The sequence below is a fragment of the Theropithecus gelada genome, chromosome 17 (assembly GCF_003255815.1).
Source record: "Theropithecus gelada isolate Dixy chromosome 17, Tgel_1.0, whole genome shotgun sequence".
Taxonomy (NCBI): Eukaryota; Metazoa; Chordata; class Mammalia; order Primates; family Cercopithecidae; genus Theropithecus; species Theropithecus gelada.
The window spans coordinates 68,653,874-68,725,962 of record NC_037685.1 but is presented as its reverse complement, the minus strand read 5'-3'; positions in this window follow the sequence as shown (position 1 = coordinate 68,725,962).

Here is a 72,089-nt window from a genome sequence, read left to right as displayed (position 1 = left end):
TCGGGTCATAAGGGTGGAACACTTATAAATGGAATTCGTGCCCTTATAAGAAGGGACAGGAGAGAGATGGTGTCTCTCTTCAACATGTGAGGATACAGCAAGGTGTCCATCTGTAACCAGGAAGAGAAACCTCCCCAGGAACTTAAGTCACCAGCACCTTGATATTAGGCTTCTCAGCCTTCAGAACTGTAAGGATTAAATTTCTATTGTTTAACCCACCCAGTCTATGGGGTTTTACTGCTATAGTAGCTAGAGTTGACTAAGACAGTTGGTATCGTACTCTTTCCCCACTGCCACTTACAGACCAATAAGAAGGGTGATGCAGTAAGCCAGGTGAGAGCTGATGGCAACTGAGAATGAAATGTGTGGTATTGAAGATAGTGAGAAGTGCTTAGCCTTGAGATATTTGGGACACTGGTACTCTTGAAGACTTAGAGTTTTCTTTGATCTCTGTATCTCCTTCCTTAAGCAAGCTCATCGAAGTCCATGACTTCCATTACTGCATACATGCACTTGGATGGCTCACCTTTCATTTCTGTTTTCCACTGATGCCTCTCATTTGATATCCAGTCCCTTAAAATAAATTGTCTAGTTGGCATCTCCATTTAGTTTTCTCAAAAACATCTCAAAATCAACAGTTCAAAAGTTGAAGTTATAATCTCCTCCAAAGTTTAACACACCCCTAACCTGAATAGTAGCCTGTTCCTCTTCCAGTATTTCTCATCTCAGAAATAGTACCCCCATCCATCCAATTACATGAGCCACACACCTAAAAGTCATTCTGGACTACCCCTGTCCCCTTATCATATAGTCTATCAATGAGGCTGTCTATTTGCCTCGTAAGTATTGTATCAATAGACTTTTCTGTATCTCCATCACTTTCTTCTGGTCCAAGCCACCATTTTCTCTTGAAATTGCCCACTGGTTAGTTTCCCAGCAGATCACCTTTATTCCTCCTTGTCTCTTCTCTACAATAATGTAAGAGTTAAGAACAAATGCCAATGGCTTCTTATTGATTTTATGATGAAAACCAAAAATTTGGATGTCATTACAACATACTCTGGTCCTCTGTCCCGTTCCACACATATTTCCTAAAGTGCTTCCCTTAAACCCAGGCCACAAGGACGTCTGGTAGGGCCCTCATTTTAGAAGTTTCCCCATATCACAAACACACACATCTACAAGCACACATGGGCATGCATGCACATAGAAACTATGTTAAAAAGCCCCTGGAGCTTTTATCAGTAAAATAGGCGCCTAGCCAGACATACTGCAACCCATATCCTTAAACACCTGCTCTGAGACTAACACTCGTAAGGCCCTGGGGAACATTACTCCACATCTCTTCTACTATGCTTTCAAAACAAAAGGCAATGGCCTCCCAATGCCACCACTGCCAATTGCAGGAGCAAGACACCAAGAGTGGTGGAGGACTTTGGGCAAGTTACTTAAACACTCTGAAATTTGACATGTCACTCAAAACTACAATAAACATGCCTACTTCATAAGATTATTTACAATAACATAAACCCTGCACATGGTAATTCAATAAATAGTAAAAGATAGTGCTGATCCTTAACATGATCATGATTTCCCAGGTCCCACCACATTTAATGCTCCACTTATTTTTCCAAGTTCTCAGAACAGTCTGCCTGGAAATGAAATCATAGCGTGCAATTACCCTGGAAAACTAAATCCAATCCCCCTTTTGTTTTTGCTGCCAGAATTTTTTTAAAACATGAGAACTACAATGAACCAGTATAGCTGAATTTTAATTACGGAAGAAATATTTTGTTAAGTGAATCTATCATGCTGAAATACACATTGATCTTGCACTACACTGCCTCCCTTGGCCACTCATTTATAACTTAAAACTCTTTAATACTCTTCTATTTACCTGCAGATAGCATTTGAAAAACACATCAGAAAATCACATTTGAAATTATATTCCATGCGGAGTGCTTATTATTGATGGCTATAACTTTTACTATACAGATCTTCAAATGTGATTCTAATTATATTTGTGTGGCTATAGATGTGTTTCCAACACTCTGGCTGCCAGTGCCTTGACCACCTTCTCTGCCAATGGCCTTGTCCTCTACTCCACTTCAACCACTCACTCACATGGCCATAGCCTTGAACTTTTCATTACCAATGTTTGCAGACCTACCATATCTCAATTTCTAGCCACCCCTCTCCTTTCTTCTCAATCTCCAACATCTTGTCACCTATCCACACACTCAACTGATAATCTTACTTCCTATTTCCCTAAAAACTAGAAGCAGCCCTTCATCTTCTTCTCAATACTGCAGCCACATTGGTCTCATTAAAATGTTAATCAGATTGTGTCATTTATCTCATTAGAACCCCCCACCCCACCACTGTCAGTGACTTTCCATCATGCTCAGCAGAAAAGTCATGCCCTGCAACGGCCTAAGAGTAGAATGAAAAAGGAGCACCACTGATAACCACATCAGAACAATGCACAGTAGTTGGAAATTTGGGTAAAGTGAGAAGTGAATTTCACCTATGTGGATTTGGATCTTAAGATCTACTAGTTTTCACTTGCTTACCTTACTACAGTTGCATGGTGCTTCTCACTGTTTCTTAGATACACCTAGGCATGCTTCAGCCTAGGCCCTTCTCACCACTATTCTCTTTGCCTTAAACATTCTTCTCCAAGATACTCTGTCAGTCTGCTTCCTCACCTTTGAGTCTTTACCTTCCTCAGTGAAGTCTGGTGTCCCCTTGATCCGCTATCTAAAACTACCACATAGCTAATCCCTATCCTTCGCCAGCTTCATTTTCCTGTTTGGCCATTATTACTATCTAACATGCTATATATTTTACTTATTCATTTTGTTATTATCTGTGTTCCAACACAGGCACTCAAATATATACACTCCATACAGGCAGGGATTTGGGAAAGGAGCTCCCTCAATAGACATTTACCTCTGAGTCTGACCAAGGGTGACCAAAGTCATTCAGTTCAAGTTGCCTCACTTCTCCAATATGGTCCATCTCACAAGAAACAAGACTTTCAGCATCTGGAATGTGGACTGGTTAGGTAGGAGGAAAGCACTCAATGAATAAGGATATACTTACTCATGACAGGAGCAAAGGAAGGTGAGAAAAAAGAGAGAACCTTGGGGGCTGGCGTAGGAGAGAAGCCTCATAGAGAGGGAAATGGCTCTCAAGCTTGGCCTTGAAGAAAATGGAACTGGGAGGAATGAGGAGGAAGAAGAAATTTCTGAGCAGAGAGAGAAAAGTTGGTAAAGCAAGAAGACAGAAATGATGACGGTGTCTTAGTTTGGATTATCCCTCAAGCCGACCTGGGGGGAGGACAACTTATTTCCATGTAATTCCAGGAAGCACAAGTGGGGAAGGAGGGAAAATGACACAGAAAAGGGACAGAAACTAATCATGTGTATGACAATGACTGGGGTAACCACTATGGGCACTGTAGCTCAATTCTCCTGGAGAATCTAACACATTCTATTAGTTTTCTATAGCTGCTATAACAAGTTACTACAAACTCAGCAGTGTCATATGACAGAAATTTATTATTGTATAGTTTTGGAAGTAAGAAGCACAAAAGTAGGTCCAACAGAGCTAAAACCAAGGCACCAACAAAGCTGTGTTCCTTCAGGAGCTTCTATGGGAAAAGCTGTTTCTGGCCTTTTCCAGCTTCTAGGGATTACCCACATTCCTTGACTTGCTGCCCCTTCATTAACAGCCTCACTCCACTTCCATCATTACATCTCTTTCTTATAAGTCCCCTTGTGATTACACTGAGACCACCAAGATAATTCTCCCCATCTCAAAATTCTTGATTCAGTCACATCAGTCATCAAAGTCCCCTTTGATATGTAAGGTAATTTAGTCACAGGTCTGCGGGTTAGCATGTTGGTATCTTTGCGGGACCATTATTCCGCCTACTTAGATACCATGTGGAAAACACTTCAGAACCATTCTCCCACCACTACTAGGATGGGAAACTTGGGGCACATTACACTAATTTCTAGCCCAGACGATTGGTTGCAGGTTGCCCTGGGCTGTACCTGCATACAGCTGAGCAAATTCACAGATGCAGGAGATAGTCGCAGGCAAAGAAGAAGGCACCAGGGATGGGACGCTGCTAGTGGTCAGAAATTGTTCCAAGGGCAGGGCACCACTGTACCTGGTAGCCACGATGCAAACAGAGGTTAATTAGGGAGTATATGTGGGGAAACCATAGGGACAGTATTGAACAGGTAAGACTGGCACAGATGATGCAGTGCCCCAAAGGCCAAATAATTGACATTAGGGAAACGGGAGTTTTCAAGAGAGGTGATGAAAGCAGTATTTTAGGGAGATTTGTCTCACAGGAGAATACTGAGAGTCCAATACAAATAATGCTCTAATAATCCAGAGCTAAGATGATGAAATGCTATGACTCAAAGTATAGACCCAAGAATTGAAAAGAAGCAGCAAAGACAAACAAAAAAAAAAAAAAAAAAAAGGTCTTGGTACTAAAAATAGGATTAAATGAGAAAGAAAAATCAATCATAAGTTTTCTACCTTAAAATGCTGAAATAATAGTATCTATAGGGAGTTGAGAATGAAAATTAATTTGGAAGAATAAATTGGTTCAATTTCAGGTTCACTAAATGTGAAATAAGGTGATGATAGTATACCCAAATTGAGCTGTCAAGTCATAAAAATTTTTCTCAATAAAAATTGTTCTACACCTTTCTAATTAAATTAGAAATCTTATTCAAAACAACCAAGATCATTACCATTTTATTTCATGGGTAGATGGGAAAATATTGTAAGACTACTCATTATTCCATTTCCATTAATATATTTCCAAGCAGCTCTCCAAATTCATCTATATCGCTTTTATTACACATTTAATAGGAAAGCAGACTTCCTTGAATCCAGAGTTTTAGACTTCTTGTTACAGTATTATTAAGATACTCTACAGACAAACAAGAAAGGCTGGTCTTGGAGTTCAAACATCTGGATCACAGTCTTACCTAGCCCTTACAGCACCTGACTGTGCAAACTTGGGAGAGTCACTTAAGTGATTTGAGTGTCTGTTTTATTGTTTGATACTGAGGGAGCTGGAATGTATTATTTCTAACGTTTCCCCCAGCCCAAGAAGCCTCAGCTGTCAGCAGACAAACTGCTAAATTCATCACCAATTTGGTCAAATTCTAATCACTCTAATATCATACACATGTTATCTGAGTATATTATTCAATTGTCTATTTTTTAAAGCCAAAGTAAAAAGACTTAAGTGAATGCTGTGAATTGGAACTACTGCGAAGCAACCTGCATTCGTTTTATTAACAATGTTTTATATTTGGTAGCACTTTACAGCAATCTTTTATATATTCTTCCCAAACTTTACCTTAAAAGCTACTTCATATGCCTGTTAATATTTGTCTCATTTTACAATTCAGAAAACTGAGACTCAGGTGATTGCCCAGGATTAAACCACCAGCGATAGAGTCTGAACGCAAAATCAGCACTGACACCAAGTCGAATAGTATTTTCATAACACTAAAATATTTCTCAATATGCCAGACATGTAATGTCTAAATATAATTTGAGACTTTAAGATAGAGATTTATTTAAAGATAGTTTACTTACTGACATAGAAGTCTTATATTTTGTAATTACTACTTGCTGTATTGTAGAGCACATAGCATTATATTTTTAAGAGTTTACATCATTTACGTATCTATCTGGTGAAGGAGACTCTTAGGATAGAAAACATGTTTATCTGTATTTACCATGTGGCCTGGCACAAAGTAGGTTCTAAAAAGATTTGAGGTATGAATATAGTGAGTTTAAATGGCATATCCACGGAGTATTTTATTTATGTTTAATACTTATAATTGTTGTCTACTGTCTTTATTGCATGAAAGATGTTAAAAGTTACTGTACATTTTCACAAGGTACTTATTTAAACTGTCATACAAAAAAAGCTGTAAGTCAGAGAACAGACAAATCCACAATAATAGGTGAAGTCTTTAAAAATACTCTCCTAGTAATTTATTGAACAATGAGGCAAAAAAGATAAGAATACAAAAGATCTGAATCTATTGTTTTACACAACAAACTTTTTATTCATTCAACAACTACAAAATGCACATTTTTATCAAGTACACAGAGAATGTTCACCAAGTTAGAAATCTGTTTGACTACAAAATAATTCCTAATGAGTTTTAAAAGATTGAAATTTGTAGAGCATGTTCTCTGATCACAAGATTTAACCAGAAATTGTGAATGAAAAGATATCCACAGGAAATGAAATCAGTATGCAAAGAGATATCTGCACTTTCATGTTTATTGCAGCATTGTTCACGATAGCCAGCATATGGACTCAAACCAAGTGTCCATCAGTGATTAAACTGGTAAGGAAAATGTGCTATATATTCACAATGGACTATTATTCAGCCATAAAAAGAAGGAAATCTTGCCATTTGTTACAGAATGCCTGGAATATTTGGGGAGGGGATTTGGGATGTTGGTCAGAGGACATAAAATTTCAGTTAGATAGGGGGAGTCAGTTCAAAATATCTGCAACAGGGTGACTATAGTTAATAACAATATATTGTATTCTTTAAAAATGCCAAGATAGTGAGGTATTCTCACCACAAAAGTGATAAATATATGAGGTAAAGCATATGTTAATTAGCTAGATTTAGTCATTCCAAAGTGTGTATATATTTCAAAACATCATGTTGGACATGACAAATACATATATTTTATGTCAATTGTTTAAAAATAAATATACATGTACACACGCACCTGGGGAATCCCCCATTTAAATTTAAAAAAACTTATAAATAAATTTAAAAAAACTTATAAATAAAAAACCAATCACAGATGGAATAAGAAAATATTTTTAATGGAATGACAATTTTAAAAATTCTGTGTGTTTGTAAACTTGTGAGTACTACTAAATCAGAGTTTAGAAAAAAATTGATAGATTTGTTTATTTTGTAAAGAGGAGAGGTTCCAAATAAATTATTTATGTGTCTCCCTTCAGAAATTAGAAAACAATAAGCAAATTAAACCTGAATTAAGCAGAAAGAAAATAAGGGAGGACTCAATGAAACAGAAAACAAATGGTGGAGAAAATTCACGAAGCTAAACGTTAGCTCTTTGAATCTAAGACCTTTGAAAGATTAGTGAGGAAGACAAGAGAGAGAAAACGCAATTTACCAATAATATGATGAAAGAGAGGTTTTCCCTACCGCTCCTATAGATATTACAAATATAATGAGTGTTATTAGTAATATTATGGCAACAAATTTAAAGGCACTGAGATCAGAAAAAAAAGAAAGAAAACTGACTCAATTTGAAGATGATATAAAACTCTCAGGAGTTAAAAGAGAAACTGCTAAAACTAACAAGTGAATAAGTAACATTGTAAGATACAAGGTTAACATACAAAATATAATTACAGTCCTATATACCAACAGCAAAGTTTTGGAAAACAAATTTAAAACAATTTTTTAACACATGGTAAAAAAAAAAAAGCATTAAATATTTGAGAACAAATTTAACAAAATGCACACAAAACCTCCACAAAAACTGTTTCTGGAAGAAATTAAAGATCTAAATAAAAGGAGAAATATATAAAAGTTTATTGATTGAAAGACACAATATTGTTAGGATGTTAATTCTTCTTAAATTCATTTATAGATTTAATACAATCTCAATACTAACACAACATAATTTTTAATATACTTTGATAAGATGCTCCTAAAATTTATATGGAAATGCATAGCCAAAACAATCTTGTAAAAGAACAAACCTGGAGGACTTATGGGTCCTCACTTGGAGATTTATTACAAATCTACAGTAATGAAAATACTTTGATATTATTACAAGGACAGGCAAATGGAGAATAAAGTCCAGAAAGAGACCCACACTTAGCCAACTGATTTTTGATAAAGGGATTAAAGCAATTAAAAGGAGAAAGGAAAATCTTCTAACTGATGAAATATAAAAAAGTCTATGCCATACGGTAAAAAAAAAAAAAACCCTGAACTCCTACTTACACCATACATAAAATCAATTTGAGATAGATCATAGACCTAACTGAAAATTCAAAAACATAAAGCTTTTAGAAGAAAAGATAGGAGCATAGTATTACTACCTATCAGTAGGAAAAGATCTAGATTAGACACAGAAAATAATAAGAAAAAAGGAAAATATTGACATACTGGACTTCATCAAAATTAAATATCTGCTTATCAAAAGAAATTGTTAAGAAAATGAACACGCAACCACCAGTGGGAGAAAATATTCACAAAACATATTTCTGATCATGGACCCATATCCAGAATATATTAAGAATTCTTAGAATCCAAAATTTTAAAAGACAACTCAGTTTTTTTTAAATGAACAAAAATGTGAACAAACACTTTACAAGGAAAGATGTACAATAGTCATTAAGGTCAAAAAAAGTGCTCAACATCATTAATTCATCATCAGGATATTCAAACTAAAGTCACAATAAAATACCATTTACAGCCACTAGAATAACTAAAATTAAATAGACTGAAAATATCAAGGGATGCATATGCTGCAGATACAATTTGAATTCTCATTCATTGCTGATGAGAATGTAAACGGTACAACCCCTTTGGACAAGCGTTCCTCAGTTTCCTGTAGAGTTAAGTATTCACCCCTACTACAACTCAGCACTTCATTTCTGGGTATTTATTAAAGAGAAATTTAAAAATATCTGTTTACACAAAGACTGGTATACAAACATTTACAATAGTTTTATTCATTATCGCCCCCAAATGAAAAAAACCTCAAATGCCCATTAACAGGAAAACAGATAAATTATAATATATTCACAAACGGAATACTATTCAGCAACAAAACAGAACTATTATAATAAAACATGAATAAATCTTACAGATACTGTGCTGTGCTAAAGGATTTGGATGAAGCAAAGTACATATAAATGAAGTTCCAGAACAGGAAAAATTAATCTGCGGTCAACAAAATCAGGAAACCATAATTAAATGAAAGGCAAGGGTATTGACTCAGAAGGGGCTTCAGGCAACTTTCTGAGATGATGAAACTACTCTTTATCTTGCAGATGTGTGTGCTTCACATCAGTGAACGCATTTGCCTAAATTTGTTGTATTTTACACTGAATTTTGTGCATTTTATGGTATATAATTTTACCTTCAAAAAATTTTGCAAACAAATATTGAACTCTTGTTTGGAGACTGGCTTTTCACAGTACTGCGGGTTAGGAATGCTGAAACTATTTTCTAGGCATTCTAGTTTAGAAGGGTGTATTAGGGCTCCCAAGACAAACAGAACCAATCGGATGTATCTAGATATAGATACAGACAATAAATGGATGTAGATATAGATATAGACATAGATATAAAGATATAGATGTAGATATCAATACAGAAAAAAGATAGAGCAATTTATTTTAAGGAATTGGCTCACATGATGATGGAAGCTGGCAAGTCTAAAATCTACAGAGCAGGCTGGCAGGCTGGAGACCCAGGGAAGAGCTGATGCTGTAGTCCAGAATACAAAGGCAGTCTGAAAGTGGAATTCCCTTTTCCATGAGGGATCTCAGTCAGATGAGTCCCACCCACCACATGCAGAGTAATCTGCTTTACTCAGAGTCTACTGATTTACATGTTAATCACACCTAAAATACCCTCACAGCAATATCTGGACTGTTGACCATATAACTGGTTACCATATTCTGGCCAAGTTGACATATAAAACTAACCATCACAAAAGGATTTACAACTATGAAAATGGAGAAGTTTAAAATGTATCCTGTGATACTGAACTGGAATTGGAGGTATCCGTATGAATTCATGGTTTCAATAATTATACAATGATAAGGTAAGAAAATCCCAAAATTTAACTAGTATACAAGAAGAATTATTGTAAAAGGGCACAATATCTCTAGCTTGTCCTAAAACGGTTAAGAAAATAAACTAAGATCACATATATAAGTAAATATAGATAGAGCTGCATGTACACCCACATTCACACATGCACATTTCCTGCCTCTGTTTGCTGACAAAGCCTAGGAACAACGACAGGCCAGTAGTAGTGACCATACCTAGCACTCAGATTTTAGTTTCTAAATACCATTTTACACTAACCAGCATCAAGGTCCCTAGAGAAAAGACTGATTCTAGGTCTGGGACAAGGAGGGCACAAATGAGCCTAGAATATCTGACTTACAGCACAAGAAAGGACTCAAAAAGTTGTGTAAACATAACAAAAGGACACAGAGACCAGTGTGAAGAGGCTCCTACCAGACAATGAAAAAATTCTGGAACAATGAAAACATTTTGGAACAATGAATAAATGGAGGAGAAGAAAACATCCTTTGAGTAGTGGAATGCTACTCTAATAAATGTAGAAGTAACAAGGAGAAACACATCCATGAATGCTAAAATCAGTGAATGAAGATTTTAAGGAGCATCATTTACATGGTATCAGTGTATCTCCCCACAAGCTACTTGTTAAATCAAAAGGAAAATTATTTTACAATGGAGAGACCTGGCTGACATGACCTTTATGATAAGCAGTTTTGGACGAAGCCAGCATCACATGATTCCTGACATGCTGCACTCAGAAGGACACAAATCCTGCTGTGGTATTTCTGCTGAAAATAGATGGCTTTAATCTAATCATGAAAAACTGTCCCACAAATCCAAATTGAAGGTCATACTACAAAACAGCTAGTCCATAATCTTTAAAAAATATTAGTCAAAATAGTCAAAAATGACTCACAAACTGTTCTAGCTTAAAGCTGGCTAAAACCCAAGGCAATGGATGATTGGATTGGTTCATTATTAATTTACTGTTAGGTGGATCCCGGATCATGGAAAAAATAGCTATAAAGGAAATTATTGGGACAACTGATAGAATTTAAATATGGGCTGTGTTCTAGATAATACTTCTATTGCACCAATGATAAAGCACATGGTTTCAATAATTATACAATGATAAGGTAAGAAAATCCTCTAATTTTAGCTAATATACAAGAATAATTATTGTAAAAGAGTACAATATCTCCAGCTTATCCTAAAATGGTTAAGAAAATAAACTATGATCACATATATAAGTATATGTGTAAATATAAATATTAAAAATACAAATAAATTATACATTTATATTATATAACTTATGAATTTATAAATTCATAACTACAAATTTAAATTACATATATTCATATAAATTTTATAAATACATATAAATATAAATGATAAAGCAAATTAAATAAATGTAAACAATTGGTAAACACAGATTAAAGAATATCCAGGGTACTTCTACTGTTCTAACAACTTTTCCTTAAATTTACATATAAAACTAAAAACAAGTCAAAACTTTAACACTACCAAAAAAAAACCTACAGAATATTTTTAAATGAATATGATGTTTCTTTTGCACAGAAAAATACTTACCACAAAAAACGTGCTCAATATATGTTTATTAAAACTTGAATGAATAAAACTATCTTCTTGCAAATATAAAAGCTCTTTGTAAGTTAGGAAAAAACTATGAAACGGTAAAGGTTTTATTAAGAATTCCAGATCCAATCTTTATAATTCATACCACATTTTTCAGTCCCCAGATAATTATATCACAATACATACCATGCAAATATTTTTACTTGATTGGACAAATTTGAGCACAAAGGTAAAAAACGAGTCAATTTATCCCCAAAATCATTTTGGCTTTTCTTCCCAGTGGATTTAAAGATAGGTTAAAAGGCTAACCATGCAGTCACTTTCTACTTCAACCTGAATGTAACAAATTAGCCCTTAACTCTAACTCTCATGGAGCATGCAACTTTTCTTTTGTGTAAAATATTTAACATCTATTCGATAAGGTTTTGGGATGCCTTTCAGAATAGGAAAACATAACATATTTTCTGTTTCCCATATGATCCATCTGTCATTTTTACTGCTTGATACAGCATGTGACTAAATTTGTGAGAAATCCATTTCACAATTACACCATCCAGACCACTTGGGTCAGAGTAAAAATCTCTCTTCATGAAGATTTATAAGTTGTTAAAAACGAACATCTGAGAATTTGAATAATGATGTACAGTAATTTTTATTACAATTTGATCACTATAAACCCTAGAAAATGTTTATTAAAATCTTATTTATATTTTGAAGGAATGATACCAGAAAAACAAAAATATTATTTAGTGAGAAAAACATTCTTCCAATATCAGCAAAGCTATCAAGATTTTTATAAACAACTGGTAAGCCTATTTCTATCCAAATCTAGGCAATTCTTATTGTAATGCACATTTGAGAGCAAAAGCAATATTGAAACTAAGGCTCTGTTTAAGGAAGGAAGCAATGTGAGAGATGCTGGCAATAGTTATCAATGGTTTATTATCTGCTAGGGACTACATTCAACATGAATATGCAGATAACAAGACCTTTGCCCTATCACAGTATACAAGCAGGAAATGCTATAAGGATCATTGGAAGAAACCTAACCCCACTTGAGGTGGCACGCCTCAATAATTCAGTGAAGGTGTCCAATGGGAGCTAATTATGCCTAGGTTGAGTTCTGAAGGCTCAGTGGGATCTATCCAGATAAAGAAAGCAAGGGAATGTCTTTCTGGGGAAGGGAGCAGCAAAAATTAAGGCAATGGGGTAAGCAAAGACATGCATTCTTGGAAAACTGCAAAAGAGTTTGATAAGCCTGGAGCAAAAGTTAACAGCAAGTGTGATGACAAATCAGACTGAATAGTTAAAATGGCTAGAATGCCATGACAAGACAGCATGGATTTTGGATTACATCCAAACAACTATGGAAAACCAATAGGGGAATTTTAACTGAGGGGGTGACATCATCTTATTTTTAAGAGAACATTTATTCCAGTGGATTTTAAGTGCAGTCAGGCAGTCATCAATTCAATGTAGGTATCTCAAAGGCCTGATTAAGTTGATGATTGAGGAGAATAATATAGAAAAGCACTTCTTTTTCCTTCTCTCCACATTTCCCATCGACAACACACAAAAATTACAAACACCACCAAAAAAGTACGGAAGGTGGCTTCAGACCTCCTCTCTACCACTCCACCAACCCATCTGCTCACTCTGCTCCCAGGAGGAGAACTGATTAACCCAATGGACAGCAGAGAGGAAAGGAAACAGCTCCACTGTGCAGGCTTTGCCTCTGGTTGCCTCTGGGGACAGACCTGCATGAAGGAGGAGTCAATGCCCTTCTCCACCGGAGTCCACCACACACTAACAAACCTGTGTCAGAGTCCAGGGACTGCCTTTCAGAGGCAAGTCAGCAGGCCCATGTCTTCTTAGAGATCCCTGTTCTCAGGGTTTCTCCTCAGGGGTGTGAGGTGACTTCCTGTTCCCTGTGCTGCCTGCTACCTAGTGTAGGCTGTACCGTGGTCTCCCCACATGAATCCTGAGATTCAAACCTGGGGAAAGCAGTGGGGAGCCTCATTGTGACCATCAATTCAGGCTTCATTTTCCAATCCAGTTTTAGCAATAATAAAGGTAATAATCTTTATCAGACTTCCACATCTAATTCTGGTTTAGTATTCAGAATCAGAAAGACAATTCCCAACAATAGGGAGAGGAAGATAGAGTTCATAGAACTACAGATGAGTATAAGGAGGAGACAAAGAAAAGGATGAGGTAGTCAAAGGTGACCCCTGCGTACAACACTTTGTCAACAGCTTCTCCACCATAGTCACGGAGAGCTGAAATTCAGTGAAAAGGCAGTGATTCATCCAGTTTGGAAAAGAAATTTTTCTCTAATATGCCATCTTTGGTCTGAGTGTATTCAGGCAGAAATGCCTTGGCAGGACATTCGAGGAAAGCAGGAATGCCAGAATATACATCTTCAGCCCACAGCACTAAGAGGAGGCAAGCAGGGGGGAAACAGTTTTATGAACACCATATAGTTACTGCCTTCCTTGCAGGTGGGCTGAGACCTGGGACCTCAAATTAGGGACTCAACCAGCAGTGATTCACATTTCTGAGAAAAGTGCTGGTAAGACATTAAGTGACATTCAAAACAAATTTGTTATTTAAGGTAAAATTAAATAAGTGTCACTGACATCTCACATTATGCCCATATGTGTAAGGCATTCTATTTTTCCTTTCTCGACATCAGGATTTGAAATCTACGCAGAGCCAAAATCCAATACTCCATCATCCATTGACTAATAGATTTTCCAGCTCCTTCTAGGCCTGTTTTCTCATGTTGTGAAATTTAAAACTATCCAAAGAAAATGTGTGTTGTGGATTGACAAATTTCTCAGATAACTTGCCACTTCATTATTTTTTGGTATATAATAATATTAAGAATTAGGGCAGATGTTGTAATATATGAACTGAAATCAATATAGCATTTTGGTAGAGTATGGAATTTCATGTTATCCTAATATATCCTCAGAGATCAAGCTTTTTAAAAAATTAATGCTTGAAGAACTTAGTAAAAACAATAAATTCATGTCTTTAATACATTAAATATTAATAAACAGTACCACACAAAAATGTGATTGCCATATTGACTGGAAGACATTAACGTGTTACATCCTACTGTTTTATAGCCTGGAATATCATTAATTTAAGAAGATCTTATTCATATTACTTCTTGCTACTACGAACATAAAGAAATTTTTTACACAGTCTACTTTTTACATAAATGAACACTTCGTTTTGTCTTTCCCAGGAGAGTAGGCATAAAGAGTGATGTGTTTCCACTTGGCAGCATTTCTTCTTTTTTGTTTTGTTTTCAAAGGAGCATTGGCTCACTTGATACACAGCCCTCAAACAATATTTGTTGAATAAATGAATGAATGAATGATGATCACATGTGATCCTGATTGATCGATACAGACAGGAGAGAGGCAGTGTAGGCAAAAAAGGTAAAATAAAACTTCTTTTTAATAAACAAAAATCCTACTATTTCAAAAGGGAAAGTGCAAAGTGGAAAACCAGAAAAGAGTATCACTCAAGAGTTATTTTTTAATTCGGCTACATGCCACGACCCCTCCCTCCACCCCACCCAAACACACACACACAAACAGAGGCTACCCCATCTATACCCTCAGATAAAGCTAAAAGTGGGTCATAGGAAAACTCTGGAAGCATAAAGAGCAGGAAATTTTTATCAGTGCTTTTTTCCATTCCACAATACATTGTCCTAGTGATCGCTCTTTATTTAAAGAAAAATAATTGTCAATCAAGAGCCCTTGGTATTCAGGAAAATGGTGTTCGTAGAACACATTCAAGTTTCTTAGAGTAAAACATAAGTTGGGAATCTGGAAAACACACATTTTCTAAATTCCTAATAATATATTCGTATGGAAAACTTACTTTCACGTTAATAATACTCTAACCCAACTGACTCCACTAAGAAACAGAGACTACCAGGTTTATAATTTGGATAAATAGTAAGCTATTTGTATCAAATTTACAAAAGTTCAACATCATAGATGCTTCAGAAAATTTCTCACATTTGGAATGATAGACTAAAAAGGCTATACTCGCTCTTAGCTGTACGACAACTCAATAGAAATCCTGCACTAGCTTTGGTTAACACAGTGTTCCACCCCCCAAAAAAAAAAAAAGCCTTCAAACAGTACAAATAATCTCATAAAAAAGGCAAATAATCTTATAAATAAGTCATCAATAGTATTCTGGTTGCCTGAATCACATTTGCAATGGTTTAGATTCACCATTAAAGAATGGAATTGACATTCAAATGTAAAATATATAGATAAAATTAATAAATATTTATCATTATGTGTGTATCTTGCTAATAGTTGGTTAATAAGTAGGACAAAGTTCTCAAAAACATCTAAGTTTTGTTAGTGATTATGTCTGTGTACTTGGATTAGAAGTGATATCTTTTTTGCTTATCTGCATAATTCAAATTTATTTTTATAATACGTTTTTAAAAAAATTATGTTCCTGTTCATGATATATGGTAATCACTTGCTAATTGAAGAGAAAAAATTAGATTCACTTTCCTTTGAATTTCCAAGAAAAAAAAAAAGGCTCATGGCTACCTACTCCTGTGTCTACTACAAGAAGTCTGAACTCTGGAAATTCCTGTCAGTCCTTCATTTACCGCCAACTTTAGCAACTGCTTTTGTTCATTTTGACAGCTCAGCTGCCTCTTTATTCCCTACAGATCAATGGTGAAGCTCAACTACATGAATCATAGTCACTTACCACATTTTATTAATTTAGTCTAACTGGGTATTTCTTAGCTGTGGGTTTCATTCAACTTTTACTTTTCTCTGTATAACAGAAAGAGCAACTCACTGAGGATGTGCAGCTCCAACTTTTCTCCGACTGACTTTCTGCTCCTGTTGGAAAATCCCATCTGCAGAAGAAAACAGCAATTTGACAATTTGATTGAACGTGTTCCTGCATGTAACCTAGAAGGAGCTTCAGGGATAAACTCCGGATTATAGTTCAAGGCGGTAATTTTGTCAGCTTTCATGCTTATAAAAGTAGGACATTATTTTCTTAATTAGTAATTTAGAACAGTTTTCACGTATTGAGTTCAATGGTTCCCTCACTGTCGACACCAGGATGTTGAAGCAAGCTCAGCTTCCTTTTGCTCCTTCTTCTCCTCCCCTATCCGCTTATGATATCCAATAACTACTCAAAGTGGTTAGACCTGCGTTATTCCAAGGACAGTCTTCAAACTCTGTCTACCCTTTCCACAGCTGGATGAAGCTAGCCATGTAGGTAACAAGTTTATATTTTCCGGTATATCTTTATTTCCACACAGACAACCACACTTCTCTGTGGATGTGAGTCTGAGGTGGGATTTCCCTATCATCTCTGTGAAAGAGTGATGAGAGAAGCTGAGGTCCAGGAAAACGAAGCAACTTGGCAAGACGTACCAGGTTCACTCTCTTCAGCCATGACCATCCCCACCGGGAACTGACAGCTGACGGCTCTCTACGGGCAGTAGCTTGCGGAGTGAGTCCTGCGTTCCTCAATGTCCAACGAACAACGTCATAAGGAAGACGGTGGAGCTGGAATTAGCCTGGGAGTATACTTACCTCAAGCCTCCTTCTTCCATTTAATTGGTTGAGCACTAAACTCATTCCAGCCAATAATCAACCACCACACAAGCTCTAGGGCTTCGTGACCAGAAATGAACACTCACGAGAACAAGAAACCAGAGGTTTCCCTCGGCCTCTCTTATTGCCTTTTTAAATATCAAGATAATTCATGTGTGCCCCGTGAGATGGCTCACGCCTGTAATCCCAACACTTTAGGAGGCCGAGGCGGGAGAACTGCTTGAGGCCAGGAGTTGGATACGAGCTTGGGCAGCATAGTGAGACCCCTTTTCTACACACACACACACACACACACAATGGCAGGAAGGTCCCTTGAACCAGGAGTTCCAGGACTGCAGTGAATTATGATCATGCCACTGGACTCTAGACTGGGCAAGAGAGTGGACTTTGTCTCAAAATAATAATAAGAAGAAGAAAAATTCATGTGCTTAGCTTTAACAGATAGTACTACACAACTTATAATGAAAAAAAAAAAAAAAGAGTCCTTTCTATCATACCCACCCTTTTAGACCTCCCAGGGCTTTCTCCAGAGGAAAACAATTTCAACTCCTTTTAGCTGTTTCCTCTGGTTTCTGTCTTTGTATTTCTGAATGACAGACTTACATATCTATTTTCGACTTGACAGTTTCAAACATTATTGATCAGTTTCCTCCTATGAAGGATGGATATTTACCTGTTTTGTATTCCCACAAACTTGCTCTCTCACTCCTCTTCTGCCACCCCCCTCTCAATATCACTCTTCTCAATATCACAAATGTTACCGCAATGGCCATAGCTCACATTAATAGGACTTAAATATTATTCACAGCTGATTCACATCATGTACTAAAATTTTGTTCCTCTTAGAATTGTCAATTTTTGCATTTTTCTTGTTTTCTATACACCTAACACTAATTCTTACCCAAATTATTGTAAAGGACTATTAAAAAAAAAAAAAAAACTCCTTTAATACAATCAGAAGTCCCAGTCTAACAGTTTCAACTTCTCTTTCTTTGCTGCATGGCTCCAGAAGCACTCCCTGTCCTGCTCCAGCCTGTTGTCAGCTATGCCTGCTGCTCAGCTCACCCATGATATTTCTCTTTACCCACATCCTGGGGATTTCTTCTCTCCTGCTGGACTCTATTTTCTGGACCCCAGGTCATCCTCATTCACGGCTTCTCCCTCTTTTTGTTGTAGCAGATCAACTGTTCACTTCATGAGATAAGAGTCCTTTTAAGAGACATACATTTTTTAGAATTCCCATGTCTCAAATTGTCTTATTATAGCTGCAATGTATGATGTACAGTTTGGCTGGATGTATAATTCGAGATTGAAACGTTCATTTCCATGGTCAACTTGCTCCTTTGTCCACCAGTTACTATTGTCGCCCTTGAAAAGTCTGTCATTCTGATCTCTGTCCCTTTGTGTATATCCTCTGCTTTGATTCTCTTTGGAAGATCTTAGGGTCGTCTTCTTGGTATTCTGGACTCTTGCAGTGATGAGGCTTAGCGTGACTGATTTCTCATTTATGTGCTGGATACCTGGCCAAACCTTTCAGTCTAGAATCTGATAACTTCAGTTATAGAACATTTTCTGACATTGTGTTGCTATTTTTCTTTTCTCCATAATCACTGTCCTCCTTTTGAAACTAAGACTAGCTGAATGTCAGATCTTCGAGCTCGACTGTCTACCTCTTATATCCTTTATATTTTTGCTTATATTGGATCCCTTTATTTACTTGTTTAGTTATGAGGAAATTGCATTAATATCTTCCAAACTTTACTAATGTTTTTATTCCTGCTCTAGTGTTTTTCATCCACAGGAGCTCTTTTTACTCTGCAATGCCTTCCTTCTGCTTTTAAAGTATTCTAGGATAACTTTTCCCAAATCTGTCTAACGATGATTTTGTTTTACTTTTTTTTTTTTTGGTACTGCTAACTGTACTGTTTTTCCCTCTACTCCAAATTTTCAAAGGACTTAAAAGCTAGCATTTAGTAAACAACTTATTTTTTTCTCAGGAAAAATATGTAAGTGATCATACAGCTGAGGAGACATGGGTTATTAAATATTTTGTATTAATGATGACTCTGACAATTTAGTATCAAAATAAACTTGTATTTATGCCCAATCAACAGCACAAATATGAATAAATGCTAGCACACAAAGTCAGAAATTCCTGACAACTATTTAATCAATAGTTGCTCCTTGTCAGACATCAGTGAATGAGAGCATCTCAGTGACCAGTCCTCAGTCAGAGAGATTCTTTTCCTTCACAATTAGCCCTCCATAAACAAACAAGTCGACACTTGTGTACATATTACATATTGTTTATTATTTACTTAACCTTGAATAACTTCAAGAAAATCCAAAATGAGGTTAGGTAATGCAGTAAGGCTTTGAGGTTTGGTTTTTGGTTTTCCTTATAAAAGTAAAGATTAGAGGTTGTGGAACAGCTTTTTCCAAAGAAGAGGAAATGAAACATGTTGATAAATTCTTAGGAATTTGGGGACCAGAAAGTGTATTTTCCAACAAGTATCTTAAACATATTCCCATGCTTACAATCTACCTCTCTAGCAATTTCCCTAATAACTGAAGAGGATATGCTAGTTCCTTTTTCCATTTATAAGAACTTAAAAAAAAAAAAACAAGGTTTTGAGGATGAATTATCCCTTGTAGCAGCTCTGCTTTCCTGCTTTCTCATGGAATGTGACCTATTCACTGAAAACAGGCTACAGAATGAAAAAGCAAAGAAAAGTCACAAGGAAACAACAAAAAAAAATGAAAACCAGATAAAACTTAAGGCACATACTGGAGCATATTTTCTTACTCTCTCTTTTTTTTTTTTTTTTGTTGTTGTTATTTTACTACTCACTTCTATTTAAGCATGTGAACATTGTTAGGAATGTTTTATTTCCATAAACATGACCCTATCCTTAGTTTACATTGTGTCTTATAGTGCTTCAGTTTTGCTATTACATAGCCTAAGGAAACATTTTGGAAACATTATATCATTTATAAAATCCAGAATACTTATTAACTTCAAATAAAGCAATTATTTCTTAAAATACAAAAAGCTAAAGAATAAAAACTAAACATTTTTTTTAATTTTATGATTTCTACTTGCAGAAAAGGGAGTAACAGAATTGTTGACCAAAACTACAACATGTAGTCCCCCAGTGGGATGTTTCTCCAGTTTGTAGCTAATGATTTTAAAATGCACACTGAATTCTAAATCTGTGCCTGTAAGGCTTTCATGAAAATTTGTAGGTTGTTTTCATATAATAACGAACATAAAAACTCCATTAATCTGATCATTAAGATGAAGTAATTCACTAATAATGGAAGAGAAATCCAGTAGCATATACAGGAAACAGGGGCAGGGGTACCTCTAAATAAACTCACAGCACAATTAAAACCCAATTTCACAACCTATTTCTAAGAAAGTCGATTTCTAATAGTCAAAATATTCATGGATTAAGTTAACGAACATTTATTTGCTACTCACTACATGTCAGCCATGCGCATGGGTGTTGGCAGCATGGACATAAACAAGACAAATTCCATTTCTCCTGAAAGTCATTACTTGACTGCTAGAGATTTCCTGCAAATGACCATCAGAGGAGGGTCAATCTGCAGTCTCATCTTCCACTTCCGACCCCCAATAAGAGACACTGGATAGCCGGACAATCTGATATCGCACTCACTTTGGCTTCTGTTTTGTCACCTACTTGTCTTCCATAATTAATTAGCAATCAAATCATCATGTCATGCTTACCTCTTTCCTCTTAGGGAAGGGTGAGTTTACTTGTGGATGCCCAGACACAAGCTCAACCTTCCAAAACACTTTCAAAAAGACACATCGATGTGCAATTTAAGGACCTGAGTTAGGTATCTTCTCCGGCTTTAGTAGGTTGACATTTTTTTCATCTGTGGCTTATTTGAAGTGTCCAGTGTTAGACTTGACCTTTTACTTTTTTCTTTTTTTTTTTTTTTTTTTTTTGAGATATAGTCTCACTCTGTCACTCAGGCTGGAGTACAGTGGCGTGATCTCAGCTCACTTCAACCTCCACCTCCCAGGTTCAAGAGGTTCTCCTGCCTAAGCCTCCCGAGTAGCTGGGCCTACAGGCACCCACCACCATGCCCAGCCAATTTTCGTATTTTTAGTACAGATGGGGTTTCACCATATTGGCCAGGCTGATCTCGAACTCCTGACCTTGTGATCTGCCCACCTCAGTCTCCCAAAGTGCTGAGATGACAGGCGTGAGCCACCGCGCCTGGCCTGACGTTTTACTTTTTGGCCTACCCTGTTGTAGGCCAAATGGAATGGCTCCCTTCTCAGCCACTCCATTCTAGTGTTTCCATGAGTTAAACTACAATGAGGAAACAGCTGCTGAGACCATGAAAATCACCCCTGGAGAATAGGCTGGCAGGAATAAAGGTGCAGATGTGGGAAGGTACCTGGAAAGCCCAGGCTCAATAATGAAAAACAGGACTGAAGAGGAGAAACCAAGCAGTTGGGGTAGATCTATTTTGCAAGTTGAAAATAAGGATATTATAGTCCTTTTGAAATTGGGGAGCTATTCAAAGTGTTTTGACCAAAGAGTTCATGTGCTTGGAGCTATTAACAATTTTTCAAACTCATCATATCTTCAACCTGATGTGTACTTTCCCAGTCCATCCCCATGTTCTTACTCCTTTCCTTATCTAACTTGGATCTGACGGCTTTCTTTTTTAACTATTTTCTCTAGTACCTCCAACCCCCCTAACAGCTCACTCTCACTGACCTGACTCCCCTATTTCCAGATCTGGGTCTTACCAGCATTGGGCTCTTGCTGCCCTTGCCCATACACAGCCAAGCCTTCCTGGAGAAAGTCACCCAGCTGTCCTGGTTGTTACCATTTCAAAGTTACAGTTGCTAACACCAACGAGGCCTTCGAAACTGCTAGACAACTCTACTTATCCTTTGTCAGCTTCTTTTCTCTGCTCCTCTACATGCCATCCCAAACCTTTACCACTGTCCTCAAACCTCTGATTTAATCCCAGGTTCCTTTGAAATCGCTTTTAACTTCTCTGCAAATTTATTTAATCTCCATTTATTTTTAAATCCCACCCTTTTGTTTTAACCTATTAGCAAGCAGTGACAAGCATGTATCCAAACGAACCTGGACTTTCTAATCATAGTTTCGAATTCCTGGCTTTCAGACTCTCAGTTTCTTCATCTATAAAACGGAAATATTAATTAGTTAATGCCATTGAAATCAAGATTAAATAAAATATGTACAAATTGCTAGCATAGTCCCTACTGTTGAATCTCTTGGAAAATCACAGAGAACAGGGCGGACCCAGGTCTGGCCCGTACTGTGTTTATAACATAGCAAGAAAAATAAACAATAAAAACGATGCAGAAAGGATAAAGAATGACTGCCATTTCACAGAGAAACTAAACCTGGGTTTAGTTTAGGTTGAAACTAAACCAGTGCATTTCACAGAGAAACTAAACCTAGGTCAGGGGATCAAGGAGGAACTCCTAAGAAGGTGACATAACCTGGATCTTTAAAGTATAAGCTAGAGTTAGAAGGGCTTAGTGAGGTGACAGACTCCCAATGGCAGCGAGAGAAAGTGCTGCAGGCAGGTGGAGCTGCATGTGTGGTAAGTCCTGAATCAGAAGCATAGCAAGGAGGTGAGAGTGCACTTCAGTGTGGGGGTGCAGGGGTTGGGGAAACATGGACAAGGGCTAGATCATGCAGTGACTTCGAAGCCATGTTAAAACTGGGGGACATTATCCTAAAGCAATGGCAACTGCTGGAAAGTTTCAGCACAGAGATGACATTATCAAATTTACATTTTTAAAATATGCTTACTAAATCATGGTTCTCTAAGCCCACCTCCTTCCAAAACTAATGTACTTATCTCTCATGCTTATTATGGCTGTGCCTTCCAAGACTGATAAGTTGGAGATTTTAAAATACACAGTTTGAAAATTAATATGTGGATGAGTTAGTGAAGTTCAGTTGTCTTAGTCTGGGCTGCTAGAGCAAAGTACCATAAACTGGGTGACTTACAAACCACAGAAATGTCCTCACAGTTCTGGAGGCTGAAAGCTCAAGAGCAGAGGACCAGCATGGTCAGTTTCTACTAAAGACTCCTGACTGGGTCGCAGACGGGCCAACTTCTAACTGTGTTTCCACATTAACTAACTCTCTCGCCTCTTCTCATAAGCGCACTGATCCCATTCATGAGGGTTCCACCCTATGACCTAATTACCTCCAAAATGCCCACCTCCAAACGCCATCACATTGGGGATTGGATTTCAACATATGAATTTTGAAAAGAGACAAACATTCAGTCCATCGCAACCATTAAAGTCCAGATAACAAGTCTGAAAAGGGAAATAGATTGTTTCCATTTTAAACATCGTGTAAATGTAGTAAGTTACTGGATACTTGTGTTCAGGTACTTACTACACCCTGTATTTCACTTGTGTTCCGGTACTTACGATACCCTAAAATCAGCTTATGATGTCTGTCTTATACCTAAACAGAGGCATAAATAATCATAATATTTCTTCTCTACTATATATTGAGTTCTAACGTCTCTTTTTATCACTAAACTCCTTTACACTTATGAAGCACAGACCCCAAATCAGTAGGGCTGACTGTTGTCATGAATTCTCAGCTCAAATATAATGGAGAAAGGCCCTCCTCCACCACACTACAAAAATAGCACCCTCTCTATTATCCTCCAGTGACAGATCATTCTTCACAGCAATCAGTACAATTTCAAATGAACTGTATTGTTTACATTTTATTGTCTGGGTTGCCCTGGGAGAGTACAAACTCCGTAAGATCACAAATCTTATCATCTTTTTCTCTGCAGTATCTTCAACACAAAGTAAGTGACTCAATGAATATTTGTTGAATTAATTAATGTAACTCCATTTACACTTATATATCCCTCAGTTTTTATTTAATCATCAAAAATATTCTGTGCTGTGATATTTTTATCTTCAATTATAAAGAGATAAAAATTGGTAAAGAATGAAAACCAGATTTGAAAAAAAAAATTTCTCTAATACTTCTATTCATAAACAACCCAAATATTATCTAATATAAATAAACATTTCATTAATCCAGTCCTGCTAGCCTCTATGACATGAATTTAACTTTATTTTAAAGGGATGTGTGGGATAGATACTTGTGATAGGTAATAATAAAAAGTAAATTTCAAAAAAAGCAACTCTTTTTAATTTTTATGATTATTTGCACATTTTATTTATTATTATTATTTTTAATTTATTTATTTATTTACTTATTTTGAGAAGGAGTCTCGCTCTGTCACCCAGGCTGGAGTGCAGTGGTGCAATCTTGGCTCACTGCAAGCTCCACCTCCTGGGTTCACGCCATTCTCCTGCCTCAGCCTCCCGAGTAACTGGGACTACAGGTGCCCGCCACCACACCCAGCTAATTTTTTGTGTTTTTTTTAGTAGAGACGGGGTTTCACCGTGTTAGCCAGGATGGTCTTGATATCCTGACCTCGTGATGTGCCTGCCTTGGCCTCCCAAAGTGCTGGGATTACAGGCGTGAGCCACCGCGCCCAGCCTGCGCATTTTAAAGTATAAAATTCAAAACTTTTTAGCAATTCTAATGATTTACTTAACAGTAAGTACCTCTATTCTTTCAATTCTTCTGAATTATTTCTCATTAACAATCAAAAATCACATCAACAAAGATATTTATATATTTAAAATATACATTCAAATATTTTTGTTATATGGTGTATTTACTTATGCTTTCATAGAGAAGAGAGTTCTTACTATTTTAAAGATACCACACTGAATTCTAGACCTGTGCAGCCATGCAAAATGAAAGTCAAATGAATCCCATTACATTCTTATTGGTATTTTCATGCCTCCATCTGTCTTTTAGAACATAAAAGTCATCCACTTTATACTCTGTACATGTATGTGCCCTTTATATTCCTGAAAATCACAGACAGCAGGAATAATAAATAAATGCCATCCTTGTTTTTTCTCTTTTCTAAAACCCATTTACCAAATGAAATCATCTAATTCAATTCCAAAAATAGTTAAATTTTTAGATTTTTAATTAGTTGCATAAGTTGTTATGTCCAGGAAAACTTGTGGAAGTCCTTCTTCATGTCATTCAATGACTTTGATTAAGGAAACAATGATAAATGTTTCCAAAAAATACCAAATACCCACCCTCCACTACATAGTTACCCTTTTATAATAATTATGTGCTAAAAAGTTGCTATAAATCAGTTCTTGGGTATGTTTCAAGTCTAATCAAGTCTTCTGACACATTGCTAAATAAAGTTAAAATTAATTTTTTATTTGTATTATAGACAGGAAACAAACACTTGTATCCAGGCAACAACAATGTAAGTTATATTTGTTTTGTATGGTAAAGTCAAGCAGGGGCCATGCAAAAATTGCACTTCTTTCTCAACTGTAGCTGGATGTTACCATCTTGAAGACTGGCACCAGCTAGAAACCAAAAGCCAAGAGATTTTGCTGTTTGCTCCTGCTGAATGCAGCCATTTCATTTCTATTAAATTCTGTGTTTTGGACTGAGATATACTGGATATTTGTTTTTTGGTTTTTGTTTTTGCTTTTGAGATGGAGTTTCACTCTTGTTGCCCAGGCTGGAGTACAGTAGCACCATCTTGGCTCACTGAAACCTCTGCCCACTGGGTTCAATCGATTCTCCTGCCTCAGCCTCCCGAGCAGCTGGGATTATAGGCACCTTCCACCAGTCCTGGCTCATTTTTTGTATTTTTAGTAGAGACAGGGTTTCACCATGTTGGCCAGGCTGGTCTCGAACTCCTGACCTCAGGTGATCCACCCACCTCGGCCTCCCGAAGTCCTGGGATTATAGGCATGAGTCACTGTGCCCAGTCTACATACTAAATATTTAAAGTGGCTATTGTGTGTTGGCCTTTTCCCATTAATCCACACCTTAACCGCCAAGAGACACATATCAGAATATAATCTTATAATTGGAAGATAAATGAAACACTTTGGTTTTGATAATATTAGCTGTAGAAATTACAGCCAAATCTTCTTGGCCCCTTGGAAAAATATTAGAAAATGGGAGCACAAAGTAGGGCTTGCACCTTCTACATTCACAAGGAGAAAGCATGAGTTCAAAAAGTTGAGAAGCACTGAGCTAGAGAATGGGTGTGCCATGAACTGCCCCAGTGAGCTTACAGTGATGATGTGAGAGACCAAAAGAACAGATAGTCAGTGTGGGTGGAGCAGAGGAAACAGATAGAGACTGGAGATTTGGATGGAGGCCAGATTACTAGGGCATTCTTGGTCATAAGGAATTTAGATTTTATTCCAACTAGAGAGGAAAGTCACTAAAGTGTTAATTGCATATGATTGTAGTGGATTAAAACAAGATCGAAAGTGTTGGAAGAAATAATAAAAAAGCATTCCCTGTCCAGAGAAATCATTTTTATAAAGTGAAAGAGATCTAGAACACAATAGCAAAAAAACCAAAAAAATCCAATTAGAAAGTGGGCAAAGTATGTGAATATACATTTTCTCAAGAGAAGAAAAATAAATGGCCAACATACCTATGTAAATATGTTCAAAATCACTAATCATAAGGGAAATGCACATCAAAACCACAATGAGATATTATCTCACATCTGGCAGAATGTTCTTCTTTAAAAATATAATATATATAATAATTTTAAGTGTTAGCAAGAATTGGAGAAATTAGAACCCCTGTGCACTGTTGGTGGGAATGTAAAATGGTGCAGCCACTATGGAGCACAATAGGAAGGTCCCTCAAAATGATTACAATTTAAAATGTAAAAAATATTTTTAAAAAACATGATCCAGTCATCCCATTTTGGGTACTTATCCAAAAAAATATTTAAATCAGAATCGCAAAGAGATATTTGCACTTACATGTTCACTGGAACGTTATTTGCAATCCAAGATATGGAAACAACCTAAATTTCCAACAGTGGATGAATAGATAAGGAAAATGTGGCATTTACATACAATGGAATGTTATTTAGCCTTAAATAAGATGGGAATCCTGTTATATGTGATAACATGGATGAACCCTGAGGACATTAAGCAAAATAAGCCAGTCACAGAAGGACAAATAGTGTATGACTCCATTTATACTAGGTATCTAGTGTAATCAAATACATAGAAACCAGAGAGTTGATTGGTGGTTGTCAGGAGCTGGAGCCGGAGGGGATAGAGGAAATGTTTGCCAAAAGATAGAGAATTTCAGTTACAGAGGAAGAATAAGTTCAAGAAATGTATTATGCATCATGTCTACTATAATTAATAACAATATATTATATACTTGAAAATTGCTAAGACAGTAGATTTTAAGTGGTCTTCACCACAAAAACACAAGCATATGAGACAATGCATATGTTAATTGGTTTGATTTTGTCATTCCACAGTGTGTACAAGTTTCAAAACATATTATACACCATACATATATATAATTTTTTATTCATTAATTAAATCAATAATTTAAAAATAAAATTATATTTTGAAAAGAAAGATAAACTACAGACCAGTATCTCTTATGAATACAGATACAAAAAGTTTCCACAAAATATTAGCAAATACAATCAATGCATAAAAACAACTACGCATCATCACCAAGTGGATTTTACTTCACATATGAAAGCCTCGTTCAACATTAGAATATCAGTCTTATCCATTACATCAACAGGCTAACGAAAGATAACACTTTTTAACCAACTGATGCAGAAAAAGTATTTTGACAATCCAAAACCCGCTTACGATAAAAAAAACTCTCACCAAACCAGGAATAGCCGAGAACTTCCTCAACTTGATGGAGAATATTTATGAAAAACCTACAGCTAATATGGTGAAAAATTAAATGCTTTATTGCTATGATTAGGAATGAGGCAAGGATGTCTCTTCTCACCCTACTTTTATTCAGCATTGTACTGGAATTTCCACGTAATTCAATAAGACAATAAAAGCAAATAAAAGGCATATGGACTTGAAGAAATGAAAGAAAGGAATATATAACTAGGTTGAAGGTAAGAAGGGCAGGCGGGAGAAGCAATGGGATTTTGTGATAGGTTTTGGTTTTCGGAAGGGAACATGTTGAGTATGCCTATGACCTCGGACAAAGAAGTTATAAAAACAAAGATATTTAAGATCTATAAGACAGAGACAATAATCCATAAAGCCATGCTCCTCAGAACCAGTAGGGAACAGGATTCAGAGTAGGAACAAAGGAAAATAAAGTTAAATACCCCCAGAGTTGTCTCAATCACGGACAAATAGGGGCAGTCAAAAGGGAAGAACTGGGTCAATGGCTCTCCAGAATTCTGGGGTTTTCTACCTTACAAAAAGAAAGAACAAAAACTCTAGGCTACCCATTTGCATTTCTTGAAGTATTTATTCTTTCTCCTTAGCCTCTAAAAAAAAATTCAAGTGAAAATTTCTGTTCTCCCTCTCTTCCAACCCCTGACTCATAGAATTGTTGCAGTGTTTCAACCATATGCAGTTTTGAAAGATTTTTATCTCCAATTACTAATTGTTCTGGACTTTTCACTTACCTATAGTCAATGGGAAGAAAATCCCCTGAGGAAAATGAATTATGGTAATTTATAATAATATCGATAATTACTTCTTACTGAGCACTATTTTGTGGCAAGGTAAACTGTATCTGCTCTGATGCTTCACCTCACCCTAGCTGAAAATTAGATACCACTGCCTATTAGATTTCTAGGCAATTTTTAAAGTGCAAGGCTTGTTTTGAAACTATTCTTAAGTTGAACTGGTATATAACATGAGATAAATTTATTAGGTATGGTTATGGAGGAAAGGTAACTTTCATAATATTTTACGCTTTTTAAAATATTACTGGTAAAATATTACCTAGGCTAAAGAAAAATTGGCTCACTGATCATAGTAACTCATTAGAAGTTGGACAGTAGAATCGGTTTCCTGGCAAATGTTTTCTCCTCAAAACTGGAAAGAATCAGTTTAGCTGAAGCCAAAGTAAAAAATAACTTCATCATGCCATATTTAAGAATGTCAAATAAGCAGAACATTAGTTGAACTAAACTTAGCATTGTATTAATAGATGCCAGATTAGTTTATCATCACCATGATCATCATCATCATCATCATTGAAATTAAATTTTGCTTTAATTTAATACATAGCTTGAAGATGAATTTTTTTCCTCACATAGTTATGTGTGATTTTAGTATCCTTCTGATGGTTACATCATCCTTTTTGATAATCCTTATTTAATTGCTAAAATTTGATCTATGGTATAGTAATTTTAAAATATTTAATTATTAAAATATCCAAGATAAACAGGATTTCTAATGTAGAACTACTTTTAAGTAGGCAGTATTTACTACTTAGATTTTTAAAACTGTAACTTCTAATCAGCCATGTAAAAATAAAGATTAAGATGCCGTATGTCTGTAAATATAGGTTTTTAAATACTTTGCTTTTTTGTTTTAGAAAATACGTTGCTCCCTGAGGAACTGGAAAATGACAATGTCTGGGTCTAGTGCTTGAATGTCAGAAAGGGAAGGTAACCTGCAAAAGAAGGCTTGCACCCAGGTCCAAAACGCAGCTCAACAAATGAGCAAGCACAAGTATTCAGAGAACCAAGACGAAATAAACCAGGAAGCCAGAGAGAAAAGGAATGAAGCCAGGATCAAACCAGAGAAAACCTCCAGGTAATAGAGGAAAGGTATCAAATTCAGAGATTTGCAGATCCCTTTTACTCAAACAAGGTTGCTTGCTGGTCAGAAGTGTTTTCTTGCTCTTGGAGCAGGATGTTCTTGAGGCATTTAAAGGGTTGATGTGGCTTAAGAAAACAGTAATAATAATGGTAAAGATTAGTATGTTAGTACCCTGAAAATACTCCTTTTTTCCTGTCAACGACTTTTATCTACCTTCATTAGGGATACACTACAAAGGCAGAAAAACAGACTTTGTTCAAATAATATTTCTAAATTTCTCTGGGGTTCTTGGATAAAAGGACCCACAAATGAACTACATTAATTTGATGTCTAGAGTTTATTTTTGAGATACTACCAGTATTCTAGGACATAGATGAGAGAGATAAATGAAATTAAATATGTGCTTTGGGAATTTAAAACAGATTTAATCATTCATTCACCCCTTTGTCAATTCATCAGACATTTGTTGAGTAATTATACCACAATCAAGGGAAAGTGCTACACATTGCAAATACAGCGGGGGATATTAACCCCTGCCCCAAGGGATTTATAGTCTAGTAGAAAATATAATGATATAAAAGCAGATGTAGGCCAGGAGTGGTGGCTCACGTCTGTAATTTCAACACTTTGGGAGGCTCAGGGGAGTGGATCACTTGAGGTCAGGAGTTCAAGACCAGCCTGTCCAACATGGTGAAAACCTGTAAAAATACAAAAATTAGCCAGGCATGGTGGGGCATGCTTGTAATCCCAGCTACTCCAGAGGCTGAGGTACAAGAATTGCTTGAACCCAGGGGGTGGAGGTTGCAGTGAACCAAGATCACACCACTGCACACCAGCGTGAGACTCTGTCTGAAAAAAAAAAAAAGGCACATGTACATAGTATACAGGATACATATCAGAAACCCCTGTTCCCAACACTCCATAAGTCCATAAGGAAGATTACAGGATAGGAATCAGGGAAAGCTGTCCAAAGGTTGAAATCAAAGTAATATTTAGATGATAATATTTCTGGGCAAAGGTGGGAAAGGTTGTGAGAGAGAAACAGAGAAAGATGTTGTTTCAGGCAAAGAGAAACATATGAGATGAATCAAAGACAAGAGCCCAGTGCATTTGAGGAAACAAAAAAAAAAATGCATTCATACATTTATTCAACAAATATGTATTGAACCATTAGGTGGCTGGGAATAGAGCCATGGAAAAGCCTCTGGTCTATTACTGTTTACATTTTGGTTAGGCAAAATACATTTACGACAGAGATAACAGTAAAAACTGCAAAGCCCTGATGTGTTTGAGAAACAAAGAATGGACCAGAGTGGCTGCAATACACTGGCCAAGGAGAACAGTGACCTGCAACAAAGTGGGCATCCAGGCAGAAATCAAGTCCTATATGGCTTTCTTAGAATAAGAGATTTTTATTTTATTTGCCACCAGAGGCTTTAGGCAGAGGAAATATGGAGTCTGATTTATATTTTCCAAAGATCACTCTGACTACTATATAGAAAATGCATGGTAGAGAGCTGACAAAGGAAGCAAGGAAATCATCAGAGTCTACTATAGTCAGCCAGTATAGAGAGAATGTTGGCTCAGTCTAGAATATAAGCACTGGAGATGACAAAAATGGTTGCATTTTGGATATAGAGTTTTGGAGTTAACAGCACTTGTCCATGAATTCAATAGACATGAGGAGCTAAGGGGAAAAATAAATCAAGGTTAACACGAGTTCTACATGGCTGGAATTTAAAGAAAATGATGACACTAGTAAGAAAGATGAGGCTGGGGAGAGAAGAAACAGTTTAAGAGAAATATACATCTCCTGTCAAAGTCTAAATGTTAATACCAAGGGTAATGAAAATATCTTGAAAGATTCTAGGCAGCTCTCTTGCTTTGAGTAAATAATGCTCAAAGATCATTGAGTGATTTGAAAGGTTACTCTAGTAGAAAAATTCTTATTCAAAATAGCCTGAAAAATTATAAGATACTCAGAGAAACTCCTAAAAATATTGAAAACACTTTCATAGAGAAAAATATAAAGCATTATTAGAGGAGATAAAAGAATAATTAAATGAAGGGATATACCATATTCATGGATTGGAAGACTCAATGTTATAAAGATTTCTATTCTCACCAAAGTTAACGTATAAATTCAGTGAATTCCAATTAAAATCCCCCAAAAGAATTTTTAAATGTAACTTAAAGCATGGTTCTAAATTCATATAGAAGAGAGCCCCAATAACAGAAAAAATCATTTTGAAGAAAAGAATGTGTAGAAAGACTTGCCCTTCAGATATCAAGATCTACAAAAAAGCTGTAGTCATTAAATTATGTGATAATTGATAAATGACAGAGAAATAGACTTGTTAACCAGATAGAGAGCTCATGAACAGGGTAAGCATAAAAGGAAAAAATACAGTAATAACTTTTTCAAAAAATCCTGTGAGGAAATTACTTAATCAATACATGGCCTTGGGACAACTAATTATTCATATGGAAAAAGTAAAATAAAATTGGTCCCTAGCTCACAATACACCCTTTGACAAAAGGAAAACAAAAGATTCAAAGGCTGCTGTATTTTAGGGTTGGTGGCAGAAGGTTGAGGTGTTCTCACCTGGTGGTTTCTTTTTTTGTGGGGTAAGAACATCCAATGATAGTGATAGCAAAAGTAAGAGAAAAACATGTTTGAAAAAACGAAGAGCTTTGTAAGTTGTGGAGAATAGGAGAAAGAGTTGTTCCAGGCAAAGGCAGAGGAAATTCTGGACAGTATTAAAATACCATAAGAGATAGGAGACTGAATTTATGGTGGCACCCATCTCAAAGCTATTCAGCTTTCCAACAGCTTTCTGGTATAAACTTAATGGAGACATTTTGCATAAGTTGCTGATCACAGACTAAGAAATTTAAAAATGGGTTGAAGGGAGTCAAGAATTCTGCCAAGAGCATGATAAAAGTGATTGAGTATGAACTACAAGTTGGTTAGGAAAGAAAACAGACACAGAAGGAGACAGAAGAATAAATATAAATCAGATCAAGGACCTGGGAGTCTCTTTATTTAATTTTAATAGAGGCAAGGTCTCACTCTGTCAATGAGGTTGGAATACAGTAGAACAATCCTCAGCCTCTGAGTAGCTGGGACTACAGGCATGCACCATGACACTTGGTAATTTTTTTTTTTTTCTTTTTTTGTAGAGCTGGGGGTCTTAATGTGTTGCCCAGGCAGATCTTGAACTTCTGGCCTCAAATGTTCCCTTGCCTTGGCCTCCCAAAGTGCTAAGATTACAGGCGTAAGTCACCATGCCAGACCTATCTATCCCTTTATTTTAGCACTGATGCGGTGAAAGACACTAAATGAGAAAGAATGTCTTAATTTAAAGTTTCAGTGGTAAAGTGTCTGAGTAATGACAAGGCCAAGGGAATGGTCATGAAAATGAGTAACGGAAGTGGAGTAGAGGTAAATAACATGGGAAATGAGGCCCTCGAAGAACTGGGAATCCAGCATTTGGATCCATCATCATCAGAACTGTTGAAGTCAACCAGGATGAAGATAGAATATGGAAAAGAGGGGAAAACAGGAAACTACATGCTTGTCTTCTCAAAACCCATGAAATAAACATTTCCCTTTTCTCCGTGGTACTTATTGACTTTTGGGAGGAGAAATTAGAACCCATTTCCCAGTTTAAGCCAGGTACCTTGACAGTGCTAGAAACTGCTGTAAGGTTGACAGTGGAGAAAAATGAAGAGAAAACTATAAATAACAAAGAGAAAAATTATAAAAACGTAACAGCCTAGGACCATTTACCACAGTGAAAAAAAATAGCCCTACATACATCAGAGATCCAGAAGATAATATCTGAAGCACAGTATGATACCATAATAAAATTCCAACAGTCAGCAAAACTTAGATTCTAGTCCCTGTTCTCCCTTGGGACAGTCTCTAGGCTCAGTTTCTGCAACCATCTAATGAGAAGATTAGACAAGACCATTTCTAAATTTATTTCTAGCTCAAAGAATCTGTAATGTAATGTCCATAATGTGATCCTGATATATCACATGATAAAAATAAGAGATTTTTATTAAGGAAGAGAGTATGTATCATAAAAATATCAAGGTGGTACACTTCAATTATTTGAAAAAATTTCCAAATGGGATATTTTATTTTCCAAGAATCGAGATAAATTTTTAAAAACATTGTAATAGAGACCTAAGTGAATTGTGGTATATCAGAATTCCTTTAGTCCACAATCTAACAACATCTTGTACAGCATACTCTTTGCTTTATTTGTGTTAATATCTCTCCAAAATTAGACTGTGAGTTCCTTCAAGATAATCTTACTCAGCAGTTCTCTTTTCTTCTCCAAGGCTGTTCTCACAGCTCTGAGTATATGCAAAACACAATGTTTTTAATGTCCAAAATGAATAAAGACCACATCTGGAAAGTGTTCTCTAAAAGTTTCAGAAGAAAAAGAGTATGATTATACTCACACACATAATACCCTCAGAACTTCAGCCCAGAGCCTGTAATTGTCTTATCTATTTCAACAGAAAACACAGGAGACTCCTGATATCCCACATCAAAGAGTTGGGCGGGGTTGGGGTTATGTAATGTTAAATGGATTTTTGCACATCAAACAAACCTATCCCTTGCCATTCCCATTTCTGGCTCATATATCAAGAACTGGAAGTGTTTTTAAAGCATATTTTCTCCTTCTCTGCTTTCCAATTAAGTTTTAAAAGCATGTCAAACAGATACCTAGAAATTTACAACTGTAGCAGAAACCTAGAGTTCAGATTATTCTTACTTTCCCCGATGTTTTTCAACACAGATCACCGACATAAAAAATTATTGTAAAAAAAAGTTAAGAAAATGACAGTTCATATTTTAAAGAATGCAAAACAAGGTACTAACTAAGATGACAACAATTATTTAGGCTAGGCTTAATGCTTTAGTGAAAAGATGACACCAGGCTGCCACTCCTGGCAACTAAAGCTGCACCCATCATTGGCAAGAAATGACAAATGGCACCAGCAACCTCAAGCTCATGTGCCGCATTCCTCGTTTTAACTTTGCCTTTTCTGGTTTGTCTCTCCATAGAGCACTGAGAGCTTCTTCCAAGAAACTTCAAAGACCCCTCGACAGCAAAAATAAAACACATCAGGAGGATTGGGCTGTTGGTAGAACAAAATTTACAACACTCTCTACCATAGGATTTGAACATCTCTTATTCTATGAGGATTCTGGCATTGAAAGAAAAATAAAATCCTTCATTCATTTTATTGTACTTAAAAACCTGATGCATTTTCAGTAGATTATCCAAGTATGGACATAATCCAAATTTGTACATGGTTTTTTTTTCATTCATCAACATAACTCATAATCACAAGATACTAAAGACAGAATGGGATAAGAAAGGAATCATACAAAGAAACCGAGGCCCAGAGATCATCAAAGGGCAAACACATAGTGACAGAACTAGGGTTGGAACCCAAGGTTCCTAATTGAGAGTCTAATTTTCTTTCCACTACATCAAGATGCTGATTGTGTCAAATTTCATATTAATATATTCATAATTAATAAAAACACCTATTTTAGGGAAAAGCATTTTCTTTTTTTAAAGTGTGGCCCACTCTTTAAAAAGTATAACAGTAGTTGGTGACTTAAAGATTTTTATGTCATTCTGATACGTGTTTTTTAAAATAGGCTAATATGAAAATCACTTAGCAATTAATACTAATCATTATAATTGCCGTAGCATGTTTATACTGCTACAGAAATATAGTAAATGGGACCAGAAGCTGTTGATGTTAAAGAATATACACATAAACTCTTACCTTTTCTTTCTCATGTATAATTCTGAAGTACAAAGTAGTAAATGAAAACTTCACTGAATTCAATTATTAAGAGAATAGTAGAAGCTTCCCAAATGTGCACACTGCTATTGGTTATAGAGATGGTGATTTAATATTTTTACAAATCACCAGAAATCCATATATTCCTAGAATCCTCCTAATTAAACTTAAAAGGCCACCACACTCTGAATCTAAATATAATGTCAAGCATAAATAATTTCATTGTCATTATTCTGACAACTAGGGAATTCTGGATGTATAAACAGACTTAGCTAGAAAGAAAAAATATCCATAGTACATTCATACTATACCAATTCACCAATATATTACAAATTACATATAAATGGGTATAAAAGCCACTACAAAGTTTGGCATCTGCCTACAGCCAAGAGAATTCAACTCCTATTGCATTATTAAAAGCTAATGTCTGTCATCATTCTATTTAGGACCTGCCTCACAGGATAATGGAAATGACCTTTCATACAGCAAACTTGATTAGAATCAACCCCAAGAGAATATCACATGATTTGAGATTATACAGAGTTGGGACTACGGCTCCATTTTTCATTTACTCTACACACTTCCCCTAGAGCTATACAGGATGCTAAAAAATTAACTCTTTCACTTCCAAAGTCACTTCCAAAGGTTAATCTGATTACATGTTGTTTTTTTCCAAATCAAGGGCACAATAAATAAATAAATAAACAAACAAATACAGCATAAGATGAGCATTAAAAGTTCTCTATAACTACCACGGTGTAAAAGCTACTAAAAAATTTCCCCAGTACAAATTGTATAAAATCAGGTATAGAATACCTCTTATAAAAGACAGTATGGTAATTAAAAGTGGGCCTTTATAGAGGAGAGATGTTTATCATATCCAGTCTTTCTGAAGTCTTAGTGAATTTTCCCTCTTTGTGGTTTCTTCTCCAATTATCTTGAAGACACCATTCTCTCTTGGTTCTCCCCTTGTCTTCTCCTTTCTCCTTCTCAGTGCCCACTGGGGTTTGTCTTCCCCTCCCTCCCTATAGATGTTGGTGAGGCTCACTGTTTCAACTCAAGCATTTTTACAATCTCATTTTATATATCCTCTTTTGATGGGTTCATCTATTTTTGTGGATATATCTGTTACCTACATGCTGATGAAACAGCTAAATATTAATACACATTCACTTCAGTGCCTACTTCATTTACTTAACAAATACAGCATTTTGAATATTTTTCATGTGCTGAGCACTATTCTAGACTCTGGAGGTAAACTGTTGCGGGAAGTCAGGGACCCCAAATGGAGGGACTGGCTGAAGCTGCAGCAGAAGAACATAAATTGTGAGGATTTCATGGACATTTATTAGTTCCCCAAATTAATACTTTTTTTTTTTTTTGAGACGGAGTCTCGCTCTGTCACCCAGGCTGGAGTGCAGTGGCCAGATCTCGGCTCACTGCAAGCTCTGCCTCCTGGGTTTACACCATTCTCCTGCCTCAGCCTCCCGAGTAGCTGGGACTACAGGCGCCCGCCACCTCGCCTGGCTAGTTTTTTGTATTTTTTTAGTAGAGACAGGGTTTCACCTTGTTAGTCAGGATGTCTCGATCCCCTGACCTCGTGATCCACCCATCTCGGCCTCCCAAAGTGCTGGGATTACAGGCTTGAGCCACCGCGCCCGGCCAAATTAACACTTTTATAATTTCTTACACCTGTCTTTACTGCAATCTCTGAACATAAATTGTGAAGATTTCATGGACACTTATCACTTCCCCGATCAATACCCTTGTGATTCCCTATGGCTGTCTTTACTTTAATCTCTTAATCCCATCATCTTTGTAAGCTGAGGAGGATGTATGTCGCCTCAGGATCCTGTGATGATTGCGTTAACTGCACAAATTGTTTGTAGAGCATGTGTGTTTGAACAATATGAAATCTGGGCACCTTGAGAAAAGAGCAGGATAACAGCAATGTTCAGGGAACAAGAGAGATAAGACTTTAAACTCTGACTGCCAGTAAGCCAGATAGAACAGAGCCATATTTCTCTGCTTTCAAAAGCAAATAGGAGAAATATCGCTGAATTCTTTTTCTCAGCAAGGAACATCCCTGAGAAAGAGATGCGCCCTAAGGGTAGGTCTGTGAAAGACCCCCTTGGAGGTGGCCATCTTTTACGGTAGAAGCCAAAGGGATGAAATAAGCCCTGGTCTCCTGTAGCGCTCCCAGACTTATTAGAACAAGGAAATTCCCGCCTAATAAATTTTGGTCAGAGAGGTTGTCTGCTCTCAAACCCTGTCTCCTAATAAGATGTTATCAATGACAATGCATGCCCAAAACTTCATTGGCAATTTTAATTTTGCCCCATCCTGTGGTCCTGTGATCTTGCCCTGACTCCTTTTGCTTTGTGATATTTTATTACCTTGTGAAGCATGTGATCTCTGTGACCCACACCCTATTTGTGCACTCCCTCTCCTTTTGAAAATCGTTAATAAAAACTTGCTGGTTTTATGACTCAGGGAGCGTCACAGAACCTGCCGACATGTGATGTCTTCCCTGGACACCCAGTTTTAAAATTTATCTCTCTTGTACTCTTTCCCTTTATTTCTCAGACCAGCTGAGATGCTTAGGGAAATAGAAAAGAACTCATGCTAAATATCACAGGTGGGGTTTCCCCCAATATGCAACAATAAATAAAAGGAGGGGAATTCATTTGTGGTTCATTAACAAGTACAAACAAATGTACAGTTTGATGGAAGAAATAAGATCTAGTGTTTGATAGATCTGTAAGGTGAATATAGTTTATAATAATTGGTTATACTTTCATTTTATATTAAAATATGATCTACTCTTTATATTCAAAATAGTTAGAAAAGAATAATTTAAATGTTACTAGCATAAAGACAAATATTTAAGGTGATAGATATCCCAATGGATTTGCTCTTTACAAATCACGTGAATGTATTAAACTATTATATGTATCCCAAAGATATATGCATCTATTATACATCAATTTAAAAAAAATTTTAAGTCACTTTCATCTTGGAGATTACATTCTAGTGGAGGAAGGGAAAAGCAACAATAAGCAAAATAAATAAGCAAAATATATAGTAGATGGTAGTAAATGCTATGATGAAAATAATGCAGAAGGAAGAAGATAGTACTTATTTGAGCATTAAACAATAGGAATTTAAAGTCCAGCAAAATAAAATCTTTCTGCAACAAACTTTGGAAATTTCATGTATATTTATTGGGCCTCATGTAATAAAACAATGCAACATCTCACATCTTAAATTAATCCAAAAAGATTAAAAACTATCTTTCAATCTAAAGTCCTTAGACCTTCTCCAGATAATGCTAAGTATAAAGTATGACCAGTGTCACAGAAATCTTCTTATCAGTAAATCATTTTAGTTTATTTCCTCTGTCCTTTGTGGAAAAGACCATTGGGCACAGTCCTCTGTCCCAAGAATGTCATAATGCCAAACCACTAGTGTGGTGAGTTCAGAGGCAATGGACAAACCCCCTAAAGCAGGATTTTCAGTAAAGCTTTCCATGAAACACTTACTCTGATAAATATTAAAAGGTGATATAGAAACAAATAATACTGTCACAGGATCCTCAGGGCATTACTTTTCCCTGGAAACCTCCGTGACTGAAAACTCCTTTGCCCAAGTTTTGCTTTGACCCCCCTGGCTCATTCCACCACTCTGCCTGGTAGGCTGTGCTCAGCTCTCACTACTGGCCTGGATCCCACACCTGCAAAGGTCGAGCCAGGTGCAGAGTGGCAAACGTTGTGTGAGCAAGCCAGCATGAGGTTAAGCCACTGTACACAGGCAGTCACACTGGCTGTGGAGGGGAGGGCAGCTCCAGGTGCCAGCATGGGTGCCGGCTCCCTGTGAGGCTATGGCTAGACCAGTCATACTGCAAGTAGCTTCCATGGCTGGCAGCAGGGAACTTGGTGGCACCCAGAAGCTTGGAGACACCACAAACCACAGAGCCCCAAAGAGGGTGTCACAGCCCTGGGTCAGGGAGCTCCTAGGTCATCACTCACAACATGGTGAACAATGGGCAAGTTTCAGCCTTTTTTTCAGGCCTGCCCATGGCTGCCCACGGACCAATCAGCACATACTTCCTCCCCTCTGTGGCCCATAAAAACCCTAGTTACAGCTCTTTCAGCTCCACCATTTGACAGGTCCCCAGTTCTTGTCCCGTGTCCAGAAAGAATGAGGTATGCCAACAAGTAGACAGTAAGCAAGGTGAAGAGGTGCTTTATTGAGTGATACAACAGCTCAGAGGAGACCTTCAATGGATAGCTTCTCTCTGCAGGCAGGGCATCCATTGTCTGTTCAGCTCTCAGCAGACAGGAAACCCACAGTGGGTAGCTTCTCTCTGCAGGCAGGTTGTCCTTTTGTCTCTCAGAGTCTGGCTGAGTCTGGGGTTTTTATGGGCTTTAGAGGTGAGGAAGTGTTTGCTGGTCCATGGGTGGCCATGGGTGGACCCAGAAAAACACCATAAGTTCTCACTCTGATCCACAGAATTGGCAGCCCAGCCCCCAGCCCTCAGGTCGTCCATGGCCTGAAGGTGGGGTTTCACTGGGGACCCATCCCTTTCCATCCTGAAGCCTGTCTGCCTCCTGCTGCCATTAACCTGCTATCCATGGTGCTCATGACACCCAGGCTGTTTGTGCTGAGGGGTGCCTGCAGGCCTGCACCAAGCTGCCCTTAGTCCCCCTTGGCCTCCCTCCCATGCTCATCAGTGCCCAAAGTTTGGAAAGGATTGAGACAGCAGCGTACCGGCATGTCAGCACGGCCCCAGGTGCATGCACACTCGGCTGGTTGGTGACAGTGCCTAGGCTTGGCCACAACTTTGCTCCAAAATCAAAGCAGGTGCCAGGAGCAGGGAAAAGCCAGGCAGCGGGAGCAGGCACTTCCAAGCCTGCAGGGGAAGAGGGGCTTCCTGAGCCCCCAAGAGAGCTGAGAAGCCCAGATCTACAGCCATGGCTGGGTGACTGCCATCCAAGAAGGTGGAGCTCCTGCCCCTCCAAGTTGGAAGGGGGCAGGGCTTCTGCATGTTCCTGGCTACCGCCAGGCTCCATGGAGCATGCAACCCCAGCTGCACCTCCCCCACTGCAGCTGGCATCATGGCAGCAGCTGCTCCAGATGAGCTGCTGCTGCCATCAATAATCATTCCTTGATATCTTTGAAGAGTTGCTTCCAGGAATCTCCATGGATACCAAAATGTAAGGGTGCTCAAGTCCCTGATATAAAATGGTTATTTGCATATAACCCATGCACACCCTTCCCTATACATTGAATCACTGCTGGATTACTTATAATACCTAATACAATGTCAGTGCTGTGTAAATACTTGTTATACTGCACTGTTTAGGGAATAATGACAAGAAAAAAAGTCTGTACATGTTCAGTACAGGCACAACTTTTTTTTTTTTTTTTTTTTTTGAGATGGAGTCTTGCTCTGTTGCCCAGGCTGGATGCAATGGCACAATCTTGGCTCAGTGCAACCTCCACCTTCCAGGGGTTCAAATGATCCTTGTGCCTTAGCCTCCCAAGTAGCTTGGATTACAGGCACCCCACCATGCCCGGCTAATTTTTGATTTTTAGTAGAGATGGGGTTTCACCATATTGGCCAGGCTGGTCTCAAACTCCTGACCTCAAGTGATCCACCTGCCTCAGCTTCCCAAAGTGCTGGGATTACAGGCATGAGCCACTGCGCCCAGCCCAGGCACAACTTTTTATCCAATATTTTTTGATCTGTGGTTAACTGAATCTGTCAATGCATAACCCACAGAAACAGGAGCCAGCTGTAATTGCTTTTCATAGTCAAATACAATTGCCAAATGCCATGTTAAACAGAATTAAAGAATTTTTTTTTTCACAAACTGAGTCTTTACTGTCCAAAAGTGAATACTGAAATCCCAGTATAGGGATAAATAACCTTTACTAAACATTTGACCATGGAACCTTCTTTTAAAAAGTTACTTAGGACTCGGCTTCCCTGAACATTCTTTCAGAATTGTAGGCTTTAACTACTTATTTTTAGTCCATGCCTCCTATTAAAGGTCCTCAAAAGAGCTTTATAATTTTGGCCAATCTTTTTAATGTGGGGTTATTATAGCAAGAAATATGTTTAGAATGATATGAGTGTGTCATCCTTAATGTACGACTGAGGGCAGATTTATTTTTTAGTTGACAAATAAAAAGTATACATATTTTATGGGGTATGATATGATGTTTTAAAATGTGTATACATTGTGGAATGGCTAAATAAAGCTAATTAACATATGTGTTGCCTCATATTCTTAACTATTTGTAGTTAGAACACTTAAAATCTACTGACTTATGTGTGGACTCTAAAAAAATCAAACTCATACGAACAGAGGAGAAGGATGGTACCAGAGGCTGGGGAGAGGTAGTTAGGGAGATGTTGGTCAAAGAGCACAAAGTTTTAGACAGGAGAAATAAATTTAAGAGATCTTTTGTACAACATGGTGACTATAGTTAATATTAATATATTACAGATTTGACAACTGCTGAGACAGTAGATTGTTAGTGCAGAGATTGGTGATGGAAGCTACCCAGGAAATAAAGAGTTGATATGTTGAAATGGGTGGAGGCAGAGCAAGATCATAAAGGGAGAAGAAAGCCAATAGATTATCTCCCTAGAGGCAAATTTCTCTTACAGTTTTGCTAAGAGCTAACCGTAAATAGAATAAATCCATAGGTTTAACAAATATTAGTTAATCTTTCCTCAAGCCTTCCTTCATATTTAAAAATTCAAAGTTCCTTGAGGATACTGGCCAATCATTTAATAATATTAATGGTTCTCTCCTGGCTCAGTAAAAACTTAAAATGCAAGTTGGGCATCCACTATTTATAACCTATCATATTAGCTTGTTTACATGCAAAGGAAAAAGCCATTGAAGCAGAGTTGAGGTGCTCACGTGTACAACACATGTAAAGAAAAAAATTGGAGTCGATTTTGCCTCTAGATCTTTTTGAGATCACAACTCTTCACATATACAGAATTTATGTATATTAACATTACCTATAACTGGCAAGCAAATGACCTATTCCAAATTAGCCATTATAATATTTGTGTGTATCTATAAATGTAATCAAGTGAACAGATGTTTTTCCACTTAATACCTGAAGGAATTATGAATCATGTTACTATGCTCCTGTGGAAACCATGTATGTGTTTGCTATGTGGAAGGAAACAGGAATTTGTTATCAATCAGACTGCAGTCTGTACCTTCCTTAGCTACAAGCTATGGAAATTTGGCAAGACTAACATTCAATGCTGTTTGAACTGCAGCCAGCCACTTCCCCACCACCATCTTCCCTAGTCTTGGGGTTTTATAAACTTACATAATTTGTCCAAACCTATAGGAAATTATGCACTGCGGAGAGGTTTGCTGTTATATGAACTATGTTAAAATCCCCTACCCACCCTTCACTAAAAATTACTTTTTGTCCTGCTTTGGCACAGAATAGTAGGCTTTAACTACTTATTTTTAGTCTATACCTCATATTACCTACAAACAATACAATAATTATACCATAATTTGTATAATATATGTAGAAATATGTATGAAGATTGGAAAATTTTTTAGCTAAAGAAAGAACGTAAGAATTGCTTTATAAATAAATGATGGATCCAGAAATCCTTCTCAGATAAGTACTTTTTCTATCCTTTGTGCCCTACCCAGTGCTTTGGTTCACATTGTAGTTTCTCCCAACATCTTACTCCTATTGTGAAGGCTTAGAGACTCAGGCTAATTGTCATTCATCATTCCATTTTCCCAACGATAATAATAATAGCAATAATTATATGATACATATGTTTATTATTTCATGTCATATGCAAAAATACAGTGACCCCATATATCTACTCATTCCACATCTGCAGATTCAACCAACAGATTAAAAGTATTTTGAAAAAGATACAAAAATACAAAAATTTTAAAAATACAAGTTTAAAAACAATAATTGTAACTACTATTTACCTAGTATTTACATGGTACTAGGTATTATAAGTAACTTTAAGATGATTTAAACTACAGGGGAGGATTGTGTAGGTTACACAGTATGCAAATACTATGCCATTTTATATAAGGGACTTGATCATCTGGGGATTTTGATATCTGTAGAAGTCCTGGAACCTATTCTTCAGGATACCAGAGAGGACTGTGTATACAAATAATATCTTTTGGCAAGGAGCCCTGCCTAGGCCACTTGTTCTAGGGACATAAGGACTTATCTAGCCATGCTGTATCCAGAAAATGCAAAATTATAAACTGCATCTTCCTAAAAGAAGACTCGGACACAATAACTAGAAATATTTTCCTTAGAAATTGGAAAGTTATGCGTTAATACACAAAACCCTATTTTCTTCACTTTTTGTGGATTGTAATAAAGTTTTGCAAAAAGCATTTTCCTTTTTTCCACATTTTGGGTCTTTCTTTCTTCACATTATCCATCAAAATCAAATTAGAAGACTTAATTGAGGATTAGTTGTTGAAGAGAGCATTTCACAAAACTCTTTCTTACATTTCCAATCAAAAGCAGCATTATTCATTACCTAATGCAAATTTTAACTAACAATTTCAGGAAATTTTTATACATTTCATATATATTTCATTTATATGAAAATGCTGATGGTGTTTGCACACATATGCACATACAACCACACCCTACTGAAATTATCTCTATGGAAATTGTTTCAATGCTAGGGTGCAGGCACTGAAAAATAATGAAACAATTGCATATGTGTATAAAGTGGAGGTTTGAGATTGCTTTTAACAGACATAAGACCAACACTATAAAATTAGCAAAGCACATGAAATACAGGAATCTGCATTTAGTTAACAAATGCAATTTTAAAACATATAATGTTATAGCCACTCTGTATTTTCACACTGTTTTAAAATTCGTTTACAAAATTGACCATTAGAAATCTTATTGGGTTGCCTATTGTTCTCATATCTATTACTATACAAAAGGTCTATCACATCATTTCTAATAACCTGTTATATATTTATGCTTACTTTTTCAATCCCACATCTATTTCTAGTTGCCTATTAAAGGATATGTCCACCATGATCTTTAAAGTACCAGTTACTAAATGTATGCTGCCCGAATGGGAGTTCACATTAGGAGAAATCATCTAAGAAAGTCACTACTCTTTTCTATGTCACAATATAAGTAATACTTTTGACACTACACCTAAGGCCCAGGTTATTTTCAGCTTATATCACACTTCCTCATTTACTCTAGTCTATAGTTTGTAATTAGTCTTGGCACAATATCAATACATTAGCTAAGGTCATTTCCCTCATTCCTTCATCATATACAAATAAGTATATATCACTTATTATAACACTAGTTTTATTATAGTGTATACTCATGCTTTTGTTCCCTCTTTTTCCTGAACTCACACAAATAGGCTTGTGAGTTCATTTATGTTAAACATACTCTTTTAAATATCAGAAATATTTTATATTTCATTATATCTTCTTGCATACTTATGCTCATTTTCAATTAAAATGCATATTACTTTACTAAAATTATTTTTCTTCTGCTTCTCTTCATATTAAAATTAAACCCAGATACTTATAATAATTATAGTTAAATTGTGTGTGTAGGCATATTATATTACCTGTGAATTTTATTTCAGTATGGTAAGAGAGAAATTACAAATAATTTTTAATAAAGAAAGGGTTAAAGTAAATTGAAAGCAAATTGCTTTACAGTGTAAAAACTTTCAAACAAAGGAACTAAAACATGTCTTTTTAAATAAATAATTATGCTTTAAACAACATTGGAAACAAGATTATTCCATATAGAAATTCATGAGGATTAACATGTTGACAAATTCCTATTATATATTCATAAACAGCATATAAAGAATAATAATGGAAATCCAATGAACAATATTTTATTTACATTAGTTATAAATTCATCAAATTTGGGCCCCAAATTTAAGGAGTTTTGTCATTACATGTTTTTAAATTATAGAAATAATTTCAAATTGTTTTACACAATAAAAATAATACTTTTTAACAAGCAATTGCCTTAGACTCAAAGAACACAACAAAAACTATGTATGTACCTCAGGTTTTTATAAATATGCACATATGTCATTTGAAAACATCAAAACATTTCATACCTTATTTTTTTCTTTAGTTAGCATTTTTCCACTGTTACTTCACAATATTCATAGCCATCACTATGTCATTATAGAGCATATTATTAAATAGATAAATTGTAATTTACTTAAATATTGTCCTAATATTAACCCTTTATATTGCTTCCAGTATTTCACTGCTTTAAGTAACAATGTCATACACACATTCAAGCATTTACATTTTCTCATATTTCAGATGACTTTATTAGACTAGCATCCAAGAAGTGTGATTATTTGATTAGATGTAAAGAACATTTTTACATCTCACAAAAGGCAGCATAAACTGCTGCAGACTTAAACATCCCTGTCTGACAGCTTTGAAGAGAGTAGTGGTTCTCCCAGCAGGGAGTTTGAGATCTGAGAACGGACAGAGAAAGTGGGTCTCTAACCCCTGAATAGCCTAACTGGGAGGCACCTCCTGGTAGGAGCCAACTGACATCTCATACAGCTAGGTGCCCCTCTGAGACGAAGCTTCCAGTGGAAGGATCAGGCAGCAACATTTGCTGTTCTGCAATATTTGCTATTCTGCAGCCTCCACTGGTGATACCCAGGCAAACAGGGTCAGGAGTGGACCTCTGGCAAACTCCAACAGACCTGCAGCTGAGGGTCCTGATGGTTAGAAGAAAAACTAACAAACAGAAAGGGCATCCACACTAAAACCCCATCACCATCATCAAAGACCAAAGGTAGATAAAACCACAAAGATGGGGAGAAACCAGAGCAGAAAAGCTGAAAATTCTAAAAATCAGAGCACCCCTTCTTCTCCTCCAAAAGAACACAGCTCCTCGCCAGCAGCAAAACAAAGCTGGACAGAGAATGACTTTGACAAGTTGAGAGAAGAAGGCTTCAGAAGTTTGGTAACAACAAAATTCTCCGAGCTAAAGGAGGATGTTGAAACCCATCACAAAGAAGCTAAAAACCTTGAAAAAAGATTAGATGAATGGCTAACTTGAATAAACAGCATAGAGAAGACCTTAAACAACCTGATGAAGCTGAAAACCATGGCATCAGAATTACGTGATGCATGCACAAGCTTCAGTAGTTGATTCGATCAAGTAGAAGAAAGGATATAGGTGACTGAAGATCAAATGAATGAAATGAAGTGAAAAGAGAAGTTTAGAAAAAAAAGAGTAAAAAGAAATGAACAAAGCCTCCAAGAAATATGAGACTAGGTGAAAAGACCAAATCTACATCTGATGGGTGTACCTGAAAGTGACGGGGAGAATGGAACCAAGTTGGAAAACACTCTGAAAGATATTATCCAGGAGAACTTCCCCAACCTAGCAAGGCAGGCCAACATTCAAATTCAGGAAATACAGAGAATGCCGCAAAGATACTCCTCGAGAAGAGCAACTCCAAGACATATAATTGTCAGATTCACCAAAGTTGAAATGAAGGAAAAAATGTTAAGGGCAGCCAGAGAGAAAGGTTGGGTTACCCACAAAGGGAAGCCCATCAGACTAACAGCGGATCTCTCAGCAGAAACTCTACAAGCCAGAAGAGAGTGGGGGCCAATTTTCAACATTCTTAAAGAAAAGAATTTTCAACCCAGAATTTCATATCCAGCTAAACTAAGCTTCATAAGTGAAGGAGAAATAAAATAATTTACAGACAAGCAAGTGGTGAGAGATTTTATCACCACCAGGCCTGCCTTACAAGAGCTCCTGAAAGAAGCACTAAACATGGAAAGGAACAACTGGAACCAGCCACTGCAAATATATGCCAAATTGTAAAGACCACTGATGCTAGGAAGAAACTGCATTAACCAATGAGCAAAATAACCAGCTAACATCATAATGGCAGGATCAAATTCACACATAACAATATTAACTTTAAATGAAATGGGCTAAATGCTCCAATTAAAAGACACAGGCTGGCAAACTGGATAAAGAATCAAGATCCATCAGTTTGCTGTATTCAGGAGACCCATCTCATGTGCAGAGACACACACAGGCTCAAAATAAAGGAGTGGAGGAAGATCTACCAAGCAAATGGAAAAGAAAAAAAGCAAGGGTTGCAATCCTAGTCAACAGACTTTAAACCAACAAAGATCAAAAGAGACAAAGAAGGCCATTACATAATGGTAAAGGGATCAATTCAACAAGAAGAGCTAACTGTCGTAAATATATATGCACCCAATACAGGAGCACCCAGATTCATAAAGCAAGTCCTTAGAGACCTAAGAAGAGACTTAGACTCCCACACAATAATAATGGGAGACTTTAACACCCCATCGTCAACACTAGACAGATCAATGAGACAGAAAGTTAGCAAGGATATCCAGGAATTGAACTCAGCTCTGCACCAAGCAGGCCTAATAGACATCTACAGAACTCTCCACCCCAAATCAACAGAATATACATTCTTCTCAGCACCACATTGCACTTATCCCAAAACATATTTGGAAGTACTCATCCTAATTAAAAATTATTGTTCTGTTCTAAAAGGCGATGCATCAAACGTTTAGATATATAAATAAGTTTACTCTTTCACTTAATGGCCCCAAACTACTATACTATAAATAGTTCTTCTCTTTATTGACATGACATTTTCCTCCCTTCTCTAACAGTCAGCCATCATACCACTTCTGCCTCTAAAAGTTGTCTACTACCTCGGGCTACCTACATGTTATTTATCAACAGAAGGCTGAAACACTATGTAACAGACATACTAATATCACATCTAGTTCGTTGATATAATCCCAGGATGAAGGTCTTTTTAATGAAAAAATGTGAGCTTTATTACTGGAATTTTGTGAATATAATTTTGACTTTCTGCAGTCTTTTTAACTTACTTTATATTTAGAATTGTGTTCCACAAACATACAAAAGACTAAATTCTTGATCATCTGGGGTGATATTTACCTACTGGACTGAGTAGTTTGAAATTCACAAACCTAATTTCCCAGAGCCAAGTATAATAACCTATCTAATGAACTATTGAACTATTGTGCTTCTGAGCACTGAAGTCTGAGAGGTGCAATGAGTACAAAAGAAGACTTTAAGACAGCAGCTCGGCCAGGTGCAGTGGCTCACACCTGTAACCCCAGCACTTTGGGAGGCGGAGGTGGGCAGATCACAAGGTCAGGAGATCGAGACCATCCTGGTTAACATGGTGAAACCCCGTCTGTACTAAAAACACAAAAAATTAGCCAGGTGTGGTGGCGAGCGTCTGTAGTCGCAGCTACTCGGGAGTCTGAGGCAGGAGAATGGCGTGAACCCTGGAGGTGGAGCTTGCAGTGAACCAGAATGTGCCACTGCACTCCAGCCTGGGTGACAAAGCTAGACACTGCCTCAAAAAAAAAAAAAAAAAAAAGCAGATAGATCCCTAGACACTTTGACTATCCTGCACAACCAGGCAACTCTCCTTCTGCTACCCTGGCTGAAAATGTGAGATTTACTCCCTGGAGAGTTTAGTCCAGAGAAGCTCTGAGCTGAAGGATAATGGTCTGAGCTAAAAATAAAAAAGAAATGCCAAACTTAGAAATGAGAATTTAACATACTGAACAGAGAACAGCATGCATGCATTTATACCTCTAAGGATGAGAAATTTAAAGATTCTAAAGAAACAGATCAACTCAAGGAAAAAAAACCCACAGAATCAAACATTTGGTGGTTCCTCAATGAAAAAATTGGAAATCTACTTGGCAGCCCTACAATCCATACAGCCCCAATAAGCTTTTAAATGTCTTGTTCTTAAATATAAATAGCCTACAATGGCTAGATATTTAAGGATGCCATCCAACTTGAAAGAGATTCACTAAAATAAAACAAAGATGCTGCGGAGAACAGGAGAAAAGTTATTTTTACAAAATGTTAAGATCCTCAGATAAGAGAAAATATTGCATTTAGGAAACGAGTAGGATACCATAAAAAAAGTTTTAAAAATGTCCACAAAATACAAAAGAACTACCAAGAGTTTTTAAATGTGGTGGTATAAATGTAAAAATTCAACATAAGTTTTGTAATACATGGTAGGGGAAATCTCCCAGAAACTAGCAAAACACAGAGAGACAGAAAATAGGACAGAACCTTATAAGATCCAATAATTAGCTAATTCAGTCTTTGCAAGTCTGCTAGTTTATAGAGGTTTAAATGAACAGGTCTTAGAAATACACAGTATTTTGAATAATGCCTAAACCTATAGAAATTTTAAAAGGCTAAGATAGATAATGATAATTATACAACTCAGGCATATTTTTCTACTCTTCATAGAACTTTGGTGACAATTTTGTGGAGTAAGTAAAGAAAGGTGACTTTCACCTAGCAAAGCTTCATGTTTCTGAAAGAATGAATAAAAACTGATCTGGGAGGCCGGGGCGGGCGGATCACGAGGTCAGGAGATCGAGACCATCCTGGCTAACATGGTGAAACCCCGTTTCTACTAAAAAAATACAAAAAAATTAGCCGGGCATGGTGGCAGGTGCCTGTAGTCCCAGCTACTTGGGAAGCTGAGGCAGGAGAATGGCGTGAACCTGGGAGGCGGAGCCTGCAGTGAGCCGAGATCGTGCCACTGCACTCCAGCCTGGATGAGGGAGCAAGACTCCGTCTCAAAAAAAAAAAAAAAAAAAACTGATCTATATCACTCACTGACTTTTCTTTACATAGCCAAGTGATTCCCCTAGATAGCAGGATAAACTTATATAATTTAAAATGTTGTATACAGGAATAATAGTCTGCGTAGGCTACTTGGTAGAATATTAGACTTGGAAACAGAAAGATATGAAACTTTTTTCCTATGTCCTTTTACCTTTATCCCTTTGCAAGCAACCTATCCATACTCTGCCCAACTTTATTTAACAGGACAGACAGTAAAATTGGAATTTTCTTCACCACACCACCCTCAAATAGATGGAATTGGAAAGGGAATGGAGGGTTCAGGTTTTCTTTATGTATGTTCTTTCCTATCCAGAGAACAAACATAAGAAAGTTCTGTGATGCCCTAGCACATATTTTGGAGCAGGAAAAAAGAGAAGAGTAATGGATTGCTCTTTTGAAAAATCTGAAGTTTATCATCTGTTTAATAATTTAGAGTTTATGGAAATCTTTTTCTTTTTCACAAATATTATCCTAAATCATGTTTTAGCTTCTTCTAGCCTAATATTAAATAACATTTGGAATGCAGTATTTATCACTGATTCCATAAATGTTTTCTCCTTAAATTACATTTTCTAAATATATCTGACTTTAATGGAATGAAGTTAAAAAAAAAAAAAGAAAATGAAATAGGACAAGAAATATTTTTTAAATAGCTATAACATTAAGTATATCAAACATTCAACTAATTAGATTTCCAGAAAAGGCAAATAGAGATAGCATAGAATGGTAGATAATTGAAGGAAATGTATTTTTTTACTGAAATGTTCAAGAGTCAGAAAGGTATCTGAAATCTCAAGACCAATAGTAGAAACTAGGAAAAAATATTTTAAGAGATAATAATATTCACCCTCAAATTACACATTCATCCAAAGTATCAATCGAGAGTATAGACATAAAAGCATTTTCAGACATGCAAAATCTGAAATGCACCCCTGCATATACCTTTTCTCAGAAAGCTACTATAGAATATGTTTCACCATAAGGAAGGAGTAAAACAAGAAAGAAAGAAACATAGGGTCTAGGAAGCACTAGAAGACCAAAATAGGGAAGGAAAAAAAAAAAAAAAGAAAATTCCAAGTTTGATGGTGAAGAGATATCCCAGCACAAGAGCCATGCAATAAGGAATTTATTTCTTCAAGGTTTTCTAGTTTCTGTGCATAGAGGTGCTCATAATAGTCTCTAAGGGTTTTTTGTATTTCTGTGGGGTGTCAATGGTAGTGTTCTCTTTGTCATGTCTAATTATGTTTATTTGGATCTTTCCTCTTTTTTCCTTTATTACTCTAGCTAGAAGTCTATCAATCATATTATTTCAAAAAACAAAGTTTTCGTTTCATCAGTCTTTTGGATGGTTTATTACATCTCAATTTCCTTCCATTCAGCTCTGATTTGGGTTATCTCTTTTCTTCTGTTAACTTCGGGATTTGTTTGCTCTTCGTTTTCTATTTCCTCTCAGTGTGATGTTAGGTTGTTAATTTGAGATCTGTCTTATTTTTTGATGTGGGCGTTTAGCAGTATAAACTTTCCTCTTAAAACTGCTTTAGCAGCCTCCCAGAGATGCTGGCATGTTCTGTCTTTGTTTTCATTAGTTCCAAAGAATTTCTTGATTTCCACCTTAATACATTGTTTACCCAAAAGTCATTCAAGAGCAGATTGTTTAATTTCCATGTAATTGTTTGGTTTTGAGAAATCTTCTTAGGATTTCTATTTTTATTGGTGCTATGGCCCAAGAGTGTGGGTGGTATGATTTCCATTTTTTCCATTTGTTGAGAATTGTTTTATGACCAATTGTGTGGTCTGTTTCAGAGCATGCACCATGTGCATATGAGAAGAATGTATATTTTGTTGTTGTTGGGTGGAGTGTTCTATAGATGTCTGTTAAGTCCATTTGGTCAAATGTCAACTTTAGGTCCCAAATAGCTTTGTTAATTTTCTGTCTCAATGATCTGTCTATTACACTTAATGGTGTGTTGAAGAATCCCACTATTATTTTGGGGTTATCTAAGCCCTTTTGTAGGGCTCTCACAACTTGTTTTATGAATCTGAGTGTTCCTGTGTTGGGTGTACATATATTTAGGATGGTTGAGTCTTCTTGTTGAAATGAATCCTTTATCATGTAATGGTGTTCTTTGTCTTTTTTGATACCTGTTTTAAAGTCTGTTTTGTCTGAAATTAAGATAGCAACCCCTGCCCTTTTTGTTTTCTCTTGGCTTAGTAGGGTTTTCTCCTTCCCTTTAGTTTGAGCCTATGGGTGTCATTTCATGTGAGATGGCTCTCTTGAAGACAATATACAATTGGGTCTTGCTTCTCTATCCAACTTAACACTCTGTGCCTTTTAAGTGGAGCATTTAGCCCATTTGTGTTCAATGTTAATACTGATATGTACAGATTTTGTCCTGTCATCATGTTGTTAGCTAGTTATTATACAGACTGAATTGTGTAGTTGCTTTATAGTGTGAGTGGTCTGTGTACTTAAGTATGTTTTTGTGGTGACCAGTAACAGTATTTAATTTCCATGCTTAGCACTCCCTTAAAGACCTCTTTTAAGGTGGGTCCGGGGGTAATGAATTCCCTTAGCATTTTCTTGTCTGAAAAGGATCTTATTTCTCCTTTGCTTATGAAGCTTAGTTTGGCTGGATATAAAATTATTAATTGGAATTTATTTTCTTTAAGAATTTTAAATATAGGCTCATTCATCTCTTTTGGCTTGTAGGGTTCCTGCTTAGAGGTAAGCTATTAGGTGTCTTTATTTTTTTTTTTTTTTTCTTTCTCATTGACCTTGGAGAACCTGATAACTATGTGTCTTGGGATGGTTGTCTTGTATAGTATCTCACAGGGGTTCTCTGTATTTCTTGAATTTGAATCGCAACCTCTCTAACAAGGTTAGGGAAAGTTTCATGGACAATATCCTCAAATATGTTTTTCAAGTTGCTTGCTCTTTCTCTCTCTCTTTCAGGGATGCCAATGAGCCATAGGTTTAGTCCCATACATAATGACTTATTTCTTGGAGGTTTTGTTCATTCTTTTGTATTCTCTTTTCTTTAGTTTTGCCTGACTGAATTGATTCTAAGAACAAGTCTTTGAGCTCTGAGATTATTTCCTCATCTTGTTCTATTTTGCTGTTAATACTTCTGATTATAGTATGAAATTCTTACACTGCATTTTTCATCTCTGTCAATCTGGTTTTGTTCTTTCTTAAAATGGCTCTTTTGTCTTTCAGCTTTTGTATTGTTTATTGGAATCCTCAATTATTTTTTGGATTGGGTTTTGACTTTCTCCTGAATCTTGCTAATCTTCATTCCTATGCAGATTCTGTATTCTATGTCTGTGATTTAAGCCGTTTCAGCCAGTTGAGAACCACTGTCAGGGAGTTAGTGTAGTCATCTGGAGCTAAGGAGACATTCTGGCTTTTTGAATTGTCACAGTTCTTGCACTGGTTCTTTTTCATATGTGTGGGTTGATGTTCCTTTATTGTTTGAAGTTGCTGTCGTTTGGATGGGTGTTTTGGGGTTTTGGGGTTTTGTTTTTAGTTTGTTTTGTTTTGTTTTTGTTTTTATATTCTTTGATGTCCTTAAGGGTTTGACTCTGGTATAAAGTGGGTTCTGTCAACTGACTTCATTTCTGGAAGATTCTAGGTGGCCGAGACTCAGTTTAGCACTCCTGAGATTCATACTTTAACCCTGCAGGGCAGATACCAAGCACAGGGCTTTGTTCTCTGACCCCTTGAGGGTAAGCACCTGCTGTGCTGAAAGAGCGAATGTGTTCCTGGTCTGCTGACAATAACACTCAGTCGGGGATGCCAGCTAAAATGCTTCATTGGGGTGGTGGCAGCAGAGCCTGCACTCACATGTGCATGCCAGCAGCAGTGGCATGTGGTGGCATGTGGTGGGGGCATGCATTGGTGGAAGCAGAGCACTGGTGGGGATCGAGTAGTAACATCCATGTGGAGGCAGGGTGGTGTCTGACCAAATGTGTTGACAGCAGAGGCTGTGCAGCAGGGCACACTCACATCATCAGGAGCAGGGTGCCAGTAAGGCAGGTGGGTGGCATCTGCACAGGGGCAGGACAGCAGTGTGGGTGTGCATGCATTGCCAGTGCATGGCAGGGTACGTACACTTATGCTGACAGCAGCTGGGTGGTGGGGTCCACATGTGTGTGCCAACAGGGGAGGGCAATGAGGTCCACTCATTCATGAGCACTGTCAAAGCAGTGGTGGGGGCACAGTGGACGAGCGTATGGCAGTAAAGCAGTGGGGAGAGGGGCTGCAGGTGATTGTACATCAGCAAAGCAGTTGGGGGAGGCTGTAGTTGGGGAGGCTGCAGGGAGGGTGGGTGCCTGTCATTGGGGGCTTGTTTGCTGGAACCCCTCAATGGTCAGGTGCAGTCTGCCACCAAAGGAGCTATGATGGCAGCTGCTGGGAAGTACCATAGTTGGCCATTCCAGGCTGCACTGCTAGTGGGTGCAGCCAGGCAGCCCCCTTGAGAGAAGCCGACAGAAAGGGCAGCACTCAGATCAGACTGGCCCCATTCCACGTGCAAGACCACCGCGCTCTGTCCAGGTTTGACAGTCAACAAGGGCCGAAGCTACCTAGAGGAACTGGGTGAGCCTTGGGGGATGGCCATCCCTGACCGTGCCCTACTGCAGTCGTTCTTGTGCTAAACCCGTTGGCTCTGTACTGACTGGAGTCCTGTCCCTGCCACCTCTCCCAGTAGCTCTCTCTGTCAGCTCAAATGTCTGTGGGGGACATGGCATTCCCTGCTGCTGGGATTCCCGCGGTCTATGTCAAGAGTGGGCCACTTCTCACCTACTTAACTCACGCCTTCCCCAGGAGCCGCTGGGGGTCAAGTATAAGTCCTGATGCCTAGCAGTCCTATGAAGCATTGCTAGTTTCCTCCCTCTTTCAGCCCAGGGTCTGCATCCTGCCTTTGACCACCCTCAATGCCTTCCTTCTGAAGATCTGCTCAGAGAAGTGTGTCAGTCTTCTTGACGATCTGGTCTTTCGCTGGGAGAGTCTCTTTCTGGCTGCATCTAGTCGGCCATCTTGGCTCCCTCTCCCAGGTTGTTTTTCCTGGGGAAGTTTTTATCATGAGTTTGTTACCATAAAAGGCTATAACAGGCAAAGTGAGAAATTGAGTTTTTAGTAAAACTCAGTGAAGTAGACAACAAATTCCAATTTTTATTTTCAACATTATGAATATGTTTTCTTCGAAGATGCTTTTGGATAGGTAAGAAACTCGACAGACAAAAAATAAATAGTGGTATTGGCAGAATTAAAAGGTCAATTTTCACCAATAAAAGACAAGCTATAGCACTGATTTGCTAGTGGAAAGTCAAATTTAGGTAAAACCATATAAATATTTGCTTTACTTTTCACTGAGAGAAGAAATATTAAATAAAATATATTACCCACACCGGAACACTTGGTAATACATAAGAAGCTATCCAAAAAACACAACAAACCTACTGGCAAGAATTCTAGCACTGACTCGCTGAAAACATTCGGATAGCATCAATGTGCATTGATTTCTGGCAGTCATGTGGTTGGTTTGTTCATAAAGGAGACTAAGCTGCTGTGGAATTTCATTTCAGAAATCAAGTTTTAACTAGTCCTGCAGAAACGTTAATATTTCCCCTACATCTACCAAGACATCTGTGTGTGGAATAAAGGGCTTACTATTGCATTCCAAACCTAGTGGAATACTCCTAATGTGCCGAACAAAAAAGACAGATAGGAGCCTACCCTGCAGGCTTAGAATTTAAATTGTGCTGAGAGGCAATCAGATTTGTTCCAACTTTTTTGAAAGCCAGAATCATGCACCTGGATTCTTCCCCACAGCTTGTCCTGTACCTTCTGAGATCGGTGGAAGAGAACTGAAGGAAGCTCCATTCACTCAGGAAACTCTCTTCGTTCAAAGGGGTGTCTTTAGGAGACTGGGTTGCCTCTCCCCTCAAGATACAGCTGCAGCCTGGTCCTTCTTGGTGCAAGGCTGGTCATCTCCAAGATGGCTGAGTTAATGTTTCATGTAAGGCTGGCATGGTCTTTCAGGTTAGCTACCTCCTCTATATTCCAAGGGCACACAGGTCCAGATATCAAATTCACATAAAGGAAACTAGGCTCAAAGAAATGGGTTTGTGATAACTTAAGCAATATTGATAGCCACTGGACTAGCCATACGTGTCAGTCAGATAATCAGTTTCTTCTTCTTAAAATGAAGTTATTTGGGGAAGCTAATTCATAATCAGACTTCTGCTTAATGATAACCAACTCAGGGCAAACAAGTGAAGATTTTTATCAAGCTATAGTAATCTTTTGATTCTCCCTTTTCTCACTCCAAAGAGTATAAATACCAACCCAAATAGGATCCTCATGTCAGTAGGTCAAGTTATCTCCTCCTTGTGTAATACTGAAGTCACAATGATATATTTTTACTTTACATTCTTTTTATACACAAGGGTCATAGCCCATCTGCTTATACTTGCTATTACAACATCTTTCTTTTTCCGTAATCTTGTACAGTTATTACCAGCATTTAACTTTATAAATTCTCTTAGATTGGTAACATTTTGGGGTGAGGACTTTCTGATAATGTGTAGAGTAACAGTCTATTATTTTCTATGGCTACAGCCAATTGTCACCAGGGAATGGTTTCCAAATTTGTAAAAATCATTTTTTAGCTTATCTTCTAATATTTGCCTATTTCTCTTTTTCCCTAATATTTAATGTTCATCTTGTAATCTGTTGTGACATATTGCAGGGGATTGGAGGGCTCTCTCTCTCTTCCTTTAAACGTGTGTGTAGGGGTGTGTGACTAGATGTTATAAGAAAAATCTCCTGAGAGGTATTAAAAATTTTCAGAATTAATCAAACTTGATCTTAATTTGTTTAATAGGTAATTCAAAGGGACTTATTCTATTGTCTTGGAATTTGAACTGAGGCTCCCTGTATTAGGATTCTCCAGAGAAACAGAACCAATAGGATATATACATATATCTCTTAGGTAGAGATAGAGAGAGATTTATTTTAAATAATTGGTTCAGACAATGTGGGGAGCAGACAAATCTGAAATCTAGATTTCAAGCATGTTGAAAGTTCAGGTAAGAGTTGTTTCAGTCTTGAGTCTGAATTTGACAGGGCAAGAGGCTGAAAAAATAGGTAGGGTTTCCATGTTATGGTCTTGAAAATAATCCCTCTTTCTTCAGGAAATCACCATGCTTGCTCTTAAGGCCTTCAACTAATTGGATGAGCCCCCGCACACACACATTATGGAGAATAATCTGCTTTAGTCAAAGTCTATTGATTTAAATGCTAATCATGGCTAAAATATGTACCTTCACAGTAATATCTATACCGATATTTGAGCAAACAACTGTTCACCATAACCTGGCCATTTTGCCACACATAATTAACCACTATGGGTTCCAGAGTACAACAAGTGATAGGTATTTTTGTATTCTAAAGAGAGGCAGCAGGGAAATCTCCAAGCTGATCAGAAATTTGTTGTATCACTAAAACTTCAAATAGCCTTTATAAAACTCCAACATTTTTGGATATTTACATATTCCATGTTTTCACATTTCAAATGTACAAACACAATTTCATTTTTTTACATACATAGTCACCATAATCTTTCTCCAAAGTGTATACATTTTTTGAATTCATTGCAGTTGTCATTGTGTGATATCTTGCTGACATAGGTACTATGAGGGAGGCAAATTAGTCAAAATATAAACAATACTGATTATTCTGACTAGGTCCATGTTAAGTAGGATGGTGTTAATTCAGGGAGATCATATGCCCTGATGCCTATATTCTGCCAATGACAAATCACTGGAGGCCAGGGAGTTTTAATCTCTTGAACCACAGGTATAATAAATAGTGTCAGGCAAGGGTGGTATGGTTACCATAAAGCACAAATTTCTTTTCCTTTTTCAGTTTATATATATCAAAACGCTGGGTTTAGGCAGCCATCATATTTTACTAGAGAAGTATTCATTCAAATTCTGGTAACTTACGGACAACTTTTAAATGCCTCATATTACACTAAAGTTGGGAGAAGTGCTTAAGAGGAAATGGAGCAATCAAAACCAATGTGATACACCTTGTTACTTTTCTACAAAATTCTAGAATTGCATATTATCTGTTGTAACAAATCTCTGTAATCCAGAGTCTCACACAATTGCACACCACAAAGTGAGGCAGACACCTGAAGAAGACATCCCCACCTTTTTGCTCTTTGCTTTAACTATGGCAGTGTACCTTCTAGAGTATGTTTACAAGTGACAGAAATCTTAATGACTTAGATCAGACATTTGACAAGTCCAGAAGTAGGCAGTATCAGTGTCGATTCAACCATTAAACAATGCCATCAGTAAATCTAGGCTCCTTCTGTACTTTGCTTCACTATCCTGAATATTTTGACTCCTTATCCTTAGATTTGTCTCCTCATGAGCATAAGATGGCTGCTGTAGAGCCAGATGTTATGATTGCATCCAAAAACAAAAAGCAACAAGTAGCCAGAGTGCTCTCCTTTCATGGCACTCTCTCTATGTGTGTGTATTATAATGTAGAGAGAGAAAATGTTTCCCACAATCTCTAGATACCCAGATAGACTTATATCTCATTAATAAGAATTGGTCAAATGCTCATCATTAGAACGTCATTGGCAATTAGAACATCATTGACCGAGAAAAATAATATCCTCTACTGATGGAAAAGGAAACTACCTTCCTGAGAACATTACTACCTGCCCAATACCTAAACCAACGTGAGTTTTGTCAAGAAAGAAGGATTGAGGCAATAGGCAATAGGTCAATAGGCAACAATGACTGCCACTAGCACCTCACTGTCCACAAATTCTTTATGAAAGTCCAGGCCATCCAAAACATCTTTACCACAAATGCTCTCTCCTGACCGTGAACATTCTTCATGGGTCTCTGCTTTCACAGTTCAGTTCTTGAATTTTCTATTTTCATTTTTTACCTGGGATAATTATCATTTCCAGATGATTTTCAAAATTGGAGCTTATGGATGATTACTGCCAAAATCTAATTTTTTCAAGCCTCCCTTCACAGTATTTTGGCCATCCCTGAGGTGTTTTTTGGAGTGCATACAAAATATGCCAACTGGTGGCATATAAATGTAAATAACAACCCTCAAATGAGAGTAAGAAAAATATTGGAATATTCAGTTATGTTTATGATAGCATAAAACACTGGCAAGAGTAAAACAAAAAATTAAGGAAAAATGTCTGCAAGCTTTTCCATTTTTAAAACACAAATATAAAGCACTGTAATAGTCACTGGCAATATAAAGGTAAAAAGAGACTTGGTTGTTTTCAAAGAATACAGTTTGAGGAACAGAGAAAACAATGAACTATTCCTTATAATACACTGTAAGATCAGCTGTAATTGCAGTACCAATAAGATAATATCTGAACACAGACAAAGGAATGGCTAAAAAAAACAGGAGTAACTGGTAAAAATCAGCAGACAAAAAAATGTGTTTTAATTCATTTTAATGCCAGAGTAAGGCAGAGGAGAAAACAATGTAGGTGACAAGATGTATCTTAAGATCAGCACAGGAAATAAGGAAAGTGGATCTGGAATGCAGAACGTTTTTTTCTTTAAAAATATGGAAATAAACAGTTTATAATAAAAATGCTGTAATATTAAATTTATTAAGTACAATAAATTATATATTTCTCGTTCAAAAATGTATATTGCACACCTACTCTGTGCTAACATTGTGGTAGATCTTCATCTATGACAACAGCGGGTAAAACAGACATGGCTCTCATGGAGATTACAGTCTAGCAAGGGAGTCAGATCTTACATAAGCAAAAGTAAGGAAGGGTGATCAGCATTGTAAGAAGGCATATTGGTTAGGACACTTCTTTAGTTGTAAGTTAAACACACACGCATACACACACAAGTTTGGCTTAAGCCACAAAAAAAAAAAGGGGGTGAGGGAAATGTAATGGCTCATACAACTGAAAAAAATTTAGACATACACTTAACACCAAGTGATGTTTGATAGAGAAGTTCAAATGATGTCACCCCAAACCTTTTCCTTTCTCTCCATCCTCTGGCTCTCATTCTCTGAAATGATGGCATTATTCAACTAGCTCTCACCTCATGGAGACGAGATAGCTATAGTAGCTGTAGCCTCATATCATCAAAATTTCAGGAACAGCAGAAGACAGCCACTTTACCAATAGGTCCCTCAGGAGCTCTGAGATTCACTCTGATTGTAGCTGCTTTGATCTTATTAATAGATGCATTCTGAGCCAACGATCATAGTCTGGAGAAAGTGATTGACTAATAGGCCAATATTTATGGCAATTGTCTCATGAAAACAGATACCATATTATGTCAGATCCAGCCAGCACACTCACAATTATTTGTGTAGGCCTAGATTTAGACATCAATGTGTGCATGTTGTTATTAAGCATTGTGAGAAAATATGAACACCTTACTTTGAGAATACCTTCCTGGACCATTTCTCCTTTCCTATGTAACAAGGACTCATCTTAACAGAAATGTATTGACAAATACTGTATTTTCCCCCTTTTTCCACCTTTACACTTCAAACCACAAGAATCTAAATGAAGCATTCTACTATCAAAATGCTGTAATCCAAGAATCAGGTTCTTTACCATAGCAGATGGTATTTAATATAAAGTATTATTTAACTATAATTTTGTTATGTGTTATGGTATTAAACATTTCTAGAACCTTATGACTGCCACACATTCTATAACTGGACAAGTGTAAACGCCACCATGTAACCCAAAGATATGACATTGTTTTGTAATATCCATCTGAGAGAAAGGATTGAGAAGCCTAAAATGGGAGATTCGTTGGGACAAGAGAAACCTGGCAGTGCCCTGACTGTCAAATAATTTAGGGGTCCCCAATATATATGATCAGCCCCAGAACACAGACAGAGTGAATGTCAAAAGACACCTGCAGAATCACCTGCAGAACAGAACTTGAAATTCCCTATGGATCACAAATTTGTCCCAAGGTTTATGTTTACATTTGGGGAGAGGAAAGAAGGAGATAAGGAAAAGGGGAAAAATTCATACAAAAGGAGAAAGAAGAAAGTCAAACACCTTGACACAAGGTGCTTAGTCCTCCAAGGCAGAAGTTTATAAATATTCATGTACATCAGGTCACCAGGGAAACATTTAAAATGCAGATTTTTGAGCCCTACTCCCAGACATTCTGATTTTATATGTTTGGAAGGAGGCTAAGAGCCTATCTTTTTTTGTTTGTTTGTTTTGTTTTGTTTTGTTTTTTGAGACAGAGTCTCACTGTGTCACACAGACTGGAGTGCAGTGGTGCGATCTCAGCTCACTGCAATCTCCATCTCCCTGGTTCAAGCAATTCCTTGCCTCAGCCTCCCGAGTAGCTGGGATTACAGGCACCTGCCATCATGCCTAGCTAATTTTTCTATTTTTAGTGGAGACGCTGTTTCACTTTTTTGGCCAAGCTGGTCTTGAACTCCTGACCTCGTGATCCACTCGCCTCAGCCTCCCAAATTTCTTTAGGGTTAAATCAAAAACTGCTCTAATAAACCCACAATTTTAAGAAGAACTACAATGTATTGTAAGAGTAGGGGAGAGTGGACTTACCAGTTCCATCCTTCATTCCAGAGTAAATGCTACCAGCTGGTTCAGTTCTGTTTTACAAATACAAGCCTGCAGAGAACAGAAAACATGGATGAAGATCAGTTCCTAGAGACGTACAGAGAGCAGAATTTATGATGAACACAAAGACTCCTGAAAACAAACACCGACGTGGTGGGGACATGATGCATTTTTGAGGTGAAGACGGTGAGCAGGATTATATAAAACAAAGGGCTTAAATCTAGAAAGATTACTTGAAGGTCAGGCGCAGATGTTTCTGGAACAGGCATCAGATCAGCACTATCTGCTCTACCTGTAAGCATTTTAGCAAATGTTCCTAACAAATCTTGAGCTTTGGTTGATTTCCAAAATGACTTCAGGGGATTTGGGAATGTCTGTAGAAGCAGTGACTAGTAGGAAATTGTGGTCATCCACATCTCCCCATTCAGATCCAATTTCTGATTCATCGGGTTACATCATGTAATGTGACCAGAGAAAAGAGCGAAGTATAATAAGCAGTCAAACTACTCCTCATGCAAATACCTGTTCATTTTGTAATCTACTAGTAATCCAAGAAGTCTGCAGTGGCTTTACACTCTCCATTAATTTTTATACCCAGTCTATCCCCATAAAGTTGATTTCTGCTGGACCTGCAGAAATTTTCTGTACTATATATTTTCACAAAGCCCAAAAATCCATGGATAATAACTGAAAATCTAGAAGATTTTATCTCTGAAACTTACAATACGGCCTTATACACATATTCAAAGACAGTTTTAATAATAATTCACTCAGAAAAAAACTTTATACTGTGATGACATATACTATGTGTGTATAAACAGTAGAGTAACAAATGTATATATTCAGTGTGTATATGTGTGTGTGTGTGTGTATATGTATACTCTTTTTAAATCAATGTTAATTTTAGAAGCAGCAGGAGAGGGCTAGAATCAATACAGCATAGTAATTAAAAGCAGATTTTGAATTGAACTTAAAGTTCAACTCTGCTACCACTTTTGAGATTTGGGGTAAGTTGCTTAAATCTCTCAGCATCAATAGTCACCCTCTAACAAGGGCACAAAAACATCTACCTTACAGGATTATTGAGAGTATTAAAAGACATAATGTGTGCAAAGCACAGTGACTATAACATAGCAGGCAATTATAATGATGATACTGATGAAATAATTTTATTAAATCTTAGAAGTATCAACTCAAATAGTTTCAGATTTTATTCAAAAATGTGTTAGGTGACCTAAAAGCATGCTGTACTTCTTGGTGTCACAAAATAAGGAGGCCAGAACGGCACACAACAGCTTTTTACCTACTCTTAACTATAACCCATGGTGAACATGTGGATTCTAAAACAGCTACTATCTTAGGTGATGTTGACAATCAAAGCATGTAACATTTCACACACCCAAGAGTACTGTGTTCATTAGGATAAAACAATTAAAAACTGAAATTCACCTCTGAAAGGACAACCAGAATACATACGAGTCTAGATACACTGCATGTTTGAGAATGCTTGTTGTTCTCCAAAAATTATTCTGCTCTTCTATCATGTTGACAGGACACCTCACTTCAACTGGGCATTTAGCTAGCCACAATAAAGACTCCCTTACAAGTAGATTTGGCCAAGTGACCTGGTTCTTTAGGTCAATAAGAGGTAAGCAGAAGTTCTTTAAGGGAGCTTCGGAAAACTTTCCTTAAAAGGTAGGCCAGGCATGGTGACTCACGCCTGTACTCCCAGCACTTTGGGAGGCTGAGGCAGGCAGATCACTTGAGCTCAGGAGTTTGAGACCAGTCTGGGCAACATGGTGAAATCTATCTCTACTAAAAATACAAAAACTGAGGCAGGAAGATTACCTGAGCCTGGGGAGGTCACAAGGCTGCAGTGAGCCATGATCACACCACTGCACTCCAGCCTAGGTGACAGAGTGAAACCCTGGTCTCAAAAAAAAAAAAAAAAAGAAAAGAAAAGAAAAAAAGAAAACTTTCCTTAAAAGGCAGCTGATACATGATCTTCCCTTTCTTCCCTTTCTTTTTTATCCTTTGCTTTTACTTACTAGCTAGAATATGAATATGATGGCTAAAGAGAAAGCTGCCATTATGGGCCATGAGGTGACTTTGGAAATGGAGGACATCACAGAAAAACTGTAAGCTAGAAAAAATCTTAAGTCCTTAATGCTTTGTGAAGCAAAGTCACCACAACAGGGCTGATCTACATACCTACAAACCTTTGCCTTACACGGAACTCACTTTCTAACTTTTTAAAGTTACTGTCATTTTGGTATTCATCATTGCAACAATTATGTCAAATAAAAAATTTTGTATTAATATAAAATTTTTTTAGTATTTTGCCACCTTTAGAATATGATCTAGTATTTACTATAGTTATACACATTATTTTATTTATTCAAGTATTTTAAAATAATTTTTCCATATGTTTAATGATTCTTTTGATTCAGTGATTTGTTTATTTTAATTTATAAATTATATACTTAAGAGATTTAACATCACAGATTGAACAATTTCCAATATTTTATGCTCCACAGTCACCAGATTTTAACATAAAGGCTCAGAAAGGTAAACAATCACTTGTCTGGGACACATAATTCTTGGGATGCCTCCTGGTAGAAAGAGAGAAAAATTCATGACATATTAATAATTCTCTAAAGTTTATTCTGTGCCTTCAACATGTTACAAATTATTCTCCTCATTTTCTCTTTAATTAACATTGTGATTTTATTTCTGGGTTTAATATAGAATGTGGAGGAATGTATTATTTACAAATCCAAAGAGATATTAATGAGAGAAAAATTACATTATCCTACCATTACTTTTTCTTTCTTCTGTCTCCTTGGCATGGGGCACACATGCTAGTCCGTTTTCACCATTAGCAAAAGATCCATTCAGGAGACCCTCTCTCCTGGCCTTTCATCCTGTAGTTTGGTTCATTCATGTCACAGCACTTCTCTGAAACTCCTTATACAATATTTTAATACTTTCAGTGTTCTTCATTTAATACATTTAGTGCTCTTCTCTGGCACTTTCACGTATCTTTGTTCATCCAAAAAATAATCTTTGTCACTTTCTAGACTTTGAGGATATCCACATAGCACTTAACTCTTCCCCACTAAAGGTTTGGAAAAATAACAGCGTAATGTTTTGGTCTGTTTCTATAGAACAACACTCTTATCTCATTTAATACTTTCAGTGTGCTTCTCTGACACTTTCAACATTAGGTTACATATTTCTTGAGTTTAAGAGAATTTTCCAGTGGAAAGTGAAGAAAGAAGGGAAACCATAATATGAAAGAAACAAATTGTTCAGCCAAATGATGCTTACTGTAGGAAAAACCAACTGATGCTTACCGTAGGAAAGGAGATTTCTTTTCCTACAGATAATTATATATGCCTAAGGTGAAAGGAAACTTTCAAATAAGCACTGCACCCCTTTCAGTGTTTCTATGCTAACGGCAATGAAACAGTAAAGTAAGTCATACATCTCTCCTTCTCCTTCATTACCAGGATCAGGGATTGACTGGAGAATTGGAAATGGACAGTTGAACAGAAATATTTTCCTGGGGTCACATCCAACCACAATCACGGACCTAGTCCCCCCACTTCCTAGCTCCTCCACTTCCTAGCTCTATAACCTTGGATAGTTAATCTTTCTCTGCTTCAGTGTCCTCATCTAAAAATTGGGACTACCATAGCACCTCTGAATTGAGTTATTATAAGGACTAATGAGACCATCTCTATAAAATAATTACCATGGTATTGGGTGCATATCAAGCACACAATAAACAGCTCTTCTTGCTTTGTGTCACTATGATTTTGCCACCCTCTCACCAGGCCATGGTGGCAGCTGTGAATGACACTGATGGTGTATTTGGATGCTTACTTGTGAACATAAAAATATAATGCATTGTATGCAGCCTATTTCCTAAGATTCTTTAAATACACACACCAAAATGATTTTTATTAAAATATGCATAAAATACACATTTTTAGCCCTTCACTCTTAAAATATAAAACTTCAATATTGACTGTATTATATCTTAAAGGAAGGATCACACACCATCAGTGTGTTTAGCACTGCTTGAGATATCTTGAAGAATGTAGCAGACATATGATGGAGCCTGTCTTCTAGAACTCACCTTATGCTAATACACCCAATGTATTTCTCAGCTTATAACATCAAACGCACTATTAATACAACATAAGATTAAAGGATAAATTGTATTTGAGGAATTTCAAATATTTTTCAGGGCAGAAAAGGATAAGATAATTCAAGATGTGAAGAAAGATTCTATGAAATGTCTTGGTATTAAACTAAGCATTAAAGAATTATTGACTAAGTCTTGGCTGTTTCATCAGATCAAAAACTGCCTCTGAATATGGGTTAGGTTTCACGCTTCTCTTGCACATTTTTATTCATTGAAAAAATTTCTGAGCACTTTCATGCATCAAGGGTTGTGAAAGTCACTGGGAGTGTAACATGAAACAGTACTTTTCTCTCATTGAAAAAAGCCCACAGGATTTCCTATTCCTGATGTCAGTGCAGAATTGCAGAACAATTCTTCCATAACCTTAGTCTGAAACAATTAGAAAAGCTGGAGAAAATACAACATGTATTTGTTTGAAGATAATAATTTGAGAATTCCAGATCATGAAGAGAAGGGAAGTGGAACATAGCGCTTTTCCCCTCCAGGCATTTGTCAGGCTCTAAGAAGAACCAGGTTAAGAGGCCAAGAAGCAAAGCAGAAAACAGTGACCAAAACCCTGAAAATATGAGTTGAGTTGAGTTTTCCCAACAGCCTAATGAACCTGAGGAAGAAAACATTGGAGTTCCGGGGCTCCTGAAGAAGACAGCACCAATAAACAACCCAGACCTCTGGGAAAGACTTTGAAAGGACCAGACTGTAGGATTAAGAACAAAGCTCTTATAAAAATCTAGTGTTGAACGAGCTCAATCCTAGATTTGGTAAAAGTAATCTGCTCCTGCTCTAACTGCCAGGTGGATTAACATTAAGTCTTCCCTGGAGAAAGAGGCAAAACTCTACAAATTATGTCTATATTTTTTCAGTCCTATCTGGCATTTAATTTACAACATTATTAGGTATACCAGAAGAGAAAGAGTTAAATGTTCAGAAATCAAGAAAAAGTTTAAAAAATAAGATACGGGAAGAGACTCTAGGTAATGTAGATTTTTGAGTTCTCACAGATGTTAAAATAAGTGTGATTAACATTTTTTAAAAATAGATGGCAAGATAAAGAAACTGACCAAAAACTATAATCATTTAAAAATTCTAAAATGAAAATGGCAAATATTAAAATTAAGAACTTTATTAAATAGATTAGAATTTCAAGATTAAATAAGAGAAGAGAGTATTGGAACTGGAAAATAGGTCAACAGGTCAATTTGAAGTATCCAAACTAAATAACAGAGAAGGAGAAAAAAGATGGAAAATAAACAAAAGGTGATAAGAAACTTACAGGACATGATTCAAAGATCTAACAGACAAGTTACTGAAACCCTAGAGGGAGAGGAGCTGGTAGGGCACAAGTATCTCAGATGACATTGCTTGAGAATATTCCAAAACAACGAAGGCATCAATCCACAAATTCAAAAGGTCTATGAAACCCAAGAAGGATAAACACAAAACAACATATCCAGTTTTGTATCATAGTAAAAATGCCAAAACCCAATGGCAAAAAGAAACATTTTTAACTAGCCACAGGGGAAAATAATAGTAGCTCCAAAGAATAAGGCTGACTTTCAGCAGAAATAATGGAAGCCAGCTGGGCAGGATGGCTCATGCTTGCAATTTCACCACTTTGGGAGGCCGAGTAAGGCAGATCACCTGAGGTCAGGGGTTTGAGACAGCCTGGCCAACACGGTGATGCACCGTCCTTACTAAAAAATACAAAAATCAGCCGGTTTTGGTTTGGTGGGCTCCTGCAATCCCAGCTACTTGGGAGACTAAGGCAGGAGAATAGCTTGAACCTGGGAGGCAGAGGTTGCAGTGAGCCAAGATCGTGCCACTGTACTCCAGCCTGTGTGATAGAGTGAGACTGTCTCAAAAAAAAAAAATAAAAATAAATTTAAAAAGAAAGAATGGAAGCCATGCGATGATAGAAAGATGTGACTGATGTGCTGAAAAGAAACTGCTAACTTAGAGTTCTACATCTGGAGAAAATATTTTTCAAAAAGGAAAATTAAGATGTCTTTAGACTAAGAAACATTGAGAAAAATCTATCTCCAGGAGAACTGCACCAAAAAAGTATACTAAAGAGATTTTTTCGAGCAAAAGGAAAAATATCCTAGATGAAAGCATGGAAATTGAGAGACAAATGAACAATAATAGAGAGTAAAAATATATGAGTAAATCTAAATGACTGTTATATAAAAATAATATTAACTTCTTTGAATTTAAAATGTATGTCATAAAATCACAAAAGGATGGAAATATGCTGTCCAAACATGATCTAGAAAGTAACAAAAATGCTGTTTTGGGGTAAATCTAGTATGTCAAAAACATATGTATAATTTCTTAGCAACTAGGGTAGAAATTCCGTTGCATTTACTATTTTTTCTATTTTAATTGGATTTACTTTCCTAATTTTTTTCTAATTTGTGGAGATGAATATTTAAATCATTAATTTTATTCCTTTTTCCTTTCTAGTATATGCAGTTATAGCTCTACATTTGCCTCTTTAGTTATTTCCCACAAGTTTCAATATGTCCTATTTTCTCTTTTATTATTGATTTATTTTTCTTTTTGAGACAGGGTCTCACTCTGTCACCCAGGCTGGAGTGAAGTGGTGTGATCTCGGCTCCCTGCAGCCTCGAACTTCTGAGCTCAAATGATCCTCCCCACTCAGCTTCCTGAGTAGATGAGACTACTGGCGTGTGCCACCACGCCTGGCCAAATTTTTTTATTTCTTATAGAGATGAGGTCTCACTATGTTGCCCAGACTGGTCTAGAACTCCTAGGCTCAAGCAGTCCTCTGGTCTCGTCCTCTCAAAGAACTAGGATTAGAGGTGTGAGCCACCTTGCCCAGCTTAATATGTCCTATTTTCACTATCATTCACTTCATAATATTTTCTGATATCCATTTGACTTCTTATTTGATTCAGGTATTATATGTAAGAATATCCCTTAATTTCCTAACAGTTGGAAATTATTTTTACTGTTTTCTAGCTTAATTTCATTGTTTCCAGGGAATAAACTTTGGGCTATTTCAATGGTTTAAAATTTATTGACACTTATGTAGTGACCCATTGTACAGTCAATTTTGATAAATATTTCTGCACACTTGAAATACATACAGAAATCCCTGAAGAATCCACATATACACATATATATATAAACTGTTAGAATAAACAAGTAAATTTAGCAAAGTTGTTAGATACAAATAATATATTTAAAAATCAATTGTAGTCCTATATTGTATATACAATAAACAATTCAAAAATGAAACGTTTTTAAGTGGTGCCATCTATAAAAGCAAGAAAATGATAGACAAAAAGATGAGTCATTAAGATCCGTCTTAAGGAAAGTTTTGTTGTCCTAGCTGCTAACAGTGCTGTTAGCAGTTTCCTATCTCTCAGTCCCTTTGTGATTTTCCTCAATATCAAAGAGCCACCTTGCTCAGGAGCGTGCCCTTCCTGAGGCAGTTCACATACAATAACTGATCATCCTGGAAGGCAATGAAACTGCCTTTGCAAAAATTATAACAGTAAGAAAAATCTGACATAGGAAAATTAGGACAGTGAAACAAATCTGACCTAATCAACTTCATCTTGCTTCTAACCTCCAAGTGGCCTTTACTCATTCCTAAGCACAGGCTGAGCTAACTAGAGGAAGAATTTACAGTTTCACTTTTAAACAAAGATAATAACAGCCCCTTCCTAAAACAAATCCTGTCCTTGTTTGGGGACCAAAAACTGGCTTCGTAAAACTAACAAATTGACCACAAGATTAGAAATTATGGCTCAGGAGTTATCCAGGCAGAGGCCACAAGATTTGTAACCTCTGCAATTGCTCCTATGGATAACATCACTACGATAAAACCTAAGGTTGGTGTTCAAGACATTCTTAAGACCCTGCATTCCCTTGGACCATCCAGTGCCACCCAGACCAATAAACTGGCTCCACCAGGACTGTAATCCCACCCACGAACTGAAGACAGAAGGAAGATCCCACTTTGACCCCCTATGATTTATCCCTGACCCAGTGAATCAGCATTCTCCATTCTGTAGGTCCCCACCCACCAAATTATCCTTTAAATGCCCCAATCTCCAAATCTGGGAAAATTGATGGGAATAACAAACTGTGGTCTTCTGTTCAGCTGGTCCTGCATTTATTAAACTCTTCTACTGTTGCAGTTCTGCTGTCTCAGTAGATCAGTTCTATCTGAGCAGTGGCCAAGAAGAACCTATCAGGTGACTGCAGCAACTCTGATAAGACTTACCTGCTTAGAAGTTTCCCTGGGGTTGACCAAGGCTTTGTGACCACACTGTGACAGGCATGGAAACTGGGCTTGAAAACAGCATGGAATTTAGGATCTCCAACCCCTCAGGATTAGCTCTAAAGACAAGCTGAGACTGAAGGAAATCTGGAATAGAGAGTGGGGGTAGGAAGTGGAGGTAGAAGAGACAATGATATGGTTTGGATGTGTGTTCCCTCCAAATCTCATGTTGAAGTGTAATTACAGTGCTGGAGGTAAGGCTTAGTAGGAGGTGTTTGGGTCATGGTGGTGGAATCCTTATGAATGTCTTGGTGCCATCACTACAGTAATGAGTGAGTTCTCACTCTGATAGTTCATGTGAGATCTGGTTGTTTAAAACAATGTGGCACCTCCCCCATCTCTTTCTCTCGCTTCTGCTCTCACCATTTGATGCACCTGCTCCCCCTCTGCCTTCCACCATAATTGTAAGCTTCATGAGGCCTCATCAGAAGCAGGTGCCAGTGCCACACATCCTGTCTAACCTGCAGAACTGTGAGCAAATTAAACCCCTTTTCTTCATAAGTTACCCACCCTCAGATATTTCTTTACAGCAATGCAAAAATGAACTAACACAGACAATGAACACCAATTCCAGCCCAACACTATCTGCACTGTTGGGGAATATAGTTCTTCCTACTAAACTTCCTCTTCCAAGTTCAGGTCCACCAGAGTCCTGAAGGAGCTGCTGCTTGAATTACATGAAGGATTGGACTTAAGCAGCATAAAAGGTCTTGTGTGATAGATACACCACAGTGGGTAGATTATACTGGACACAGAGATGCACCACCTAGATCCCACTCCAAAGAAGGCCTTATTGTCCTAGGGGCTGGGAGCTCCTTAAAGGTGTCAGCTGCAAAGAGCCACCTCACAAAAGTGTGTACTTTTCCAAGGCAGTCCATGCCCAATGACTAATTGCTGCAGAAGCATAAAGGTCTGACCATTTCAGCCCATCAAGGGTCTTCTCTGAAGAGACATATTTGCTCTAGAGCGCCTCATTGGGTTGGCTGAGTCTTTGTCACATTTACATTGCAGTTTGACTTCTTCATCTTCCCAGTCCTGCCTCCTTTTCTTTCCTTCCACAGGTGTTGACCCCTTATAAATAGCCTGTTCACCAAACCTTTTCTTAGCTGCTTCTGAAGTACTCTGCCCATGATGATCATCAAAAAACACTGAATGGCCAGGTGCGATGACTCATGCCTCAGCACTTTAGGAGGCCGAGGCAGGCAGATCACATGAGGTCAGGAGTTCAAGACCAGCCTGGGCAGCATGGTGAAAACCCATTTCTACTAAAAATACAAAAATCAGCTAGGTGTGATGGGGTCACCTGCAATCCCAGCTACTCAGGAGGCAGAGGCAGGAGAATCACTTGAACCCAGGAGGCAGGGGTTTCAGTGAGCTGAGATTGTGCCACTGCACTCCAGCCTGGGCGATGGAGCAAGACCCTGTCTCAAACAAAACAAACAAACAAAAAAAAATCACCAAATATCCAA